Here is a 70,889-nt window from a genome sequence, read left to right as displayed (position 1 = left end):
ATTGGGTGGTTTCTGATTTTTTTTTTAAGCTTATTTATTTTGAGAGAGGAGAGAGAGAGAGAGAGAGAATGAGTGCACAGGAAGGGCAGAGAATGAGAGGGAGAGAGAGAGAATCCCAAGCAGGCTCTGCACTGTCAGTGTGGAGCCCAACGTGGGGCTCGAATCCATGAACTGTGAGGTCATGACCTGAGCCAAAACCAAGAGTTGGACGCTTAACCCACCGAACCACCCAGGCACCCCTGGGTGGTTTTGATGCTGAGAGATGAAGACATTTTACAGAAAGAGGTCACTAAAGCCTGGAGTATTAGAACAGGTGAGCCTAGGAGAGTTTAGATTTGATAAAATAACCCCTCCAATTCTAAGAGCAAGGACTTTGGAGTGACACCCTGAAGTTCAAGTCCCAGTCTGCCTCTTACTGGTTGTGTGACTTTGGGCAAGTTACTTCACCTCTCTAGGCCACAATTCTCTTATTCAGAAAAAAAAAAAAAAAAAAAAGCGGGGTGTGGGGGGGTAATAATAGTACCTACCTCATAGGGCTGATGAGAAGATTAAATAAAGTATCTACAAAAAGCCCATCTCGGCCTGCCTGGAGCATGGTGAGGGCTCCATGTGAGCCATTATTTTTCTTTATGAAAAATGAGGAGCAGCACGGAGGCACAGAATCTTGGCAGTAAGGAATTATTCTACCTTGAAATTTTCCAGAAAGGGAGCTTACTGCCTCAGGAGATATTTTTGAATGAGGCTAAAAAAGGAAATAAGCATATTCTGGGATCTTATGAGATGCCAGGGATGTCCTGAGCACTTCACTTATTCTTACAGCCACCCTATGATGTAAGCTCCATTGCCTCCATTTTACAGTTGACCCAGGTCACATGGCTGAAGCCGACTTCCCTGTATCTTCCGTCCTTTGCTTCTGGAGAAGTACACGGTATAAGCTTGAAATATTTGAAGAAAATCATCTTGTCCTTTCCCCACCATCTCTTTTCTAAGACAACAGTCCTCATTCCTCACAATAACTGTTTTCCAGACTCCTAGAAGACTTTTTGTTTATTTGCCAAAACTCTTTACTTGTGATCCCTGAATGACACCAGGATTCAGCAGAGCACATCCATTTACTCAAAGTTCCTGGGTTCTAAAAAGAAAAAAAAAAAAAAAAATCCCTGGACATAATTAGAGAAGGGAAGAGGTGAGAGCAAACACCTAAAAGCAAAGAGAAGAAGTTGTTCCCCCTCCACTGAGGAGACATAGGCTATGCCTGAGGGGTGGGAGAGGGATTTTTTCCCCCAGGTCCAGCCTTACCCCACTTCCTATTCTGCTGTTCATGTCTGGTCTTGATAATGTGGGGGCATTTTTGAATGCTATAGGAAGTGGGATGGGGTGGGAAGAGGTTAGAAGGAGCAAGTTTATGGTCTCCCCAGCTTCACTCTAGAGATTCTAGACAGAAAGATAAATGGCTGCTGCAAACTGGTTTTTGGTTTTGGAATTTTTTTTTCCTAGTGGTGAGTGTGTGCCCAAGAGTGAGACTTATTTTACCTCCACAGTAAGACCCTGGGGGCAAGCAGGATGGGAGAAACCACCCTTACTTGAAATGTTAACGGCTTCTGTGTAGAGTTCTGCTTGGCTCCTGGTTCCCCCTCCTCTCTCTCCCTCCCTCTCCCTTTCCCCCCTCCCTGTGTTTGTGTGGTGAGGTGTTTAAAGACGTTTCCCAGACTCCAGTCTTTTTCCACCTTCATGGATTTTGTAATATCTGAATACTACCTCCTCTGTCGTTCCTGAAATTGACTTTACAGAGACTCATTAAAAACCGAACCCATGGGGCGCCTGGGTGGCGCAGTCGGTTAAGCGTCCGACTTCAGCCAGGTCACGATCTCGCGGTCCGTGAGTTCGAGCCCCGCGTCAGGCTCTGGGCTGATGGCTCGGAGCCTGGAGCCTGTTTCCGATTCTGTGTCTCCCTCTCTCTCTGGCCCTCCCCCGTTCATGCTCTGTCTCTCTCTGTCCCAAAAATAAATAAAAAACGTTGAAAAAAAAAAATTAAAAAAAAAAAAAAAAAAAACCGAACTCAAACAAAACGAAACAAAAACCACCTTATTCTGTCTTAAGAGGATCTGGAGTTTAATAATCTAATTCTATTTTTGTAGTAGAAATAAAAATATGTAACAATTCAAAACTTTTTAACGTTTATTCATTTTTGAGAGACAGAGACAGAGCATGAGTGGGGGGAGGGGCAGAGAGAGAGAGAGAGAGAGAGAGAGAGAGAGAGAGAGAGAGAATCTGAAGCAGGCTCCAGGCTCTGAGCTGTCAGCACAGAACCTGACGCAGGTCTCGAACCCAAGGACTGTGAGATCATGACCTGAGCCAAAGTCAGACACTTAATCGACTGAGCCACCCAGGCGCCCCTAAATATATGACGATTCAAATGGGAGGTTCTCATCTGTATCCTGCCTACAGTCATGCACCTCTCTTGCCCGGTGCTTGGGGAAACAGTGATTGGGTTCTCAACCAGCATCAGGCCTAGGCTCTGGAAATGGCCACCATGGAGACTTGAACACATGGTGGGAAATTCTTCTGAGCTACAGTATCTTCTTGAGTCAAGTTGGGATAATTAATAAGTCGCAAAGTAGAAACAAAATAATAGACATGAAAGTGCCTTGTAAAGGGCTTCGGATGTTCCTTTTCATCAGTAATTTCCTTGCTCTTGGGAGAGGTGGGGTCAGGAATCCTATCTCCCCTGGCCCAGAACTAGTGGAAAACATTCCCACACCTTAAGCATTCAGAGCGAGGCTTTTATCCAAGGTTCTACCTGAGCTCTGCCACCTGACCTACTGTGGGACACTGAGAGAGCTACTTTCCCTCTCTGTGCATCTGTTTCCTGGCCTCCAAAGTGGGATTAGTTTTGGCAGCTCTTCTCAAACCTAAAGTGCATAAAACCACAAGAGTCTGTTGAAATGCAAATTATCATTGTAGGGCCTGAGATTCTGCATTTCCAACCAGCTCCCAGGGGATGCTGGTGCTACTGGTCCACAGACCACACTTTGAGTAGTAAAGCGCTATACTTCTTACCCCTTAGAGGTGTTGAACGGCTTAAATTAGACAATACATCCTAACCATTTAGCCTGGTGCTTACTTCAGGAACTTCTCCAATAGATAGAACTTCTCCAATAGCTATTGTCAATATTATAGTGATTAGTGTATATGGGGGGTGGGGTGGGTTGAGAGGCAACCCCAGATAGAGCAGAGAATGATGAGACTTCTTGCATCTGTGGGGTTTGGAAAGAGCAAGGTACCAGGAGTCAGGAGACCCAGGTTCGAGTCCTAGCTTATAACTCCTGCCATAGCTGTGTGAGTTTTGGCAAATCTCTTGACCTTTCTGAGCCTTGGTTTTCCCCTCCACAAAAGGGAAGGGGAGTTGAATTAGATGGTGTCTAAGGATTCTCTTAGCTTTCAATCAAAATGTGAGACCAGTAATCCCTGCTCTACCCCACCACCAAAAGACACTGCTAACAGGCCTGACCTTGGCCATAACCTTGAGCTGCCTGTGTGGCAGGGATGGGTCTGCTCTGAGCTTGCCTTGATTACAAGGAAGATGAACAACTAAAGAGCTAAGCCTGGTGCCCTTGGCGTTCCTCGAGCCTTGGGTGACATCACCCCCCGGAAACCTCCATTCCTCAGCTGGCTCGTCTGAAGTTCTATTAGGCAGGAATGATTTGCAGCCTAAGTGGGAGCGAGTTTGCTGTGTGCCCAGAAAAAGGATGTAAAAGGAGGCATTTTTGACATTTTATCCCACTGCTTCACCGCACTAGAGGCAAAGATGATTCACGGCCAAACTCCTTGTAAACATATATCACACCTGGCAGATGCCAGCCCTTACAAATGTCCCTCCAGACTCTGGACTTGAGACCCAGGCAGCTAGACCCTGCAAGAAACTTGCTTCTTCGTGGAAGAAATGGGCACCCAGCAACCTAGTCCCCTAGTGAGAACAGGCCAGCCAACATGCATGAATCCATGGCCTCAAGCACCTTGCCAGTGCTGCCCCAGACAACCCACAATCTGTGCTGAGACCTCGCTCTGAGAAAACATCTATTGAGCATCTGCTGCATGCCTCTGGCTAGGCAAGTTCACCCGAATAACTTATTTAACCTGTGCATTACATCCTAGTGAAGGAGAGTACAGATAGGAGCACCCTGGTTCAGAGAGGGTAAATCACTTGTTTAAGGTCACCCAGCAAGGCATTCAAGTATCATCCCCTGAGCAAAGCCCATCAGGTTGAGCTGACCCTCCCTTCTCTTTCCTCTGTTACAAACTTGCATCAGAGCCCCTGTCCTTCATGGTTACACTTGATTATTTAGGTCTCTCTCTCCCTCTGACCAAGAAGGAGTCAGCCCCTAAGGCCCTTGCAGCCATAGTCCCTAGCCTGTTCCTCAGCCAACCCTAGCAGGACACTTTGCCCAATGAATACGTGAAATGAGGTATGGTCCTAGCACCCTACTGCTGAGTGGGGAAGGTAGGAGAAGCTCAAGACTTCATTCCTGAAGTTAGGAGCTTACTGACGTCAGTTGTTATGGACCTGACCCATGAAAGAGAAAGACAGTCCACAAGTCAGGCTGGGCTTGGTTATAGATTCAAGGGGCAGGTGAAATCAGAGGGAGGGGAGATGGCCGAGGGCCCAAGCAGTCAGAGCAGGCCAAGGAAAGGTGTAAGAAGGGAAAACCGGGGAGGATTTACTCAGGCAGAGGGGAGAAAGGCTCTGTGGCTGAGGGAGACAGAATGGGAGGCAGCACAGGAGTGGGATAAGGAGGCAGAGATCTCCAGAGAGATCACCTCCGTGGGGGGCAGGGAGGTTCTGGGTGGGACCCGAGAGAAGGTGGGGGAGGTCAGGTCTAGGAAATAACACCTGCTTCGAGCAATCGGGCATTGTGTATATAGAGTCTGAAATGTTTATTACCCTTTGACCTAGTAATGCCACTTCTGGGAAATGATCTTAAGGAAAATCTCCAAAATCCGGGGGAGGTAAAGCTATATTCACAACAGTGTTCATCGTGGAGCTATTTATAAGAAGGTAAAAATGGAAGCAGCCAAAACATCTCTCATGAGAATGGCGAAGAAATTGGTATATCCAGCAGCCATTAAATGTGATGTTTTCAAATCCTCTGAATAACATTCAGAATCAATTATGTTTAAATGTTAAGGGAAATGGCAGGTGACACATAATAACAATAGCTGCCTTTATTGAGTGCTATTTCCTAAAGCTAGTTCCTAGGTGCTTTCCTATTCAGCCTCATTTAATCAGTACAACAACCCTGAGTGGGTGGGGTTACTCCCTTGGAATAGATTTGGAGACTGAGGCTCACCCAGGTAGGGGGTGGAAGCTCTGGGATCCGAGCCCTGGTCCCACTCCAGTGTCTGCTGACCACCACCTTATATGATGCAACCACATCTGGCAAGGAGACTGGTGCGAAATTTATCAAACGTTACAACTGTTCTTTTTCAGGGTGAGAGGCAGGGGAGGGGTGATCGCCCCTACTTTTGTGTTTTCCAAATTTTTCCTTGCGACGTTGTGATACTCTTTTTGTATCTCTTCCTAATTTTCAGATATTTATTCTGCTCATGATTCTGCAACTCATTTTTCCCCCCATTTGCCAGTCATTTTCCCCATTTTACAAGTCATGATCTTGTCATTTTGTCCTTTATTCTTTGGCGGGGGCGAGGGGTGGGCTCAGATGATTTCACGGTACAGATTTAGCATGGTTTATTTACCTGGGTCTCCTATTGAAGGACATCTTTCCCTGCAGCCCTTTGTACGGAGGGTTGCGTTTGTTTGTAACAGAGAAGAATGGGTTGAAAAAAAGAAGTATGTCCAAGTGGCTACATGTGTGGTTTTGGCAGATTGGCGTTCCTGATCCAGATTCAAGAACTGTCCTTGTTGGTAAGTGGCCTGCTGGAGTGAGTGGGTATATTTGAAGGATCAGTTTCTCCGGAGTCTTAAATTTCCGGAAATAATATCCCTACACCCCACGCTCCCGCAGGGGCAGCTCTATCAGCTGACCCTCCTTGGCAGGTGCAGGGCTTTTCTCTTTGGGGGAAGTTACAGATTAGGATCCCCACCCCCCACCCCCACCCTTGATTCATATTGACAGGAAGGGAATTCTGTTTAGCTTTGGGCAAATCCTCTTTAGGAAGTCAGTTATTCCAGTGCCTGTGGGCCACCAGGATGCAGAACTGATTCTTTCATTCAATTCCACCAACTTCCCTGGAGGGTTTTTACAGCAAATGTAGTTTGAAAAACGGAAACCTTAGCCAATTCCTTTTACTGGCTGTGGAGCCTGCAGCCGGCTTTGTCAGGGCCCGGGGCTGTGTGCTTCATTCCTGCATTAAGGAAGGTGGGGGGGGGGGGGCTGGAGTTCGGAGATTTCAAACAACTCCAGCGTTCTGCTGTGATCCTTTGAGGCCTGTGTCTGCAGTACAGACACAGTACTGCATCCTACTAGCTGTGTGTTCCTGGGTGAATTATTAGCTTCTCTGAGCATTAGTTTCTCATCTTTAAGATGGCGGTGGCGAGACCTACCCAATAGGATCGTGCAGATTAAATGAACTAACTGCCATGTGTTTGGCACCTAGCAAGCACAGTAGCTACGCCTGGCAGCTGAGCAGTGAGTCATGCTTCTAATCCTTAAGGATCCGAAGGATGGAAGAAACCCTTGGCACCCTTTAGCCCCGACCCCAGGGGGTTACCTGGGGCTGCTTAGGAGAGCTGGTCTTTGAGAACCTCTGGTCCAGGCAGGGAAGCCTCGTCATTCCTCGGCGAATGTGGTGGTACCCTGAGCCACTTAAGCTGAGAGCAAGAGCAATAACAACCAAACCGTTTCTAAAGGCATCTCTGAGACTAGTTAAGAGTCCAAACCCCTATAGATGCTGTCCGGCGAGCACTTATTAATATACCACCTCTTCCTTCGTCTTTGAGTTGGCTTCGCTACATCACTTCATCCTTAGCCTAGCAGCTAGCACATCAACCTAAAGCTCATGAGAGGAGAGGTTTAAAGATCTGGTCCCAGGTGCCTGGGTGGCTCGGTCGATTAAGCATCCGACTTCGGCTCAGGTCCCGATCTCACGGTCCGCGAGTTGGAGCCCTGTGTCGGGCTCTGTGTGACAGCTCAGGGCCTGGAGCCTGTTTCGGATTCTGTGTCTCCTTCTCTCTCTGCCCTCCCCCCCGCTGTGGTCTCCCTCTCTCTCTCTCCCCCTCATAAATAAATAACTGAAAAAAAAAATAAAGGTCTGGTCTGAAATGTTTTATTAGAGAGTAAAAAAACTAAGTGGAACAAAAAGTCTGGCACTAATACTGTAGGAAAAGGAAAAACCCACTTACCGAGACTGGTGTGTGTGTTTAATTTTTTTTTTTTAAGTTTATTTATTTTTGAGACAGAGACAGAGCATGAACGGGGGAGGGGCAGAGAGAGAGGGAGACACAGAATTGGAAACAGGCTCCAGGCTCTGAGCCATCAGCCCAGAGCCTGACGCGGGGCTCGAACTCACGGACTGTGAGATCGTGACCTGAGCCGAAGTCGGACGCTTAACCGACTGAGCCACCCAGGCGCCCCTGGTGTGTGTGTTTATATACTATAGACCTTTTTATATACTTCTGTACATTGTGCTGGTACAAAAGATTATCAGCTAACAGAAGTTATCAGCTAAGAGCAGTTCCTTCTGGGGAACACAGCGGGCTCTCCCTGCTTACTGTTTGCCTTTCTGACAATGAGTGCATCTTTTGAGAGAGGCAGTTGTTGTAGCGGTTAGAAATGAGGGGACACTGGAGTCAGACCGTCTTGTTTGGCTTCATACGCGGTTCGGTTCATCTGTGAAAGCAGGATGGCAAGAATCACAAAACCGACTCACAGAGATGTTCAGAGGGTTAAACAAAGAGATGCATATGTCTGGCATGATGCCTGGCATTCAGGAAGCACTCAGAAAAGGTCGGCTGTTATTATTACTTGGATAACGTGTGTGTATGTGTATCCTATGTATATACCGTAAATATTTATCTATATATGGTATGGCTTGGGCCCAAGGGCAGGGGTACTGTGAGGCTGCACATGCATTCCTGTGACATATACAGCCATAAAAACGGAAGTGAGAAAAGAAAAGGGAATGTCTGCTTGTTAACAGCCAGCTCTGAAAGCCCTTGTCCCATGTGATCTTCTGTATCTTCAAAAGTAGGGCAGTTAAAGGAAACGCTGATGTGGGAGAAGGTAAAATGTTAACAGGCCCAGCGCAGAGCCCACCCCCATCCTAACATTGGCCCGGGGGTTAGATGGTGAGAGAGCTGGACAAGTGACCCGGGTTTGTCCTGTCTCTTGAACTAGGAGCTTCTGGTGAAAGGGCGGGCCTACGCCGGCCGACTCCATCTTGTTCTGTGTCCTTCACCTTGACCACACCTCCTCCCCTTGAGTAACCCCCTCCTCACCTGCCTAACAGGACTCGGACCCTTCCCCAGGACCCTTCCCCAGCCAATCGGCTGAGGCCATAGCCATTACCTCACCAACTGCCCCTAGGCCCCAATAAAACGTTTGTCCTTTTGAAACTCACTCTCTTTCCCTGGTATCTCACCGCTGCGTAGGTGCAGGTAGGAGATTGAGCTCGAGCTAGCTTGAATAAAGGCTCTTTTGCTTTTACATTGGACTCGGCTCCCTGGCGGTATTTGGGGATCACGAATTCTGGGCATAACACTGGGACAGGAAGGAATCAGAGCTGTCCAATTCATTCATTCATGCAATTGCTATTTAGTGGGTGCTTGCTATGTGACAGTCACAGCCCTAACACCAAGGATACAACAGTGGCCAGAGAAGACCCAAACACAACAGCAAACAGACAAAGGAAATCTCATAATCTGAGGGCTGCATTCTCCTGGAGGTCGGTGGTAGATAACTAAGCAAAATAAGTAAGACCTGTGGTATGTGGGATAGTGATAAATGCCATGGAAAAAATTTAGCCAAGAAGGGCTTTAGGGTTTATTGGGATGGTTGCAATTTTAGATAGAGAAGATCTCAGATGAGCAGATAAATTTTGAGTCAAGATCGGGAAGTGCAAGAGAGAGCCCTGAAACTATCCAGGCAGAGAAGAGCAAATTCAAAGACCTTGAGCTGGGACCCAGGAGAACAGCAAGGAGGGTTATGGGGCTGGAATGCAATAGTTGAGACCAGCGGGCCTCAAGGGGGTGGGGGATTTTTGTCCCCCCCCCCCAAGTTGCCCCCAGGGGACAGTTGGCAGTTCTGAAGATGTTATTTATTGTCACAGCTTGTGTTTGGGCACTACTAGTGTCCCCGGATGCTGTCCGGCATCCTACAGTGCAGGCGACAGCCTCCCCTGCCGCCCCCCCCCCCAAGAATTATCCAACCCCAACATCGCTAGTGCCAACTATGAGAAATGCTGGTCTAGACAAGTTGCAGGAGATCCTGTCCGGGAAATAGGAAGCAAAGGATCAGAGGATGGTGGTGGGGACGGAGATCACCTAGAGCCCTACAGGCATATAAAGACTTGACTGAGCCAGATGGGAAGCCATTGGTGGTAGCTTAAACATAATGACAACGTGTAGCCAGTGGTCGTTGATCTTGGTTCCAGGTACTTGTTCCCTTTGGCTTCCTCCGTGTGGCCACACCTCAGGGGCTAGAAAGCGGAAGACAGGTAATCTCCTGTCATTAAGGGAGACTTGATCAGCATGTAAAAACCTGGTTTTGCTAGGAAGTTGTTAATCTTGATTATAAGAGAATAATAGCCCAGCCTTAGTTGCTAGGAACCCTGAGAAGGAAGTGAGCCTTCCTGCGGCTAGTGTGCAAGGCCGCTGTTGGGATGTAAACCTACCTTCTAAAATCTTTCATGTGCTGAGGTATGGGGGGAAGGGAGAAAGATTAACACCCTCTCCCCCCCCCCCCCCCCCTTGACACCTGGAAGATTCATGAAGGCCCTGCTGAGTGCTCACCGCTTGCAGGGAGCAGAAATGAGGGGGGTGAAGGAGCCCGTGTGTGGGGGGAGGGAGTTTGGGCCAGGGGATGATGTACCCGCACCCTGCAACAGTCACAGGTGAGCGTGGGCACTGGCCGGAGGACTGGGCTCAACCTTGGATGTGTGTGAGTGGCACAGGACAGGTGGCGTTTAGGCCTTGGAAGACCAAGGAGCCCAGGAGGAGGAATTATGGGGGACAGGCGCCCCAAACAGAGGGCAGGGTGAGCCAGTGTTTTCAGGAACCCAGTTCAGTGCAGATTTCTGGGGCTCATCCTTGAAGATTCTTATTCGGCTCTCCTGAGGCTCAGGTCCCACAGAGTGCGTTTTACACAGCGCCCAGGGAGCTGTGAATCAGGTGTTTCTCCCACGACTGCACTTTGAAAGGCAGAGTTAAGGTATCCGACCTCCAAGAGAAAGGCATCCAACTGCTGCTGCTTTGAAGGGCAAAACCAGAAGCGTCTGGCCTGCTGAGCGCGGCCACATTGAGGGCAAGGGTCCCCAGCCGTGAGCAGCCTAAGCATCACTGATGGGTGGGGGGTGGGGGGGCACAGGGGAGCTTGTGAAACTGCAGATTTCTGGATCCTGTCACAGACCCTTTGCCTCAGTCTCTTAGAGTGGTCCCCACCTCGAGATACGAAGGCCAGCACAGTATCTGAAACCCAGACATTCATCTCTCGGCCGCCGTAGCCCTCCTCTCTTACCCCTGAATCTCAAAAACATGAAGAGAGTCCCACACAGTGTCCCATGTACTTTTAATAACAGTGATTGCCTTTTATTGAGTACTTTCGAAGCGCAGGGCTCTGTGCTGGGCACTTCACATTTATTATCTTCCTCCAAGTCTTACAAGAACCCAGTGAAGGAGGTAAAATTCTCATAAGAAACAGAGGCACAGCAGTCAGAGATGAAGTGGGAGAGGATGTCGCGTAGACACGCCCGAGCCCAAACCCGAGCTCTCAAGTCCCCTGCACCTCCTCCCTCCCTATGCTCTGCTGGGACGCTTCTGTTGCCCTGGCTCCACAGCTAGGTTGCAAACTACTCAGGGCAAAAGTTGGATCTTAGGCTGCTTGTATTCCTCAGAATTTTCTTAAATTACCAAGGATTTCGGAAGGAGCTAAGAGAGCTTTCTCTGGACCTTCCTCCCAGCCCACGGGCCTCAAGCCTCCTCAAATAGCATCTCCTCCTTTCTCTTCCCAGGCGGAGTCAGCCCTCTCTGGGCTCCCAGGGCCTGAGCTCCTCTGCTCTGCAGCACTTGCCAGAAGGGTCTTGGATCTGAGTTCTGTCTTCCTTTCCTTGTGATGTGTTCCTCCTGGGCTGTGAGCTCCTGGAAGTGGCGAGGCCGGCTTCTGCCCATCTTTCCCAGAAACAGCAGCACAGCGTAGGTTCAGGGAATTCAAGGGGAGCTGATTGAAAGCATTCAGATTCTAGATTTCTGGAGACATAAACCAAGGAGTGTCTTTCCTACTCCTCCTCCTCTTCTCCCCCTCCCCCTTCTCCCCTTCCTCCGCCCTCTCCCTCTTCTCCTCTACCTCCTCCTTCTTCATTTTTATTTTTTTAAGGATTTTATTTATACGTAATCTCTACACCCAACGTGGGACTCAAACTCACAATCCCAAGGTTAAGAGTTACATGTTACACCTACTGAACCAGCCAGGTGCCCCTTCTTCTTTAAATCACTTTTTTTTTTTTTTTAAAGTTTATCTATTTATTTTGAGAGAGAGAGGGGGCTCCACACGGTCACCGCAGAGCCCAATGCAGGGCTCGATCTCACGAACTGTGAGATCATGACCTGAGCTGAAATCAAGAGTCAGATGCTTAACTGACTGAGCCACCCAGGCACCACTAAACCACATTTGTTTTTGCTTAATTTATTGAGCACCTACCATATTCTAGGCACTGGCTCAGGTACTAGGAATTCATTAGTAAACAAGATAAATGAGTTCCCTGCTGTCATGGACCTTCCTGTAGTAGGGAATACAGACGATACACAAACTCAGCAGAGCCAGCCTCTGTGGCAGGGGTTAGGGAGAAGGGAGAGCAATCAAAGCAGAAGCCAAACGGGCCTTTCTGAGGAGCCATCATTTGAGCTGATGATGGAATGATCAAATGAGCCGGCCATGCATGAATCAGGGTGTGAACACTCCAGGTCCGAAGGCCAGGACCGATGCGGCCTGTTTGAGTGAGTATTCACTGTTGCTGCTGTGGCTGGGGATCCGTGGGCAAGAGAGAGAGGCAGAACAGAACTTGTCTGGAAGTTCAAAATGGGTTTTGTCTTACTGGGCTAAAAGTAAATTGTCAGCAGGACTGTGTTCCTTCTGGAAGCTCTAGGGGAGAAGCCATTTCCTCACCTTCTCCAGCTCCTAGAGTCTGTCTGCCTTCCTTGATTCATGGCTTCCTTCCTCCATCTTCAAAGCCAGCAATGGGGGGCTGAGTCCTTACACTGAATAGCTCTGGCTCTGGCCTCCCTCTTTCACTTATAAGGCTCCTTGTGTTGGCATTGGATTTAGGATAATCTCCTCATCTCAAAATTCTTGACTTAATCATGTCTGCAAAATTCCTTTTGCCATTAATTCCATGTTTCCAGGCTCCATCTTTAAAGGGGCATTATTCAGCTTACCACCACCCACGTGAGCACAACGGGACTCTTGATTTTGTCCCCTAAACCCGCTCTTCCTCTACCTTCCCTATCTCAGAACATGGCACCTGCCTTTATCTACCCAAACCCGAGGGACTTCCTTGATTCCTCCTTCCCTTGTGTCCCACCCCTGACATATCCAGTGCATCCAAAAGTCGTGTCTGTCCGCTTCTCTCAGCTTCCTCTCCTGCTGTTGGTCCAAGCTACCACCGTACCCCATCTGGACCTGACCTTCTAACTGATCTCTGCTTCTGCTCTATCCTCCCTACAGTCCATTCTCACAGCAGCTAGTGATCTTTCACCTGCTTAAAACCCTCCAATGCTTTCCATCTCACAATTAAATCCAGTCTTCTCACTATGCGGTTTGCAAGGTCCCGCATAATCCGGGAGGCTCCCAGATTATCTCCTACCTCTCTCTCTTGACTACTAAGGTAAGAGATGACCTGAGACTATTAGAGACTATTTTCTACCCAAGACAGCAACAATATGCTTTCCATTAATTGACTCTCCTCCTTTGCCTGAGTTAGGCATTTAATCCTAAAACAACCCAAGAGGAGCAGGTCAGGTTTGGATTCCAAAAATGATTTAGCTTGAAGTAACATTATCACTGACAACTGTCCCTCTGCCCCTCTACCCGTGTATGCTACACCTTTCCTGAAGACCCTGGCAAGGTGCTGTGAACTATAGGAACAGTGCCTGATATACCTGGGCCTTAGCATTGGCCCCTGGGAGTGAGGGTCTAGGGAGAAAACCGAAGTCTTCAAGAGAGCTTGTCTTAGGTGATTTCAACAGCAAGGAAAGTGGTGACAGTGAAGCCTCTTGCAAGAAGTCCTCCTGGATTTCTTCAGCCCACAGAGCTCTACCTTTCCACACTTACAGTTCATTAAAAAAATTTTTTTTAATGTTTATTCATTTTTGAGAGAGAGAGAGAGGGAGAGACACAGAGCTTGAGTGGAGGAGGGGCAGAGAGAGAGGGAGACACAGAATCCGACGCAGGCTCCAGGTTCTGAGCTGTCAGCACAGAGACCAACGTGAGGCTCAAACTCACTGACCATGAGATCATGACCTGAGCTGAAGTTGGACACTTAATTTACTAAGCCACCCAGGCGCCCCTACAGTTCATTTTGTTTACTTCTCAGCAGGCTTTGCGGAAGCCAGTGTCATTTCCCAGGTACATTTCACCCATAGCATGTAAGCTCCTTGAGGGAAAGAGATTTGTATTTGGTTTTATACTGCTGAATCCTAAGCGCCTAAAAAGGGCCTGGCACATGGTAGACAGAAGAATACTGGTTGGCTGACTATATCCTTCTAGCCACCCACAGACCCCGGAGTTGGTCCGGACCAGGCCCTGTCCTGGCTTCCAAGGATGCAGAAGTGACCCATAGTGCCCTCTGAGTCTACAGGGGAAACAGACAGACCCATAGACTCCCAATAGGTTTCACTGCATGCAACCAGAGAGGGAAGGTGGCCATGAGCAAGGGGACTGGACCTGCTTTTTGGAAGGGGAAGGGGAAGGGTGAAAGTTAGGGACACACTTGTTACGGAGTCCCCGGTGGGGCAGGTGGCTGCAGGGAGTGGAGAACCACCACTGGGCATAAGTTAAGAGCACGGGCTCTAGAACCCAACTGTTTCAGCGTGAATCCTCTACCACTCGCCAGTTGTGTGATCTTGCCCAGTTATTTAATCTTGAGAAAAATGCAGCTTTTAAAACCCACTGCAGAGATTCTGATCTAGCAGGTCCAGACTGGTCAAGAATCTGTGTGTTTTGTTTTGTTTTGTTTTGTTTTGTTTTCTACAAACATCTCAGGATTTATTGTAGATGGCCCATGGACTATGCCTTAAAGAGCAGTGGCTTTGGGGTGCCTGGTAGGTTGAGTGTCTGACTCTTGATTTTGGCTCAGGTCATGATCTCCGGGTCATGAGATCAAGCCCCGCTGCCAGCACAGAGCCTTCTTGGGACTCTCTCTCTCCCTCTCTTTCTGCCCCTCTCGTGTTCATGCTCTCTTTCTCTTTCTCTCTCAAAATAAATAAATAAACTTAAACGACAACAACAACAGTGGCTTGCAGGGAAATAAGGTCAAGCCGATTAGCAAACTGGAGTGTCAGGTCTGCACCACAGTGACATTTATCAGTGTCAAACCATAAATTGTCATTCAGAGTTAGACATTTAGACATAATACCACCCAGTAGGTGCTATGCAGACGGCTTCAGGACAGTGGCCAAGGAGGATATCCAACAGGCCCTGTCTCCCCAGATCAGCCTAGGACACTCCCCAAGGGCAGATACTGAGGCACTTTGCAAAATGTGCATGAATGGATTTTCCAGCTAAGCCCCAGCTGGCTAGCCTAAACCCCACACAGAGGTTCTGGATGTACCACATGAACTCCAGGGAGGGCCAGGTTGGTATGGGGGTCCAGGAGGTAGGAGACCAGCTCTGGTGTCTCCATTGCTTGACTTGAACCAGGACCTCACAGCCGGGAACCTTGGGAAGCCAGATGCAAATAAGTCCATGGAGATGTGCGTGAACCTCTCTGAGCCTCGGTTGAAATGCAGGGTCTGAGCGTTACCAGGGGATTCTTCATTTATTCATTTTGTAAATATTTACGCCCCTGTCATCTGCCATGCTAGGCTAGAGACATGGAGTGAAACAAGTGTCTGTCCTTGGTGAAGTTATATTCTGGAGGGGAATTAGATAATAAGCAAGTAAAATATATAAATTAAAATCAGAGGGTAATAATGGTAGGAAGACCATAAAAGAGAGTAATAGCACAGAGGGCTTTTTTAGATAGGGCGATCAGAGAAGGCTTCTCTGAAGAGGTGACATATATCCTAAGCCTAGGTGATGGGGAGCCAGCCATGCAGAGTCCAAGGGAAGCATATTCAAGTGTAGGAGACAGCAAGTGCAAAGGCCCTGAGCTGGGAAAGTACTTCAAATGTAACACACAGTGTCCTCTACAGTGTCCTCAGCAAGGGGTCATTTGGCTTCTGAATGGCTGTCTGTACTGTCCAAGGGCTCACAACTCTCATCTCTTAAGTTATTAAGTCATGGCCGTACCTATGGCAAACACTGATGGAGACCCTCATGCCAGGCATAAACCCCTCATGCCAGGGGTTTCTCATCTGAGCCTCACAATCTCCTCAGGGAGGCATAAACAACTACTGTATTTTGGGCATTTTACCTATTTGAGACTCAGACTCCAAAGCAAGTTGTTCAGGTCACTTCCTTGTCAAGTGGAAGAATGGGGATTCGAATCCCGGACAAACTCAATAGCCCCGGACTCATAATGGACGTGTGGCGTTTTTGATTTGATGTAATTTGGTACCTCACTCCACCCCCTCTCTAAAGCAGGAACTCTTGGGTCTAGTGGTCCCTACCTCTCCTTAGGCCATTAAAATGGTCCCCAGAGCCTTCTGGGCACTGGTCCCCATATTGAGAGCTGCCCCTCTGGCACATAACTAGCTGAGGGCTATGGTCTGGGGGTGGTAAGCCAGATCAGCTGGCTGGAAACGATCCTTCTAGGCAACTCCTTCTAGAAGGAAGAGTTCCTGGCCCAGAGCTGTGTTCTCTTCCCAGCCTGCCCCCTCCATGGCCCCAGACGTCCGCTTGAGTCAGCCTGAGGCCTGTGTGGGGGCGTCCGCTGGGCTTCTGCAACATCCTGTGTTCTGCTTTCTGCGTACCTATTTTCCATTTCCAGGGAATCCCTCCCATTAGGGTTTGTTTTTACACCCTGGGGCTGACCAGTCACAGAACAATTAAAATGGCTCCCCCAGGGTGACCTGGAGCCATTCCTTCATTACACAATCTGTCTCCTGGGTCTGGCAGGAGCTTCCTTGCCTCCGACCCAAGGTCTCCAGTTCTCCTCCTTCTTCAGCCTCCACCATTATGACCTTCTCTTCCAAAGAGCCTCACTGCTGTCTCCACTTCCTGAGCTCCTATTCTCCTTGCCGTCCGAGCCCTGGGACTGGACATCTGTGGTGTTTGTCTGTCTGTCATCTTTTCTGCTCCTTCCTCTGATGACAGCACTCCCTCTTCTCTAGGGAGCCACCCCTCCACCACTCCCTGAGATTAGATGTGTAGGCCTCTACACACATAATGGCCTTTCTCCTGGCCATGGAGATTGGCCCAGGGATGGGCATGTGACCCAAACCAGGCCAATCAGAATCCTTGCCTGCGATTTTTGTACAAGGAACATGGGGAGAAAAACGTCTCTCTTTCCTTTGGGTTTGCTAAACTGGCATGATGCAAGCCACGCTGGTATTATCTACGTGCATCCCTTCTCCCCTTACAAGATGGAAGCTACCTGTCTGTAGTGGGAGAAAACGAGGCCAACACAGAGAGAAGCAGAGAGAGTGAAGATATGAGTTGCTCATTATTTTTAGAGTTCCTGGAACTGGCCCCACCTCATTTAATGAGCTGGATTTACTTATTTGCTTATTATTTACTTACTACTTACTTTTGCTTGAACTAGGTTGAATTTGGTTTCTGGCACTTGCAACCAAAAGTCCAAACAAGTACAGTCATTCATAAGGCCTGATACTATCACATACAAAATGCCTTTTTTGGGGTCTATGCTTCTGTCTTCTCATGTAGTTGGTAATCTCCTTCAGAGCAGGTGTTATTTCTTTCTTTAAAAATGTTTATTGTATATTTTTGATAAAAAAGGACTATGCAGGGTGCCTGGATGGTGCAGTTGGTCGAGAGTCCAACTCTTGGTTTCGGCTCAGGTCATGACCCCTGGGTTGTGGGATGGAACCTCAGGTAGGGCTCTGTGCTGAGTGTGGAGTCTGCTTAAGATTCTCTTTCTCTCTCCCTCTGCCCCTCTCTTCCCATCACATGCACAATCTCTCTTTCAAATAAAAAAAAATTTTTTTTTAAAGAACATATGTAACAAATAAAGCATGATAATAAAATGAGCACTCGCAACCTGCTATGTGGTCTAAGAACTAGAACATGACTGAGATGTGACCCTGGCTGTGGGCTGCTCCCCATCTGTAACCTGTCTGCCCCCAGGGGTAACAACTATCCTAAATTTTATGCTTAGTATTCTCTTGCTCTAAAAACAATTTTAAGACACATTTGTATGATCTCCTTAGGAAAGTTATTTAGCTTTGATTAATTTTCTACTTTAGAAGAAATGGTTTAGTGTACGTAGTCTTCTGCAACTCGCTTTTTTTACACCATTTCTTTCTAAGATTCATCCATCTTCTTGCACGTAACTATAGCTCATTTCTTTTCACTGCTGTGTAATAGTACATTGTGGGAGTGGACCATAATTCACAAATGTTTTCCTTCTCCTGGAAATGGATATCTGGCTTTTTCATAAGTTTGCTATTAAAACAATGCCTCTTTTTTTTTTTTTAATTTTTTTAACGTTTATTTATTTTTGAGAGACAGAGAGAGACAAAGCACAAGTCGGGGAGGGGCAGAGAGAGAGAGGGAGACACAGAATCCGAAGCAGGCTCCAGGCTCTGAGCTGTCAACACGGAGCCCAACACAGGGCTCGAACCCACAAACTCTGAGTTCATGACCTGAGCCGCGGTCGGACCCTTAACCGTCTGAGCCACCCAGGCGCCCCTAAACAATGCCTCTTTGAACATCTTTGCACATGTCTTTCACACAGGTGTGAGAGTTCTCAGGGTATGTACCTAGGAGAGGAATTCATCGCTGGGTTATTGGCGTGTGCAAGTTCAACCATACAAGGTAGTTCCAAATTATTTTCTAAAGTAACTGTACCTACTTTTCCTCCCCAACACCTGTGTAAGAGGCCCCACTGCCAACACCCCACCACCTTGGTGCCCTACTTCTGTATCCCCCACGGTACCTACAAGGGTTTCAGATTTGTAGGATCAAAAATGGTTCATTTGCTTGTTGCCTGAGACAGTGGAGTGGATGGGTAGGTGACCTGAAAGACGGACTATCAGAAGGTTGGAGACGTAGAGACCATCTTCATCCAGAAAGGTGAAAAACTGGCAACCCCGGTATCTCAGATGGTCGGTGCTGAGCACAGATTGCACTCTGGGCTTCTCCGGGCCCTGGGACCTTCTCAGAGGCCTTCATGATTGTCTGATTCTGACCGTCAGTGCTCAAGCTCTTTCTAGACACAAACTTCTAGTATGGGCCTGCTCTGGGGAAACTCATGCCTGGCATAAGCCCCTTAGAGCATTCCGGAGGGAGCGTTTCATATGCCTGTGCAGGCATGTGCCATGAGCCTGGGAGAGGACTTTGAAAACCCACCCCCTTGGGGAGTCTATCTATGAATAATAAATACCCCCTACATCCAGATGGGCCCTAATGTCCATTTCACAGCAGTCAGTTTTCCTTGCCCTCCTTACTCTTTTTTCTTAAAAACTTTTTTTTCCCATAGGCAAGTGTTAAGAATATGGTAGAACTTTCTGCTCGTTTTCAGCCACACCTGAAATGCTTAATCTTCACGCACACGTGTGAGCGTGTACACACACATGCCCTCTCCAAGCATCCATTCCTCACTTCAAGTCCAAGACCTGCCAAAAGAGTTTTCTGTTGAAGGTCAGCAGCTCTGATTGCATTTCTTTATTTAGCGCATTGTTTTTGCTGAAGCTGATTCCATTACCTTCGAGTTCACGGAAGTGGAGCCCATTAGAAGAGTTGGCAGTCAAGAGGCTCCTAAACAGGCTGAGAGATGCTAAACTTAGGTTCATTTGGCTACTGCGGTTTATTGACAAAGAGCACACTCTCTCTCTCTCTCTCTCTCAATTTTAATGGAGCCTGCATTTTCCTGCTTTACAGCCACCAATCTGTTCATAGTGGGAACAAAGGAAACTTGGCACTTTAGTCCCACATGTCAACATCCACTCTTATCTCTGCCCCTAAATTCCCTACTCCTCCAGCAAGTGACCTACTTCCCATGGCCCTAATATGGCTCAGTGACACCCACATCCGGGCCTCAGGCTGGCCCAGGCAGGAGTGCAGAAGAAGCCGTGGGTTTATAGACCTGACCATTGACTGGTCTCTTGGCTTCTGACTTGTGTGTTTCCTTCCCCAATCTTGATTGCCAGAACCTGAGTGTCTGTGGAGGCAACAACAGCTTTACCTGGCCCCTGCTTCCTCGCTGCTGGCTCTGCCTATACTATTCCTGGCTACGGTCTCTGGCCTCTCTGTGGTTCAAAGCAGTACAGGAACACTGGCTTTGTCCTGAGGCCAGTGAACTGAGCTCTCTGATCGACAGAATGCAAGTGAAAACATCCATTACGCCAGTGAAGGTGGGCTTATACTTAACGCGTACAAATTGTCAGGTGTCATGAAATTGGTGAAGAATCATTTGGACAATGCCTTGTGTTGACATTGTGAAGAGGGTGCTATCAGGGTCAGCTAGGGGGTGTGACTGGGGAGTGAATTGGTTCAACTGCTCCAAAAAACACCTTGTCAATATTATTCTAGACAGAAAAAAAAAAAAATCTAAAAAAAAAAAAAATGTATCTGTCTTTTGAGCTAGAAATTTCACTTCTAGGATTTTATCTGATGGAAATACCAAAGACCTATCTATGAAAGCGTTTGTTGTGACATGTTTATATTAGCCCAAACCTGGAGATAATCTAAACACCTATTTTTCTTTCTTTTTGTAAATGTTTATTTGTTTGAGAGAGAGAGAGAGAGAGAGAGAGAGCGTGCACCAGCAGGGGAGAGGCAGAGGGGGAACAGAGGATCTGAAGCGGGCTCTGTGCTGACAGACAGCCCGATGTGGGGCTCAAAACTCATGAACTGTGAGATCATGACCTGAGCCAAATTCAGACACTCAATTGACTGAGCCACCCAGGCGCCCCTGAATACTTATTTTTCTATAGGATCTAGCTGTGCAATGCTATACTATGCAGCCAGTAAGAAAGCATGAAACAGTATTCATGGATGGACTTCTATTAAATGATCTTTGTGAAATATTGTTTGATGAAAAGGTACAAAATTGTATACCATCTGATTTCCGTGTTTAAAAATAGGATATGGAATATATATGTCTGTATATGCTGACAACATTTCTAGACAAATTAAAAATGAACAGATAACAGAGGATATTTTCTAGGGATGGAATGGGGTGGAGGGGGAGTTATTTCTTGTGTGCTCTTGCGCTCTGAAATTTTTGTCATGTGCATGTGTAAGTGAAACAAAATTTTGAAATATAAAAATGAATATAAGCTATTTTTGTTCTAAATTTAAAAAAATTTTTTTAAACATTTATTTATTATTAAGAGACAGAGAGAGGCGGAGCATGAGCATGGGAGGGGCAGAGAGAGGAGGAGACACAGAATCTGAAGCGGGCTCTAGGCTCTGAGCTGTCAGCACAGAGCCCGACGCGGGGCTCGAACTCACGGACCGCGAGATCATGACCCGAGTGGAAGTCAGATGCTGAACCGACGGAGCCACCCAGGTGCCCCTAAGCTATTTTTATTCTAATTACTCTCAGGTTTTTATTTCTGGAACACTTATATGGCACAGATAGTGGTTCTGCTAATGATCTTTTGAGAATAGAAGGACATTATACACGTGAGGGAACCGAAAGAAGGATGTGGGATCCCCAAAGTTTGCCCTTGGCCACTGCCACCCCATGGCTGCTGGTCTCCTGTGGCATTGAGCCCACCTTGTCTCCTGACCCTGGCCACTCACCTGGCCGCCAGCACCCACTTCTCAGGCTCCCAACCCTATGTTGACTATCACGTGGTGGATGCCAGGCCTCGAGCTCAGTGCTTCCTACAGGTTAGTATCAAGGCATTTGTCTTCTACTTGCCCCCATCCCCACAGCTGGCGTGGTGATCCAGGCTTCCGCAGCTTCCTCAGCTGCTCACACTGCTTCCATCCGTCCTTCACACAGCTGCCTGAGTGATCTTTCTAAACAATGCCGTAACAGTTTTTGCTGTGCTTAAAAACCTTCCTGTGGCTTCCTCTTGCCATTAGAATACAGTCCAGACATGTTACCATGGCCATGAGGCCCAGCATGACCTGGCCCTCGCCTCTCTCTTTTCCTTGCCTCTCCCACTGCCCCTCACTCTCCCTGCTCCAGCCACACTGGCCTTCTTCCTGTTCCTTGAAGACCCCAAGCATATTTTCTGCCCCAGGGCATTTGCATATACTGTTCTCTCTAACTGGACACCCCTTTAGCTCTTTGCATACTCGTGTCTTAAAGTTTAGTTCTCTGCTTGGTGTCACTTTTCTGCTACTCTAGGTAAAGAGGCACCCCCTCCCCTAAATCCACACACCGCTCCATCCCATACCCAGATTTATTTTCGTGTAGTATCTATCAGTGTCTGGAGTGATCTTTTGACTTGTTTGGGGCCTGATCTTTCTCCACAGAATTTCAATGCCATTTCCTGCCTGTACGTCCCCAGTGCTCCAACCAGTGCCTGGAGCACCGTGGGGCTGCCTTGAGTGTTTACTAAGTGGATGGATGCAGTACCTGGCACACTGCAGGTGCTCAGTGTCGATGGAATGTCTCTGCTCACTTGCTGTGTGGCCTCGGGAAAATCACAGCCTCTGCAGCTGTGAAATGAGGCAGGCTGGGATTACCCAGGCAAACAGAGAACCCCTCTGAATGGAGCTTTCTGGTTTTGTCTCCGAGTCTATTATTCTAAAGAAGTTGCACAGAAACACAGCCTCTGATTTTCCAGCTGGGGCTGTTTTCTGCCCACCTTCCTGCTCTGGGAAGCAGCACATGGGCCTGGAAGACTGTCCCAAGGGGGAGGGAGGGTTGGCCTGGAAAATATCCCAATGCCCAGGGGAAGGGGAGAGGCATCTCTGGGGGTGTTGAACTGTCTCTTGGAAAAGAGTGTGGGAAGAAAGACTGGGGTAAAGGAACTCAGACGTAAGGGAGGTAGTGTGGGCTGAACCCGCAGACGGTGTCTGATACACCCTGTGTCGACGCAGAAAGAAGAGGAACGTGACTATTATACATTATTACTGTTACGAGGCCGCGAGCACTTCCACGAAGGAAGGAAGCAGACAGACAGCGTTTGCACACTTCTCTGCCTCATCTCACCCTCTCAACAGCCTTTGGGGCAGGTACTCTTGTTAGGCCTGCTTGGAGTCGAGGAAACTGAGGCGGAGAAGGAGTCTTGCTGCAGAGCCAGGATCAAACCCATGCAGACTCTTCCTGCTACGATCTTGAAGTTTCTTGGAACTTCCCAGCCTTCTCTGCTTTTGCCGGGATGATCTGTTTCCTTGCAGTTACCAGCAGGAGAACTGCCACTCTGCAATGAAGGGGGCTGTCAGCTTGTTTTGGAGGGAACGGGGCTTGGAAGAAGAGGAGTCCCAGTGGCTGGCTCTGCAAAACGATTCCTAGGTGGACCCCAGGAGCCGCTAGGTGAGGGAGAGAACCGGGGCCAAACCCCGAGGACCTCCCTTCAAGCTTTGAGGTGAGGCGGCAAATCTCCACGCGGCTTACAAGGGCCTTGGAGGAAGCCGGACCCTTGGAAGGGGCTCGGCCCAGTGAGCAGAGCAGTGCCCCAAACAGGCTCCCACAGGCCTTCTGGGCCTCGCTTCTCCAGCCCAATCCTGACCCTCTGGGGGTGGGGCCGGGCCTCAAATCACAACCTTCCGGCCATGGGACAGGCCCAGCCCGTGGGTTTTGCCTCCAGACCCGAGTCCTAGGGGCCAAGCCTGACTGAGAACCACACTTGGAACCACCTTCCCAAGATGTGCAGGGCGAGGGCCGGCCCCTTGTCCTGCCACACTGTAGGGGTAACATTCTCCACCCTGACTCGCTCCTTTCCCCAGAAGGACACCTACAATCTGGCCATTACTGCTAGTCCTTTGGGATAAGCACTTGAAGTCAAACCCTTTTGCTCAAAGTCTGCAGGAAGCGGACGTGAAATGTCTCATACCTTCTTGGGAACGTATCCACTCAGGAGTGTACGGGAACGAATATGCTGTTCAGGAGCAGGAAGGGATTGGGAGTGGTCCATGAAGGGGTCATGGGGGAATACACCAGAGAAACGGATCCCAATCTGGCCTGGGGTCAGGGCCAGTAGAACAGGTGGTGGACCCTGGAGGCAAAACAGGAACTGAATTAGGTGCTTTCTAATGAGACCGCTACATTTTGGGCAACACCTCCGCTGGAGAGTTGGTCTGCTTTAAAAACCGGATGAAGGCAGTGCTGTCAGGGTTTGGTGCTCTGGGAAAGGCCGCCTGGGGTCTGCACGTGTCTTCTCCCTCCCCACCCCCACCCCTAGCGCAGGCCCCCTTCCCAGTTACCTCCCTCCCCACCAAGGTTCCGGAGTGGCCACCCACAGAGCAGCCTCAGGGCTGGGCGCTGAGTCACAAGGCTGTGGTGCCTGCCAGGGGGGGCCAGGGTGGCAGATGGCTTGATGTGGGCGTGAGTGAGGGGAGGGTGGATGGGAGGGGGCAGTGACCCTGGGCCCAGCAGGGAGGGATTCGAGGAAGTGACCCGGGAGGTGGGCTGAGTCCTGCAATGAGCTTTCCTTTCCTGTGTGTCTTTTCCTCCCATTTTCCAGGGATGCTGTTGCTCCTGGGGGCAGCCAGCCTGGCCAGGTAGGGGTGGAAAGTGACCCCGGGGGCCTGGGGCCTGAGACCCAGGGCTTCCGCACTGCCGGCCTGGCCCGGCTGGTCCACCCGTGGGAGGCAGAGCCCGGCTGTGTTTATCCAGGCTGGCGCTTCCGGAGCAGATGGGCGCCTGTCAGTGCCGCCAGCCAAGAACTGGGCTGACGTCCTCTCATTGCCAAGTGGCAGGTGACTCGGGGGCCTGGAGGGGAACATGTGTTTGGTTTGGCTGTTTGTGAGGGGAGGTCTCTCCAGGCTGAGAACTGCCTGCACACCTGAGGGAGCACAGCCCCAGCCGGTGTGGGACACAGTGCAGACTCGTTGACCCAAACACGCTGGGTGCTTCTAATTGTTGAGAGCTGGACAGTCTGGGGAGGGAGCTTCAGGGTCTCCCCCGAAGCCGTCGTTGAGTTCTGCTTTCTGCCACCTCTATCTTTGCTGTATTAGTTCCCCAAGGCCGTCAGAACAAAGCACCACAAACAACAGAGATGTACTCTCTCACAGTTCTGGGGGCCGGGGAGTCCCAAATGAAGGGTGGGCAGGGTTGATGTCCAAGGGAAACGTTGTTCCATGCCTCTCTCCTGGCTCCTGGGGGTTCCTGGCTCGTAGATACATCATGCAATTCCCCCATCTCCATGTTCACTTGGTGTCCTCCCCTCCTTGGCCCCTGTGTTCGTCCTCTTCTGTAAGGACACCAGTTATTGGATTCAGGGCCCACCCTACTCCAGGGTGACCTCGACTTAACTGCATCCGTGATGACCCTATTTAGGACCACATAAAGCCACATCCTGGGGTTCCAAGGAGGACACTCACTGTTCAACCCAGCACACGAGGGGTGCTCCCCCGACTCACCCTCCCATCTTTAACTTTTCCTCCCTCTCACTTTGCCACTTCCCTGTGCCCAGGCCCAAGCTGGCAGAGAGGGGAAGGCTGCTGCTTTCCCAGACCTGACCCTGGGGTCAGTCACTACTTCTAAGTCACTACTTAGAGAAAAAGTAGTCTAGAGAGGCAGGAATTATTTTTACTAATAGGTCCTTCCCCATTAAGAGACAACCAACTTACAGTTGTGACTTTTGATCCTTTTCGGGGTTTCCGAGGCTTTGGGGAATCTGGGGGGAAAGCTTTGGACTCCCGCCCCAGGATAAATGTGTGTACAAACACCCCTCTTTCAGTGGTGACACAGCCTTCCGATGCCTGTCTGCCCACAGGTTCCAGGGAGGGCCTTCTCAGGGCTGAAGAATGCCTTCCCTGGAGCCCACGGAGGCCCCAACTCCTCAGCACCCTAAAGCTTGGGAGTTCAGGGGTTATCACACTGGGCTTCCTCAAACTGGATCAGTATCAGTGTGTGCGTGTATGCACACACGTGCACGTGCACATGCCTTGCACGCTGGGGTGGGGGGGTAGGCATGACTGGGGGGATGACTTGGCAGGCATTTCCTGGAGGGCCCAGGAAAAGCGGGATGCCTGATGTGGTGTGAACGTGTATTTTTCCTCTTGCCCCAGTAGCCACCACACTGGAGATGCTGTTGCCAAGAGGCCCAGACCTGAAGTGGCTAAGATGTGTCATGAAACGGGAGGGGGTGGGGAGTTGAAGCATTACACACCCACCATTATCCTGTTGATGTAAAAACACCCAACTGTGTATTTAGGCGTATGAACGTACCTGTACAGGGAGCTCCCAGAGGATAAACAGAAAACAACGGCTGGGGTCTTTGGTGCTCCCCATGTTTTAGTATGGTTTGACTTTTTTCAGTAACAGTGTGTTGATTGTGTATTAAATAAGGTAACTGCTTTTCAAAGAAAGGCTCTCGATATTTTGGGGTTTCAGACCCCTTTGAAAAGCTTTTGAAAACCATGGACCTGCTCCCCACCTGCGCCCCTGCCTGCTAGAAGAATCCCCAGCTGGAGGGAGAACCAGATCCCTGAAACTGATCTCGCTCCTTCCCTCACAGAAGCCCACCTCCTTTTCCATCTGGGCCACTGTGATTTGCTTTTCCCCTCTCCCCAACGCATACCCAGCCCCCAGTAAATTCCAGCCTAACTGTCCTCCGGGCCAGTAGTTCTCAAACTGGTGGCATCAGACTCACCTAAGGGGCTTGTTAAGGTGGATTGCTGGAGCAACCCTGCACCTAAAGTGGGGTCTGAGTTTTCTTTTCTTTTTTTTTTTTTTTTTTTAATGTTTATTTATTTTTGAAAGAGAGAGAGAGGGCATGCAAGCAGGGAGGGGCAGAGAGAGACACACGCAGAATCTGAAACAGGGTCCAGGCTCTGAGCTTTCAGCACAGAGCCTGATGCAGGGCTTGAACTCAGGAACAGCGAGATCATGACCTGAGCCGAAGTTGGACACTTCACCGACTGAGCCACCCAGGCACCCCTGAGATTTCCTTTCCTAACGAGTGTCCAGGTAATTTGATATGATGGATCCTCCTGCTAGACTTTGAGAACCACTGCTCTAGGTAAAGGGCATTACTTGTGCCTTTTAGGGTTCACCTGGAATCTGAACGGGGCTCCAGTGGGGAACAAAGGCTTGTCCCCTCTCCTGTGTGGAGGTGAGGAGAAAGGACAGTATCCCTGGGAATCGCTTGGGGGCAGGGACGGGGGGTGGGGGGGTGGGGGGGAGGAGTTTTCTGCTCTTAGGGGTTGGGGCTAAGTGCTTGCACTGGAAGACGTCATTGTAGAAGAGACCATCTCTCCCAGAGCTCTGCTTCTCCCATCAGCCGGTGCCTCTCCTCTGCCCTGAGACAGAAAGTAGGACTGCAAAGGCAAGGGCAGGAGGAGCAAAAGGTAAGAGAGCCTCTGAGCTTCCCTTTACTCTCTTCCAGGCTCTGAGGTTCTCGCATATTGAGAGAGAGGGTCTTACCCCACCCTCCCCTCAAGGAACTTGATTGAGCGAATCCCTGTCCCTGGCACCCGGCCCAGCAACTGGCACGGAGTCCGCACCCTGTGAATGTGCAGGCAAGGACAGACAGGTGGGAGCTCAGCCCCAACCCCCAGGCTGGACCCAAAGCTGGAAGGAGGAGAAGGTTCTCTGAGGTACTTTTCCACTCCTTCCCTTTCTGCATCCTGCCCTCTGGCAAGTCCCAGTTCTCCCTCTGTATGTGGGAGCAGCTGTGGGTTTTTTTTTTTTTTTCCCTACTGTGAATGTATCCCACCCTGGGGGTATATTCAGTTTAAGGGAGGACTCACCACCCACCCCAGGGAATTAAACCCCAAGGATGGAATTTGGGGCCTCGGGGCTGCTGTCGTTGTACAAGGTCAGGATTCTGGAGCAGTGGGTTCCTGAAGGCCTCTCCACCCCAGTCCACATCAGATTAGCCCTCTGGAATCTCTTCAGGCCTCAGGGGGAGTGATCAAGGTGCAGTTTCCCCAGAGGCCTGCTTTGTGGGAAGTGTCCTTGGTGTCCCCACTGAGGGGGCCCTGTGTGTGAGAGGCGCTCCTGGAGATGAGCTCAGCTGTTGTTTGGAGTGTTTGTCTGCTGGGCTGCCCCGGTGCCAAATCCCGGCAGAGGCAGAGATAAGCGCCCTTACCAAGTAGAAGGGCAGAGGCCTCGGCTGCCTGCCAGCTGGGCCGCAGAAACGGCCGTCAGGTCTGCCCCTTGGGAGACTGAGTGAGGGGTGCAGCCTCATATGCCCGCCTCCCATTTCCTTGCACCTGCTGGTGGGCAGGTGATTGTGGATAGTGACCTGTGGAGGGACAGGGACACACGGAGCAGCTGCCGATGTGAGGTCAACGTTGTAAGGCCCAACAGCCAATAGTGACTTCTCAGGAGACCAATTCAACGGCTCCTCTGCTCCCCCTCCTCCTCTGCAGAGGTCAGCCCAGGCCAGCCCTCCGTTCACTCCCCTACCACTCACCCCATGCTCGCTCTGGCCCGCACTGTGCCGGGCTCTGGGTGCAAAGGGAACGAGTCTTGGCTCCTACTGGAGGGGTTCCCAGCGGTGTGGGCAGAGAGAGTTGGCCACAGGCAGCCCAGCACAACAGGCTGTGAGAGCCATGTCTGCGGAAAGCCTCTCCTTCTGTATCCGCACTGTGAGCTCTGTCTCTATTATCCCATTTGACTGATGCCAGCTCATGTTTCTTGAGCTCTGACTCTCAGAGAAAGGCTTGCCATGCCTTCTCCATCCTCATCATAACACAACACAGAGAGACTGTGAACCCATTTAACAGAAAAAGAAACTGAGGGAGAGAGTGACTCAGCAGTTCCCCTCCCCCCACCCCCATCCACGCCTTGACTGCCCTTAGTTTCTAACTGTTCCTTTCTCTGCAGTTAAGATTCCTGGTCCCCAGGTTCTGACCTCCTTTGTCTCCTCTGTCCTCTTTCCAACCCTGTCCGCACGCCCACCCCTGCACGATCTCGGGTCGTGCCACACCTCCCGTATCTGGATCAGAGGCTCCCATGCCCTCCAGAGATGTACCCACACTGCTTCCCCTGTCTCCTGGGCATGTCCATCTGGGCATCCTGCCAGAACTCAGCCCACCGTGGGCAAGCCCACCATCTCTCCAGACTTCTCTCTGACTGTTGATAGTGCCTGGTGTTCCTGGCCATCTGGGTCATCCTGGTTCCGAGTCATCCGGGACGCCGGGAGGCGTCTCTCTGTTGCCTCCATCCGGAGCACATGATGCTCTGAGGTACCGCTGGGGCAGATGGGACGGTGACATCCCACTCAGAACTCTTCTGGTTCCAAGTGACGGAAAACTCTTATTGGAACCGCTGTGACCGCTGACAGACTGAACTGAGCTGGTGTCAGACACGGCCGAACCCGTCATTTCGATGGCACCATCAGGTTTTCGGCTCAACACACACTCGATGCTGGCTGGCCCTGCTCTTCGTCCCACAGGGTGGCAAAATGACCATCAGCTGAGGTCTCACACCCTCTAGGACAGGAAGGAGGAGGCCAGTGTGCCTTTGGGAGAAGGGCTACGGGGAGATCACGAAGCGGGAGGGGCAGGCAGGGGCCAGTCCTTAGGGCCCTCCCTTCTCCACTTGCAAGGCCCCAGGGGTCTAGGCCTGTCCACCTCCTCCGGGAAGCCCCCAAACCCTCCCTGCCTCACTGGTGCAGTCTCGCCAGTTTCCCCAGCTAGAATGAGAGGTATGTGAGAATTGCAATATGTTCGCCCTTTGCCCTCGAGGAACTGAGAAGATAGCATCTTTTTGGACTCCGCAAGAGGTGTGGCAATCCAGTCTGTGGACAAGAGCACGTGGGTGAGGGCTGAGGGGAAGTAAGGGGAGGTGTGGCTGACCTCAGGCTGGAGGGTAGGTGGTTAGGAAGTGTGCACATCTTCTGTGCACTACATTGAAATGGCAGTCGGGTCAGGAAGACCTTGACTGTGCTCACCACTCCCGGACACTGGATGGCGATGGGGTCAGTCCCCCCGGTTACCCAGGCCCTTTGTCGGGGAGGGGAGCTCAGTCTCGAAACCCCGCCCAACGCTGACCACTCATCCCCTGCCCCCACCTAATTTAGAGTTGTATCTGGGGTCTAGGAATACTGCTTGCGATCCACGGTATTTTATTACTGGTTTCCATGAACGAGTAATGACAGGGTACCTGCTCAGGACCCAGTGAACGCAACAAGCAAGTTATCCATTTACCAATGGATTTTTTTTTTTTTTTTGAGCATCTATTACTGTGTTCAAGGCCTCTTATAAGGCCAAAGTAAAATGAAATGCTTGGTTCCAGAAACCACATTAGCCTAGGTTTTTGTTTTTTTCCATTTTTAATTATTGATGACAGCAGCTTCAATACAGATATCAGAGAGCTGTTTCCTGCTCTCAGTCATGAAAATCTTGGTTTGACCTGGCTTTTAACTATAATTATTCCCTCCGATCCTCCCTACAAAGAGTTCTTTTTTTTTTTTTTTTAAGATTTTATTTTTGGGGCACCCGGCTGGCTGAGTAGGTGAAGCGTTCAACCCTTGATTTCGGCTTAGGTCATGATCTCACGGTTCGTGAGTTTAAACCCCATGTCAGGCTCTGCACTGTCGGTACAGAGCCTGCTTGGGATTCTCTCTCTCCCTCTCTCTCTGCCCCTCCCCCACTCACACTGGCTCTGTCTCTCTCAAAATAAATAAACCTAAAAACCAAGATTTTATTTATTTTTATTTAAAATTTTTTTAATTTTTATTTATTTTTGAGAGAGACAGAGTGCAAGTGGGAGAGGGGGAGAGAGAGAGAGGGAGACATAGAACCTGAAGCAGGAGGCTCCAGGCTCCGAGCTGTCAGCACAGAGCCTGACCCTGACATGGGTCTCAAACTCATGAACCGTGAGATCATGACTTGAGCCAAGGTCAGATGCTTAACCTACTGAGCCATCCAGGTGCCTCTATTTCTTCTTTATTTCAGGAAAGAATCAAGAAGAAAATTTTCAATGACCCATACCCTTGCTACTCAGATGACCCTTGTTTCTTCTTAAATGCATACAGCAAAGAGTTTAAATGCTATAGAAAGACACAGAACAAGAAGTAAAACTCTCTCATTCCTCCCTCCCCCATTAACCAGTTTCTCTTCCTAAAGGTTTGTGTTGTTAAGGGTTCTGTAACCATGTCTCCAGAAAAGGTTTAACGCATTTATCAGCATTATAAATGCATTCTATATATCCTATTCTTTTTTAAACATTTAAAATTTATTTTTTATTTTTTATTTTTGAGAGAGACAGAGTGCAAGCGGGGAACGTGCAGAGCGAGAGGGAGACACAGACTCCGAAGCAGGCTCCAGGATCCGAGCCTTCGGCACAGAACCCCGCTTGGGTCTCAAACCCACAAACTGCAAGATTATGACCTAAGCTGAAGTCAGACACTTAACCGACTGAGCCACCCAGGCACCCCTGTATATCCTATTCTTAGAAGGTTCTCCCAGAAGTTAAGAAAAGTTGCTCTCTCTGCCCTTTGATTTTTATGTTTTTTCCCCCTGTCCTGTCATATCTGCATTTAAAAAATAGAGGAACCAGGTTTCTTGTGCTCCCCGGCCTTATACCAGCTGGGTGACAGCAGCAGGTTATTTCACCTCTCTGGGCCTCAATTTCCTCATCGTAAAAGCAGGGATTCTGGTGGGGGTGCAATGATAACGTGACTGCAGCAAGGCCTGGTTAGCTGGTAGGCGTTCCACAAAAGTCAGAGCATTCCCTCAGCCCCTTTCGGAAGGAGGCAGGGGCGCCAGTTCTAAATAAATGTTACAGAAGGGCCTGTCAGCAGTTGCCTCTCAGAATGACCTGTCACTTCGTTTCCCGGCTGCAGGAAGAGGAGCGTGGGAGTCTCCTGACAGGAGATGACGGGGTCACACGAATTCCTCACCCTCAGTGTTGGCTCCCACCCCAGGTGCTCAATCGATCCGACTCTGGAAGGCTGGACCCATCTGTCCTGGGTTGGGAAGGAATCCCTGCTAACAGCTGGGACAGGCCCCTGATATATGGCCCCTGTCACCTCCCCCTCTTCTTTCTCTGATCTCAGGTTGTAAGACCTCCGTGACCCCGGCCTCAGAGGGCAAATGGCTCAGAAGAAAGGTCTTTAGCGTCCTCCGGGGTCCAGAAGGTGACTTGGCTGTTGTCAGCAAAACCACGTGCAGCCCCGGGAAATCAGAAGGAAGGGCAAGATTCCAGCCCAAGCAGGTGGGCTGTGGGTGGGCTGAGGATGGCAGAGGGTGGATGGAGGCCATTTGTCCTGTGCTAGGAAGCATCTGCCACAGGGCTGGTCCTTGGCAGGTGTTGCTACCTTGGCTCTCCCAAATGCACTCCCACTTTGCAGATGAGCAACTGAGGCTCAGAGAGTTGAGCCAGTTTGCTGTTCAGTGAGTAAGAGGCAGAGCCAGGACTGGAGTCTGATTGCGGAGTTCAGAGTTTCTGTTTGGCCCCTATGCCAGGCATGGGTGGGGACCAAACAGGGCCCCCGGAACTCAAGGCCACAAAAGGGCTGCCCACTCACAAGCATAGGCATCCTTCTCTTGGGGTCTGCTTTTATTAGTCCTGTTCTCTCAGTGTCCTCAGTGTCTCGAACAGCGCCTGGCACATAGTACGTGCTCAGGAAATCTCTGTGGAATAAAGAAAAGAATGGAGAGCAAAAATGGCTGGTTCTCTAACTAGATGAAGCCCCAATACTCCAAGACTGATGCTCCCTAAACTTGTCTCGGGGCTCCGTGACAAATGGTGTGAGCTTAACACTGAGCCACCAGCCAGATTTTGGAAAGGGGCGCAATCCCTACTCTCTTCAGTGGCCTCTTTGCCTTCAGTGTCAGACCCTTCCTTCTCTGTGGCATGCAGGGAGGGCTGTGGGGTACCAAAGCCCAGGCTGCTGGAGGACCATGGCCTCCTGCTGACATCCCCAGACTCAGGTCCAGGCAGAGAGGCATTGACGAGAGGGGTGGGGATGGGGTGCTTAGCAAGAGCGTGTCAGGTCACACTGGCTCCAGCTGGCCTCCCAGGGCTGGGAGAGGGAGGCCAGAGTGGGCTGAAGGTCACAGGGGAGTCAGCCTTGGTTCTGTCCTGCTGAGGTGCCGTCCCAGCTCACAAGGGAGTAGACGCCCACACCCTGGCCTACGAGGAACACATATTAACAGTAAGAGCAGAAATTGAGGAGCGTTCACCACGCATGGGACACAGGGGCCTTTCGTGTAATTTTCTCCTTTACAAACACTTAGGGGCTAAGTACTATTGTATCTTAATTGTGCCGCTGAGAAAACAGAGGCACGGAAAAATTAGGCTGTAAGTGGGATTTGAGCTTCAGAGCCGGCTCCAGAGTTGGGTTTGGCCTCCCTTGTGTCTGATCATCAGGACCCACTGTCAGGGTCAAGGCTAGGCCTCTGAGAAGACTTCCCCACGGGGCTGCTTTCTCCAGCCTCTAAGAAGCACTCCATAAGCATCTGGGCCCCACCTGCCTCTACCATCCAGGTGAGCCGTGGTCACCTCTGAGCAACTGGGGGAGAAACAGAGAAAGCCAGCGCCGGGGGTGGGGATGGTCCAGAAGGGCCCTGGGGAGGAGGAGAGCTGGTGGAGAATTGGCCAGATGGACGACGGGAGGAAGGGTCCTCTGGGCCGAGAGCGGAGTTTGGAGAGGCCCTGAGGCACGTGGTGTGTGGTAGAGGACAGTTCAGTTAGGTAGAGAGCGGGGCGTAAAGGTCATGAGCTTTGAAAGATAAAACTAGAAGGCGCCCACACAGAGCATTAGGGCTTCATCACTCGTCCAGGTGTGGAGGCTGAGACAGGTTCTGGGCACTGCAGCCTCAGGGCTAGCCAATGGTCATAGTAGCCAGACCCCAGGATATGTGGGGCACACACGCTCTGCCCCACGCCCTCACAACACCCCGTGAGACCAGGCCTTCATCAGTGAGGCCTGGTAGCTTCCTACGAGCCCTGAGCTTCCGGGTAAGAAGCCCAGCTCCTGCTGGAGAGGCTGCATGGAGAGGAGGTGAGCCTGATGACAAGGGAGAGAAGCCCAGTCATCCCGGTGTCCGTCCCAGGCCTCGGCTGGCCCCCCAGCCGGCTGGATGGGACCACACATAGGATCCCTGTCAAGATGAGTAGAAGACGTGGCCCAGCTGATACCCTAGCAGAACAGAGATGAGGTGTCTCCACCAGGCCCTGCCCAGGCTGCAGCATCATGAACAAATCAGTGACTGGTGTCCTAAGCCATGAAGTCTGGGATGCTTTGTGACTTACAACAGATATTTGAAACAGAAATTGGTCAGGCACCTGGCCTTGGAAGTGCTGAACGAAAGCATCAAATGTGTGTGAATCACCAACGAAGATGTTTTTCTCCTCGTCCCCATGGATTGGAGTGGCTCACCCAGGCCATCCCAGTCACCCTTCTTTGTTCAGTCTTTGTAATTGACTCACTTGTGTAGGTTTCCTGAGCCCTGGCAGCAGGTTCCCTGGGGCCAGGGCCAAGGGATTCCCTGTGGTTCTCCCCCCCCCCCCGGCTCCATCCCCTCCCCGCCATCCCCCCACCACCCGCAAGAGTTCTGCAAATAGTGAGGGTGCAGTTCAGAGAGCTGTCTGATTCCCACCAGCAGCTTCTTCTACGTCAGGCCTTCATCCAGAGCCCGGGCCTGGCAGAAGAGAAACCTTTAGAGCCCAAGTGCCTGGTTCAAAACCCAGCTCTGCCACTTGTTTGTTGTATGATCTTGGACAAGTCAAGCCACCCTCTGAGCCTCTGTCTCCTTATCTGTAAAATGGGGAGAATAACACCTGACCTTGTGAAAGTAAATGAGACAGCATTTGTAAAGAGCCTTACACAGAGCCTGGCATATAAGTGGCCCCCATACGTATCCATATTCCTCTCTCTTTATCTACAAATGAAGGGAGAAATTTTAGGTTCCAATGACCGTTCCATACACCACCCCTTCAGCCTCTTCTCCACAGGTCAAGGCTGGGTCTGCAATTCCAGCATAAGTCATTGTTTGTGGCTGAACTGTCAGTGCCATGTTGCAGGTCTGTTGGGATGAGGCCAGTGATGGAGCAAGCCTCCCTTTCAGAATTAGGAGACCTGGGCTCCAGCCTGCCCCTCTGCCTGCTGGCTGGGAGACCTTGGGCATGTCACTTGACCCTCTGTGCAGTGGGGCTAGCAGTTCCTGCCCTGGCCTGGCAGAGTTGCTGTGAGGTTCATGGGGACACATGGACATGGAAGAACTTTACCACTAGCATAGATTCAAGCATGCATCTGGAGGATGTCATTTTTAGCCCCTTCGGTTGGAATTGGTTCCCTAGAGCTGTGCCATCCCAAAGTAAATAAAATTAAAAACCCAGTTCCTGAATCACACTAGCCCCATTTCAAGCACTCGATAGCCACGTGTGGCTGGTAGCTACCATATTGGAGAGCACGGATAGAAAATATTTGCCTCGATGCAGAAAGTTCCACTGGACAGCATTGCACTAGGGTTTCCACAAAAGGATGACCAGTGGGAAGGAGAGGGAGGGATGAAGAACAAGGAAGTCTGAGCAGAGATGGGAGGGTGGCATGGAGTTTTATGTTTGTTTTGCAGACACTGTTGGCTGACCAGATTCAAGCATGGCCACCACCTTTGACTTCCTGCTAATAGCCACGCTGGGCAGCTTCTCCAGAAACAACATGTTCTCACTGTGAGATCAGGGAGCATGAGGGCTGCCTCCAGCAGGAAGTGGCCAGAGCAGGCCAAGGCCACGGGGCCAGGCTGAGCACTGAATACTGATTTATTCCTTGGCTTGGCTGGTGGTTGGGTGGGTCCCTGGGCTGACAGAGCTTCTCTTCCTGTCCCCAGTGCAGTCTGGCAGAGAGGGTGTGGCAGCAGCAGGGGCAGAAGTGCCAGGATGATGATGCCTGAGCTTGGTGCTAAGGGACCAATTAGCCAGTCATGGGGTGAATCCCATGACCCTGCTGCCAATGCTCGGAGGCTCCCTGAGCCCCAGATCCTCTCCCACTGCAGGCCATGGCACCGGGACTCCAACACGCCCAGGGTCACCGGCACCGGCCAATGTAGCTTGACCAAAGGGACAGACCCCAAGGGCCCGCTCCGAGGGAGGCCCAGCTGGGAGGAGACGCCAGAGAATTCATGTTTTCTGACTTGCTTGGTAGAGTTCCTTCCTGCCCACCGCAAGTCAACATACAAGCCGTTCTCGTGTATGTACGTGGACTCACATACGGCAGGCACCCAGACACGCACAGGCAGATCCACCCAGAGAAGGGGGCACAGACACGGACACCCTGACGCATAAAGCAGATGTGGCCCCCTGGGTGCGGGCGCATGACCATATCTACACATGTTCAATCACCAGCTACCAGTGGCCAGAAGGCCCCCTTGTCCTCTTAAACCAGAAGCCTTCCATTAGCCTAAGTTTAAATTGTGTGTTTCCAAACAAAAATAGTCCTAGGGGCCTCCCTGGCCCTCACTGGCTGCAAACCAAACACCCTGCAGTGCCCCAAGCCCCCACACCCTGCACATGGGCTGGGGGAGGTGGTCACGGGTTGCACATGTGACACTCTGCTCTCAGCCAGAGGCTGCTTCTCTTGGAACAATGAGAACGTGAGAAGGCAGCACCTGTTCTTGGCGCTCCCTGGGCACACCTGCCTCTCCCCCTCTGCCCCCTTGGAATCCTCCCGACAGCTTCACTTTTCCCACAGGGCTTCCGGCGCCCTCCCCACCCCCTGGAGCAGGCAGGCGGCTGGACAGGTGACAAATCACAAGTCATTCTCCTGAGCAGGTGTGTACCAGGCCTAGGGGGCAGGGCAGGAGGCCACGCTTGGGGTGGGAGTTCCTAGAAGGCTGTGGGGCCCTGGAGTGTCATGGGTCCGTGTCCAGAACCCTGTTTTTAGCAATCAGTCAGAACTGCCAGGAGCAGTGGCTGATTCCACCCCCTTGCCCCCCCCCCCCCACCTCAATGCCACGTTCACCTTACCCATTAGCTTTTATGAACTTAGCCACCTACTTAGGGCCAGGCTTTCTTCTCAGACCAGAGTATCACAAGAGATTCTCAGAAAAAGCCCAGTTCTCATCCTCCAGCCCCAGTGGGACAGACCACCCCTCCCCTCCAGCCCCCTGCTTTTCTGCCCACCCAGCAGCTGCCAGCAGACTTAGGTGCTGGCAGGCCCAGCCGATCTCCAGCTTTTCAACCTGTCTGCCTTGAGGCTGGCAGGTTATCAGTAGCCTCAACCCCAGACCCAGTGGGGGTTTGAAATAAAGTCACCCATCCATCTCTGAAACCATACGAAATGTCTGTGCCAACTCAGAGAACTAAATTTCTACCAGGTTTGGGACGCCTGGGTGGCTCAGACGGTTAAGCGTCTGACTTCGGCTCAGGTCATGATCTTGTGGTTTGTGATTTTGAGCCCCGCATGCAGGCAGCACGGAGCCCGCTTCAGATCCTCTGTACCCGCCCCCCCCCCACCCCCCCCCCCGCCCCTCCCTGACTTGTGCTCTCTTTCTGTCTCTCTCAAAATAAATAAACTGAAAAAATATATCAGGGGCCACCTGGGTGACTCAGTCAGTTAAGCGTCCAACTTTAGCTCAGGTCATGATCTCATGGTTTGTGGGTTTGAGCCCCGCATTGAGCTCTGTGCTGACAGCTCAGAGCCTGGACCCTGCTTCAGATTCTGTATCTCCCTCTCTCTCTGTCTCTGTCTCTCAAAAATAAATAAATGTTTTTTAAAAAGTTTTCAAAACAATGATTTAACAGATCATTTAAAAATATCAACTTAAAACCACTAACAGTTAACATTATTTACACAATAATAGTTCACTTAAAAATGATAATACCTGCCATTAGAATGTAAACAACGATATAAACTACAAAGACAGGTATCTTTATCTATTTTGCTCACCCATGTGTCCCGATAGCCTAGACCAGTGTTTGGCACATTGCAGGCACACAGTATGTGTTTGTTGAATAAAGTGCTTGCTACGTGCTAAGCCCTATCTAAGTACTTTTCAAATATCAATTCACTGACTCTTTACAACGTTGTGACATGGATGGCATTATTCCCATTTTGCATACAGGGAAACTGAGGCACGGAGAAGCAAAATAACCTACCCAAAAAGGCACACACACCCAGTGACGGGAGGCTTTGCGCTCAAGCAGCCCGGCTCTGGGGCCCAGGCTTTTGACTGCCCTTCTCCCACTGCTTTCCCTGACAGCAACATCATATCAAAGCAATTATGCTATTTCATTGAATATTTTTTGTTTCATTTATTTGACAATCACTTACTGACATCTGTTTCTCCCACCAGACTGCCACTTCCCTGAGGCCAGTGGAGGGAGGTATGTCTCAAACTCAGTAAATGATTCACAGTTGGTAGAATGAATGAATGAATTTCCTTCCATCTCACTGTATACATGTCATCCACCAAATGGCTTAGAAATTAGGAGGTGGGGTGGGGGGGGGGAGTTTCCGGGGAAAGGAACCAGTGGGGGCTCCAGAGTCCAAATGGCTGGGTTCAAATCTTCATCCCTACCCTTTTCTAGCTGTGTGAACTAGAACAGCTTACTCAACCTCTGAGGGCCTCAGTTTTGTCATGTTGTTGTCTGTTAAATGGGGATAATAATAGTTTTTGCCTTCTGAGTTGATGTGAGAATTCGGTGAGATAATGCTTGCTCAGAGCTTGGCACACAGTAAGGGCTCCATAAATAGCAGTTATTATCACTGTTAATATGGTGTTGGTGTGACTGCTGCTTGTCCTGTATCTGATGTGAAGTCAAGGCCTCCTATTAGCCCTTCCGCAGGCCACAGCCAGCACGCCTGCAGCAGGCATGACCCACTCCTCCCCATCTGTCACAGTGAATCCTCCGCCGGTTCCGGTCAGAGCTTACAACCTACTTATTAGGTTAATTAGATGCGACACCTTTCTAAAGATACCCCTGGCTCCAAAGCGAGGACCTAACATCTGGTGGGGCCAAGGATCTGGGGAATGACAAGTTCTCACGGGCCTCTAGTGAGAGCAAGTAAGGCAGGGTGGGGGGAGGGACTGCAGGGACTGGGGGAACTGTTTCTTCCTCTTTAGGGATTATGGGCTGGCTCCTGGAGTCTTTGGGTAGGATTGATTGCCAGGTAAAATACAGATGCCCAGTTAAATTTGAATTTTACATAAATACCAAATTTATATCTTAATATAAAAAAGTCCCAAATATTGCCCAGGCATACTTCTATTTTTTAATTTAAAAAAATTTTTTAACGTTTATTTACTTTTGAGAGAGAGACAGAGTGCAAGCAGGGGAGGGGCAGAGAGAGAAGGAGACACAGAACAAGAAGCAGGCTCCAGGCTTGAGCTGTTAGCACAGAGCCCGACGCCGGGTTCGAACTCACAAAATGCGAGATCATGACCTGAGCTAAAGTCTGATGCTTAACCAAGTGAGCCACCCAGGCTCTTCTTTAAAAAAAATTTTTTTAATGTTTATTTATTTTTGAGAGAGAGACAGAGTGTGGGCGGCAGAGGGGCAGAGGGAGACACAGAATCCGAAGCAGTCTCCAGGCTTGAGCTGTTCGCACAGAGCCTGACTCGGGACTTGAACTCACAGACCGCGAGATCATGGCGTGAGCCAAAGTCGGATGTTTAGCCAACGGAGCCACCCAGGCACGCCTAGGCATACTTCTATTAAAAAAGTATTTGTATTTGTCTGAAATTCAAATTTAGATGGGTGTCCCTTTTTTACCCCCTAAGTCTGTCAGTTGAAACTCTGGGGCATGCGGGAGGGTGAAATGAGGGGGAGGGAAGGCCCGAGTGTTTGAAGGAGCAGGAACAGGACTTGGCTGGGCCCTGCACTTAGCAACCCTGGCACCTGGGCTCCACTCCGGGCCTCCTGGGGCTCAGGTGAGGTTGCCTGGGGATCTTCTGGAGCCGTCCTCCCGTCCTCCCAGAGGGAGGCTCTGCTGGAGGAATGGGAAGCTGCAGCCAACTCTGAGTTGTTTGCACTTCACCAGCTCCCTCGGGCACAGGCCCCCTTCCTGGTGAACATCCTGGATGTGAGGACCAAGAACAACAGCCCTTTCCCCCGAGAGGCGTTGACACGCAATCCCAGGAGCACTGCTGGCGGGGAGGGGCCTCTAAGGCCCCAGTGGTGCCAAACACGGAAGACCAATCCCCTCTATTACAAGAGGGCCCCCGAGAAGGCGAGGGGTTGTCCAATGTCACAAGAGGAGTCGTGCTGAAGGGAAACCTAGACCATGGTCTCTGGACATCTCAGTCCTATCCCTCCATGCCTACCTGGTTACCTTCCTCTGCCTGTTGGGAGAGGAACAGTTGTTGCCAGAACAATTTTGATCCTCAAACTCAACAGGCTTCAAACTAGACCCATCATCTTCCCTCTCTAACCTGCAATCCTACCTGGTTCTACAGCTCAAGACATGGTAGCCCATCCACCCAGCTGGTAAACCAGAAACCTAAGCATCATCCCGGGCACTCCTTCTTGCCCTTGTCCCATCAGTCACTAAGCCCTGTTCATGCCACCTCCTTTGTAGCTCTTGACTTTGCCCACCTCCTTCCATGGCTACCACTGCCTGCATCCAGGCAGCTGTCATCTCCCACCCAGCGGCCGCGTCAGCTGCTTACTGGCCGCCCTGCCTCATGGCCTCCATCTCCAGTGCATTCTGCCCCAGCAGCACACAAAACATGAATCTGTGCATATCAACCTCTACCCTCCCATCTTACAGATCCGTCACTGGCTTCTTATTTTTAGGATCAAAATTGGCTTCCTTAACATGGCTTACAAACTTCTTTACGATCTAGGCCTGTCTGCCTCTCCCGCTTCTACTTCCTCCCATGGGAATCCCTCCGTCCACCGTACAGTGGACCTGAACTTCCTTCACTCCTTCTATGAGCCAAGCTCTTTCTTGCTTCAGGGCTTTGCATGTGCTGTCCCCCCCTCCCCGGCCGCCTCCCTCCTGCCACCCTGCCCTCCCTGGCTAACCCCTACCTGTTCTATCGTCCATCAGACCTTTGTATAGCCTCCATGTCCTTCAGAAAGCCTCCCTTCATCCCTGCCAATCTTCAGAGGCTGAGGCCCTACGAGGGCAGGGGCCAAGTCTAGCACGATCCCTGCTAGATATACAGTAACCACTGTGGTGCCTGGACACACAAGGAGCTCACTAATTATGATTTGCAGCCATTATTACAAATGTCTGGGTCATGCCAGATGCAAGTGCTGGGAGGAGAAAAGAGAGGAAAGGACGGGCCAGCCCAGCAGTCTTTCACTTCCAGCCACACAACAGAATTGCTTTACAGAAATATTGATGCCCAGGCACCACTCCAGAGATTTTGATTCTTTGGATCTCAGGTGAGACCACGCAGATGGGTAGTTTTAAACTTCTTCAGATGTTCTGGGGCACCTGGGTGGCTCAGTCAGTTAAGCCTCCGACTTCAGCTCAGGTCATGATCTCACAGCTCGTGAGTTCGAGCCCCAGGTTGGGCTCTGTGCTGACAGCTCAGAGCCTGGAGCCTGCTTCAGATTCTGTGTCTCCCTCTCTCTCTGCCCCTCCCCTGCTTGTTTTCTCTCTCTCTCTCAAAAATAAATAAACATTAAAAATATTTTGTTAAGCTTCTTCAGATATTCTCATGTGCAGCTGGAACCTAGAGGCCCTGGGTGAGCTCTAAATCCAAGGGCATGGTCTCACCTCAGTAAATTCTTGCTGACTGGTATCCATTCCTACTACTCTTTGCTGGGGGCGGGGGGTGGGAGGGGGAAGCGTGTCCTCAGACATTTACCTCTCTACCCTCATATTCCCTTCCTTCAGGAATGGCAAACTGGGCCGAGGACCAAAGTTTCCCCCTCTGCCCACCCCCGTCTGCCCACCCCATATACGCTCTCCCCAGTGGAGCCAGTCGGCAGCCTGCCATTGGATTTATGGGGAGAGAGCCAGGCCCCGGGGAAGCACAGGGGCTGGGGTCGAGCCCAGGAGACCAGGACCTCCGTCTCCTGCCAGAGCTGGCTCCCGGGAAGTTCAGTTGGTTCAACAAATATTTGCCGAGCTCCCAGGCTGGGCCAGGTACTTTGCTGACTGGCTGGGGAGACAGAGGTGAATCCGGTAACCGCGTCTGACTGAGGATCACCACCACCATATCCGGCCCTGGGGGGGGCTCTAACTGTTGGCACCTTAGTCTCCAAATCCACTTCCACTATCATCTGAGCAAAGAGAAAGCTGTGGGCATCATGTCCTCACCCCTGCTGCCCTCCATGTTTACTATGGCCCAGCGTGACTAGAACGGTTGCGTCTGAGGCTCCTGGGAAACTTGTTAAAAACACAGGTTCCTGGGCCCCAGCTCTAGAAATCTGATCAGAAGGTCTGGGGTGAGGCCCCGTGCTCTGCATTTCCAGCAGGCTCCCCAAGGGATTCTAATGGAACAGGTCACTGGGGATTTCAATGTGCAGCTGCCTTTAAGCACCACGGCAATTTTACCCCCACCCCCACCCCAGGTTGGTTGATGCATTTTGGGGAAGGAAGTAGGTGAATAGTGGCTGGGGGCCCGGCCCCACCTGGCTCTGACTAACTTGCATTACCATACCCCAACATTCTCCAAGTGGGTCCTGGGGGCACTGGGCTGCACGACTTGATTAATCCTCACCCCCACCAGGATAAGCTGGTGTCATCCCTAATTTACAGACCATAAAAGGTCAAGGGACTTTTCAAGGTCACAGAGCAACGAGAACTAAACTGGAGTTCTGACTCTCAGGTTGCTCACAGACCCTGGGAGAGACTAACTTGTACAAACCACCAGCAGCTCCAAGCAGAATGAAATCAGCGTGCCAAGGGAGGTAAATACAAAGCACGTGCAGAGAAAGATGCAGTTGAAGCCCATTGGGGAGTGCTGGGCAGAGGCCCCAAAGGAGGTGGCGGCCTTAGAGCTGGATCTTGGTAGATGAATTCAATTCTGATATTCAAAGAAGGAGGGGGAAATACCAGGCGGAGAATACAACATGAGTGAAATCACTGAGGTCGGGAAACACATTACTATGTGGCACAGGGGGTGGTCTGTTGGGTCCCAGTGTAAGGTGCATGAGGGAAAGATGACACAGGAAAGGTCCACCAAGGCCTCTTTACTTGATGAGCACTGGGAAATGGCCAGGGGAAATGGAAATAATTGTCCCTCCCTGACACTTGTCTCAGGCTTGTTGTGAAGATGGAAGAAAATGGAAGACGGGAAAGGGTGTTGGTGAGACGGATGGGATAGAGGAAGTCAGAATCAGAGGGTGGGAGCCATGTGTACAACGATATACTTTGGCTGGAGACCCCAGTGGCATAGCCACAAGACACAGGGGCATCCAAAGAAGATACAGAACATGCATAGGAGGAAGCATGTGCCATCTGAATCCACAGAGAGAAAGAGGGAGAGAGAGACAGAGACACAGACACAGACAGAGAGAGAAAGAGTTCAAAGGCTCATCTGAAACAGGACTGCCAACAGGCCTGTTTCTCCATCCGGATAGAACCCAATGGTCAGAATTTTGTTTCCTAGAGAGCTGCAGGGGCAGTTGCCTGGAGCCAGCCTCTCATGGAAGTCTGGACCAGCACCAGGCTCTTCTCCAGCATGGAGAAGATTGTGGGAGACACTGCGGCCAGAGGCGCTCGGAGTCCCTGAGGCAAGAGTGACGTGAGCTTGACCTGGACATCTGAGGACGTCCGGTCCAACTCCTTGCCTTGGCAGGAATCACTCCTGCAGCGTTCCCCGAGGGGGCTACCCACACCCACCTCACTCCAACCCTTCTCAGCCCCTGGGTCCCAGCTCCACTCGGGGCCATTGCTCAACCCATGTCAGGATCTTGAAGCCTCACAACTCCAGGAAGTGAGTTTGTCAATCTTAATTTTCCCAGGGAAAATATAACATCAAGAAGTCCACACAGCCAGCATGTGGAAATGTGGGAAAGCTGGGACTCAAACCTAGGTCTCAGATGCTAAGGGCTGGGATTTCTCCCACTGTTTCATGCACCTAACCTCTTAGAAACGGGCTGAGCTGTCCTCTGCACACCCCACATCTGGAGGTGAGAACACTAAGAAGTCAGTTACATCAGGGCAAAGTGTGAGTTAGTGAGCTCATCAGAAAATGCTTCCTGGAGAAGGAAGTACAATTCTGGAGGAGGGACCTGGTGGGCCAGTCTGGAGGCCTTGGCCTCTCTGGGCACAAGCTCTGGGCTTGTTTGGTTCCCTCAGGGGCAGGGGAGCTGTCTTTCCAGAGGGACACAGCCCTGACCAAGGCCTGTTGATTCCTCCTACCTGGATTTCTTCTGGGTCTGTGGGTGTTCAGTCCTCAGGAGTCTAGAAGAGCACACACTATCCTGACACCTTTGATACCTACGTATATAGTCCCCTTGTTCTCAGAATCGCCTGAGTCCACATTCACATCCTCAGTGCCTCAGGTTGCAACATCCCCAGAGTCCAATGTGTGGGCCTAACCGTCGATGTCTGAGTCCAACCATTCATGTTCATATCGCTCAATGACACACTGGCTTCATGGTGGAAACGTCCCTGTTTGGGGGGAAGACCACTGGTGTGTTTTACATTTGTGTGACCAAAAGACCCATTTGGTCATTTCCCTCCCAACAAAGGGCAGGAGAGTTCAGAGGTGCATGACCTTGTCTGTGGAATGACCAGACTTTCTTTTCTTTGTTTCCTTGGTTCTTCTTCTTCTTCTTCTTCTTTTTTTAACCCTCTTGCCTTCCCAAATCCTTACCTGTTCCACGTGAAGCATCCATTCTCACAATCTCCCTGCCAAGGCCATTCATTGCCTCGCCTTTCCTTTGCTCCATTGACAAGGGAGACCCTGTCTCCCAGATCCCCGTTCTCTGACCCAAGCCCATTCCTCTCTGTCCCACCCCATCTGGGGCCAGAATTGTCCTTCTGGCTTCTCCTTTGGATTTTATTTAATTTCTTTTTTCTTTTTTTCCTCATTAACATTATTATTATTATTTTTTTTTTTTTAAGAATCAAAGTGACCCAAGAATATAATGAGAGTCAAAGGTTTCTACACAGTCATGAAAAACTGCAGCTTTGATCCATCTCTGGCATTAGCCACCTTCAATGCTTAAAATTAATTCTGTGGGTCATCTGTTTTTCTGTCTCTCAATAACACCTCGTATAGTTTCTTCCTGACTTTTGGGGCTTGGGGAAAATTTTTTGATTTCTTGCCTGGGGAGACGAGTTCTTTCATCTCCTTCATGCATCATCTCCTCTCTCTTACCTCTGTCTTCCCAATAGAGTAATAAACGGCAATTTTGGTTTATGTCATTATTCATAGTTGGCCTTTTATAACCATGTAAACACAATGGCTAGCTGAGCCATGGAGTGGACAAAGATTCTTTTTCTCCCACCTTTTCTTTAAATTTGGGTCATAACCAGCTCATGGGCAGTGTCAGGCATCACAGCCTAGGGATAATTTGCCTCAGCTGACCCTAGCCACTGACATCAATCACCAATCCAACCCCAGATTCTTGTGACTCATCTGCAGTCAAGATAATGGTGACTTTATGAAGAAGGCATGGTCCCAGAAAACCACCGGGGTCTACTTACTTGCTTTGCGCATCACTAAGAAATCACTGAATGGTGGCTTTGAGGTACGTTTCCGAGTCAGAGCCCAAACCCACTTTGGACTCAGCATTTGCCCTCTATGGTTATGAGACCTTCAGTAAGTCATACCTGCCCTCTGAGTTTCAGTCTCTTTATTCATAAAATGGAAATAAAAGTTGGAACTGCCCGCTTTAGAGGATCCTGACTGGGATAAAACGAGACGATACTTGCCATACAGCTACTGAGCACATGGAAAGCCTACCAAATGATGAGCATTATTATTGCAGGTTGGTTATTAGCAGGGGCTCCTTTAGTGGGGATCCCAGAATGAAGAAACTGCATGCTTCAGTTCTCCCCGGGACTTGCAGAATGGTTAATGGTCATGCACCTTGTCTCCCTGAGAGCTGAGGGCCTTCTCGAAGGAGTACAGTCCCTGAGTGCTACGTGGGACCCTAGCCAGGTGCTGGGGGAGAGAGGTGTAGGATACCTGGTCACCAGGGAGAGGAATTGTCTCTCCCGCCACCGCCCCGTTTTCATGGACCCCGCTTCACTGTTGGAGCAGCACTCCTCAACGTGGGCCTCACTCCTGTAGTCTCATTCCTCTGCTCGCTCCTAGGAGAAGTTTGGCCCTCTGACCCTCTCCGGTTCCTTTCTTGTTTATTGAGGGGACGGTGTTAAATCAGTCTAATACATGCTAATTTTAAGAGATTCAAACAGTGCTGTGGAAAAGTGTATCACATAAAAATTAAATATCTTTTTTCCACCCTGGGGGTGGCTGCTGTTAACAGTTTACTGTGTACTCTAGTAGGATTTTCTTTTCTGTTCTTTAAAATGTGTGTGTGTGTGTGTGTGTGTGTGTGTAGAATTGGTTCATAAACTATACTCGTGTATATATTACAAGGTCTGTACAGTAATAAAATTGAGATCCCGCCATACATTCAATTCTGTTACTTGCTTTCTCACATAATACCGTATCATGGAACACTTTCCAGGCTGATCTAGATAGCTTTGCCAGAATGCTGTGTATTTTTGGCAAGGGTGGGGGGGGCTGCTTCCCATTTTTACCAAGACAAGCAATCTTGTAACGAACATGCTCTAAGGTATATCTTTCTGTATTTGTGCTAGTATTTTTATTTTTTTCATTAATTAATTACTTTTTGAGACACACAGAGACAGTGTGAACAGGGGAGGGTCACAGAGAGAGGGGGAGGGAGAGAATCCCAAGTAGGCTCTGTGCGGTCAGTACAAAGCCTGATGTGGGGATCAAACTCACGAAACCATGAGATCATGACCGAAACCAAGAGTTGGATGCTTAACCGACTGAGCCACAAAGACGCCCCTTGTGCTAGTATTTTTAGACCAGAGTCCTACAAGGTAGGTTTCTACAGAGTGCAGATGAAAACAGTTCAGGAATGATTCATTGGTGATTTCCTTACCCACCTGCGTGATGACTCTCTCCAGCTTCCTTATCTCCCACCTCACCTCCCTCCACCAACCCACCACTTTTCCAGAGAACGTCTAATCTGAGCCAGGCTGAGACAATTGGAGTGTCTCCTCTGTGTGGCTGAAATCATCAAATCCTCCTTTGCTATCAGTTCTTGTGGAAAACAAAAGGTCATCAGCCACTTGGGATTTAGGGGGCATCTGGACACAGCCCACGCCTGAGCCCGTATCATCCCTGTACCTTCAATGAGGCAAAAACGACTTGCAGGTCAGAAAGGATGACCCGTCCTGTCTTTGGTCTTTCCACAGAGCTCCCAGTTTCATAAACTGAAGAAACTGAAACCTAGAGAGGAAGTGGCCTGTGCAAGGCCTCCCCCTGGCCACCAGGTCATAACCTGGGTCTGAGGACACACAGGAGAATGCAGGTGCAAGTATGGAGGCAGGGAGGGGAGCTGTGTGCCAGGCCCTTTACCAAGCTATCCTGGTCAGCCCCGGTCACCATGCCATGAGATGGAGGCAGTTGTCATTCCCTTTTCCCAGGTAAGGAAACCGAGGCAGATCAGGGTGTCAAATTAGATCTGTCCGACGACAGAACCTCCCCTGTCCTTCTTCCCTCAACCTCCACGGTCTGAGATCTGGGCTGCAGCTTTCAGGTTGGAGATAACCAACAGCCCTTCTAGGTGTTCCTCCCCACAGAGTTTGGCTTTAGTAAGACACCTACTCTCTTCCCAGGAGTGGATGAACCCATAGTGTCCCAGGCTGCTGGAAGCCTCATCTCCCCTTCACACACAGCCAGTGAAACTGTCGGGGCAGCCTGACTGCCCCCCACCGCTCGCAGGGGTCCCTCGCTTCCCCAACACTTGGTGAGCACTCCTGGTGACTTCTCAAACATCACATAGCAAAGTAGGATCCAACTGGTGGGAAGAATTCTCATTTCCTCCTTCCCCTTCCCTTGACCTTGTTCAGCAGGTTAGCCTGCTCTCAAGGATTCTGCATTAAGGGCAGGGAGCAAAGGGAACCCCCACCTGGGCTCTGTCAGCTTGCCCTCTGTTCCATGGAAGCTGGGCACTCCTTGGGCAGGGCATTCCTCCCTGGGGCTCCAACCTCCTGCTGAAACAGCAGCCCTGGTTGCTGGGCACCATCAACAAAACACTCCCTGTAGGCCGAGTCCTTGCTGGAGGTTGAGAACAAGGGTCTCTGGGGAGCAGCCCCATTTCCAAGGCTAGTTCAGAGGGAGAAGCAGGGCTAGCTGGAGCCAGCTCCCGCTGCCTTGGTGTTGGGACCGGTCTTCAGGAGATGCGGTCTCCTCCTCAGGTCTATACACCTCCTTCTTCCCCTCACGCCTCTTGGGAGGGTGGGCACCCCAGGCAGAGACTGAGCCCCCTTTGGGCCTGTTTCCCCAAGCACTCTGGATGAGCTCTCTGAGCAGAAGCCGGTCTAGTGGATACCAAGGCCAGCTGACTCCGGCAACAAAGCCCAGCCCCTCCCCACCCCGCCTGTCTGGTCCGGGTACAATTCACACCATCCTGGGGTGGCAGGGCCTTCTCAGTGGCCTTGAGGCATCCACTCCTTCCCCAAGCTGTTCTATGGTTTCAGTATTTTTTTTTTCCCTGATAACCAAAGCAGAACAGGCTCATTATTAAAAAATATTACGGACTGGTTTAAAGTACAGGGTGAAAGCCAGCCCCCATCCCCACCCCGATAGAGAGTATGTGTGATGGGCTAACACTAAGTGTTCTCACTGGCAACTTCTTCCGGGACAATTCTTTGAAACCCAAACCCGTCATGTTGTCTCCATGCTGAAACCACGGCACGGCTTCCCACCGCTCCCAGATAAAGAACATCCCCTCCCTTGGCTACATACAGGCCCTGCTGTCTTTCCTGTCTGGTCTAGGGACACCCAGCCACACTGCCTTTCTGTCAGACCCTTGTCCTCCCCCACCCCTTCCCCTCCTCTCTGTTTCCCTCCTTCCCTCCCCCTCTCTATGCTTTACTACCTTTGCAGCAGGCTGTGTCCTGAACTTGTCCCCACCTGGAAGGCGATTCACCTAGTGAACACCTACCTGTTCTTTCAGATCCCGAGTTACGTCTTCAGAGAGGCCTTTTCTGATCTTCCTACCCATGGAAAAGCCCTGTTCTCTCCCATCACAGCTGGAATTATAAGTTCATGTGTAACTATTTGATGGTCTTGGTCCCCAACCAATTCAAGGAGATCAGGGATCTCTTTTGCTCACTATTGTCTCCTCATGTCTGGCACATGGCACAGGATCAATGAACGTAACTAAATAAGTGGGCGTGAAAATACCAGTTCACCAGTTGCTTACATGGATCCGGCACACTGCTGGGTGGGGGGGACACTCAGTGAAACAGTAAGTGGATGGCAGGGTCTCAAAGGCGGAGGGATGGGCAGGCACATCCTGTGTGGGGGAGGCAGGGGTTTGGTAAGTGCTAGAATGTTTCAAAGGACTATAAGGGTGTGGGTTTTGAAGTTGCTTTGTGATATAGTTACATTGCCTGACTGTCTTCTCTGTTCTTCCCATTCAACCACAGGACCCTGGGGAGAGGGACCTTGCTTCTACTTCCCTCCAGGGCCTCCCTGCACCCGTCCTCTGCCCCTCCCCCCACCTAGCCCAGGGCAAGGTCTACAATGTGTGTTAAAGGAAGATGGATGGATGGATGGATGGATGAATCAGGGAACTGAAAAGCAAGCAGGGCCTCAGAGATCCTTTATCCACATTCTGATTTTTCAAATGAGGAAGCTGAAGTCCACGGAAGTGGAGCACATCTTTCATCACTTCCTCTCTTTGATCACTTCTGTTGATTTCTTCTCCTCAGCCTATAAATGTGTTGAAATACCTTCCAACCCAACCCAAACAAAACAAAACCTTTCTTTCCCCCTTCCCTACAACCTTCTCCCTGAGCTGGGACTCCTCTCGTTCCTTTTGCTGCTAGACTTCTTGAAAGACTTGTAAACTCACCCTCTGGACTTCCTCTTCTCCTGCCGCCTCCTGACCTCTCAGCCTCTGCCTTCCACCCGCATCACCATGGCAACTGCTGTGAGGTTGTCACTCACCGGGGACCTTTGGGCCCTGAGCCCTTCCTGGGCCCCAGGCAGTGTTTGGTATTGACACCAAGGCTTCCTCATAAAACCCCCAAGGCCCTGCTTTGCTCTGGGGGCAGGGGTGGGGAGTGCCACTGTCTTCCTGTCCAGAAGAATGTTCTCTTCTGGAAACTTTAATGGCTTCCCTTTCTCCCTGCATCCTTTGCCACAGTTTTAACCTTACCTCTTTTGTTGCTCTCATTCTGTACTCAACAATTATTAGGTGCTTCCTGTGTGCCAGGTACCATCCTGGCTCTTAGCTGTGTCACCTCGTGACTTTCATTTTTACATTTGTTCAATGTTTTCCAAATTTCCTATAGTGAGTATGTTTTACTGTGTCATCAGAAAAGAACTTGTTAAAATAATTTCAAAAAAAGAATCTTATTCATACACCCTGCCCACTTCCTCTTTCCTCTTTAAACCTCTTTTGTTTCTTTGTTCACCTGAGGGCTCCCTAAAGGTCAGAGCCAGGGGGTCTCTCCTGCGGTGTGATCCCCCTTGTCCCCTGTAGCCCCCCTACCCAATGCCCAGAATGTTCCAGACCCCCTAGAAATGTAGGAGGAGCAGAGTTAAAATAGACACAGTCACAAGAGTGTTCATCAAAGGAGCAAAACATTGAGGACTCATTAAATGTCTATGGTGGGTGGGGAGGGACGGAGGGGGGAGCTGGTTAGATAGTTTATGGTAAGTCGAGGGCCTTGTTGGTAGCCATTAGGAAGGACATACATAGATTCCAGCTGCCATTATGAACTCATTTCCAAAATTTGTCCTTATATGAAAAATAAGATAAAATTTCCAGAAAAATGTATGTAGTTTGTTCACATTTATGTAAAAAATAAAAGGATAGATTCACACACACACACACACACACACACACACTTATATATACAGAGAGTATCTTTAGAAGGATGTCCCCAAACTGGTAACAGCGGTCCCTTCAGGGAAGGGAAACAGGAGCCTTGGAGAACTGGGTAAAAGGATCAGAGGAGTTGTGAGTGTTGTTTCTGTTTGCTTTTAAAAAATTGTTTGCATGTGCCTTTGAAAAAGCAAAGGACAACAGACAAAACAAAATGGAAGTACCATCCAGAGCCCACAGCTATTAAGTAAGTGGGAGGACTCTCAAGTACTTTGTGCCTCCTTCCGTCCTTCCCTTCCAACAAGGATCCTGTGCGCTGAGGCTCCAGGAGATGTTCTCCATAGGGAGCAGAGGCTGAGTGTTGGGGAGAGATTCCCCCCCACCCCCGTCGGCCATGCACCCCTCCTTCCTGGATACAGCCTCCTCACCCACCCACCCAGGGCAGGTCACCGCAGGCCTGTTTGCACGAGGTGCTTTGCCGTACCCTCCCAGAGCACTCTTCTCAGGGTGGGGAGCATGGTGACTGGGCACTCTGGCAGCGGCTCTCCCGCAGGAAGAAGCCATATTCTGCATGGTGGGCAGGGTGGCAGAAAAGGCAGCTGAGTCCCTGGCTGGTCCCCAGGTCAGGCAGGACTCCCTGGGCCTGGAAATCCTTTGTCTCCTCCAGCACAGAGGGCTGCGTGCAGGTCAGGGAGGAAATTGTCATCGATGATGGAAATAATTCACATTTCTTTGGAGCCTTTAAGGATCCAGCATCTCAAAGCCCTGCAAACCTCAGGTATTGTTTGCCGAGTGAGAATTTGGCTGGACCAAAGGTTTAGCCACAAAGGGGAGGCAATGTAGACCCTTTTTGTATCATCCCTCCTCCTCCCCGGTGGGGCCCCCACACACCTACCACCTTCCTCACCCCAGGCTTTGTCCCCATGAGCCCCTATCAGCCACGGATACTGAGTCATAGAGAGCCTTTGTCACTTAAGACAATTTGGCCAATAGCTAAAGCCACCCATGCCAGCTTCCTAAGCTGTGGGCAGCCCACCCCGCTGCTTAGGCTGGGAATGTGGTGTGGCCACGGAGCAGTGGCCTGGCACTCGGTGGACCTGGGTTCTCATTGCTGTGGCCACCTACAGAGCACGTCCCTTTTCCCACCTGGGCCTCAGTCTCCTGACCAATAAAAGGCCTTTGGAATCTTCCAGGGCTGCAAAGTGTGCTAACCAAAACCCTGGCATTTCTTCAGGGACCTTCATGGCTTTTGCCAATGCTCAATTCAAATATAATTTCCAAAGTGTATTTTAAACGACTCGAATCTTTGTAATAGGCATCAACACATAGATTTAGAAGTGATACGTGATTGTCACACATCAGAGCCCACTTGCGTTCACACCGGTTTCATTAGCACAGTAATATGTCGGCAATTCGAACTTAGAACATCAACTTCAACTCATGGACAGCAGATTTTGTCAATTGCCTGGGGACCTGTGTGCTGTCAGGTTTTGTCTGGGAAAAGAGTTTTGTTCCTAAAAAGGTCTGACAGACCTCAGGCTCTGTCACCAGAGGGGGACAGGAGGAGAGGAGATCAAAGGAGTGCTTTCCTGCGGAATGCCATCGGCGTCTAGCCCCTGTGTTGGGGGACAGGTTGGGGGGCTCCTCAGCCAATCGATTGTGGACCGGTCTTGAGACCCTAGTCAGAGCAGTGCCACAGATCGGCAGAGGTTTGCAGTCAGTTCTGGGAGTTTCTAGCTCCCAGCTAGGCTGATCTGGAAGAGGTAGGGCCTGCTTTCAGTGCCTTGGTGGGGGGAACAGAACTTCCCGGGCGCTGCCTGGAGCCATGGCTCAGGCCCCCAGGCCTGGGATCAGAGAAATAAATGCTAATAACTCCAGGGCACAGGTCCAATATGCCGGGCACTGTGCTGCCCGCACCCCCCCCACGTGAGTGCATTGTCTCTCACATCTACATGAGGAGGGCTAGCCTCATTTTACAGGTGAGGAAACTGAGGCAGAGATGGTTTACATCCTCCAAGTGCTGCGGCGAATGAGCAGGAGTGCTAGGACTCAAACCCCAATCCGGAGTGGAGCCCAGGGACCTGCACTTTTGATAAGCACTCAGGTGTCTCAGGTGACCCACAGAGAAATACTCTACTTTGCACCGCGTTCCAGGTGCTGGGCTTCTGGACTCAGGAGCTAATATTTCTGACCAGCAGTGGCCTTCTCATAAGCACTGACTTTTTACTGGCTTTTTATCCATGAGGTGGCTGTGGTTGAATGAGGTCGGAGAGGGGTCTCTGGCACCTGGCACGCAGGCAAGCCGCCGCTCTTTCACTTCCGTTTTCCTGCCGGTAAAGAGGGAGGCTGCACTTGATGACATCTCGGTGCCCTTTCTGTTCTGACATCCTGTGACTGATTGCCGGCCTGGGTGACCTGGGAGAGGTCAGGGGTCGGAGTGGTTGTGGGTCCTGCTCGGGTCGGACAGCTAGTGGGGTGGAGCTTCATCAGTCCACTGGCCTCCAGGCCCCACAGTCCTAGCTTCCATGCAGTGGCAGCTCCGAGGGTGGGGTCGTGGGAGTGGCCGCGTGGGCACAAGAAGGGGGTGTATTGTGCACAGAAGAGTTAAAAACGATAATAAAACCCACTGACAGTGATGCACAGGAATTCTTAACGGTGCCAGTGATGAGATACTCCCCCCACCCAGGAGCAGGCCGCTCTGGCTACGTCCCCCTTGGTGCCACACTCGGTTACGGGAGAGACTGCCGTGCAGTGCAGTATCTCGGAGGAAGGAAAGGAAGGAGATGGAGGTACCTTGATGGGGGGGGGGGGGTCCCCTGTGATGCAGTCCCCATCCAGTCATCCAGTCGCAACAGCTGTGACAAAGAGACACAAGGGAATGTGGTCTGGGTGACTGTGAGCTCATTTATCTCAGGCTAAAAATAGGTGCCTTCTCTGCAGCAGGTGGGTGACTCAGCAGGCCCTAGGAAAGCTCCTGGGCAGAGAAGACGTGAGGCCTGGAGGCCTTGGTTTCCCCTGCAGGCAACAGGAAGGCTGGTGGACAGGGACAGAAACGTAGTATACATTTCCTCACTCCTCCTGGGCAAGCTGATGTTGTCCCTGCTCCCCTCCCCCAAACTCACTGATCAAAAGCCATGAAATTGCTGCACACTGACTGCAAATGCTAGCATGGGTCCAGCCCAAACCACTGGTAGCGGAGCCGAGCCATCCCAGCCAGGCCTTGTCCAAGTCGCCAATCCAGAGAATTGTGAGCCGTTCAATGGCGATAGTTTCCAGCCACTGTTTTGGGGTGTTTCTTCTGTAGCCAACGATAATCAACGTAATTAACATTTATTGACCACTGCCTATGCGCCAGCAACTATATTAAATATTTTACATTTGTGGGGCGCCTAGGTGGCCAGTTGGTTAAATGTCCGACTCTAGATTTCGGCTCAGGTCAGGATCTCAAGGTTCTGGGGCTCGAGTCCCGACTGGGGCTCTGTGCCGATAACAGTGTGGGGCCTGCTTGGGATTCTCTTTCTCTCTCCCTCTCTCTCCCTGCCCCTCCCCTGCTCGATTTTCTCTCTCTGTCTCAAAAATAAACATTTAAACATTTTAAATTAAAAAAAAAACTCATTTTACGTTTATAATCTCCTTTATTTTTCACATCAACCTTGCGTGGCAGGCATTGTCATCAGAATCTCCACTTTACAGATGAGAGCACAAGAAAGAGAAGGAACTTGACCAAGAGGGGAGAACAGGTGAGTCGTGGAGCTGGGGTTGGAGGCCAGGCAGGCCAGGCTTCAGATCCCCCACTGTTAGCCCCAAACAGACGTGGTTCTTGCCCTCGTGGAGTTTACGGTCTGGAGGGAGACTGACATGAAACACACATAGAAAGGCACGGACACACAAAGAGTGGTGAGTACTAGGAAGAAGACGGGTGCTATGTTTAGTCCCAGGGAAGCCCACTTGTCAGGGAAGCGTTCTGTGAAGCACAGAGGATAGAAGGGGCAATGAGCTGAGGGAGGCTGGGCCGAAGGGTTTGCCCTGGAACCCAGGTGCCTCTGTGAGAAATGCATATTCCTGGGCCTCACTGGTTCGTTGGGTGCCTGGCCATCTTTTTTTTTTTTTTTCTTTATGTGCCTCCTGGGTGATTTTTCTCATCAGAGAAATTTGAGAAACACAGCTCAGTAGAGTCAACCTGAGGAGATTAAAAAACATAGCTGCCCAGCCCCCATCCTGAGATTATAACTCAACTGGTCTAGAGTAAACCCGGAAGCTCCTTTAAAAAAAATCACCTTTAAAAGCTCCTCAGGTGATTCTAATGTGCAGCAGGCTTGGATCTAATTCTAGAAGATTCCACAAGGTCCCAGACTGATTTTCTTTCTTTCTTTCTTTCTTTCTTTTTTTTTTTAATTATTTCTTTTTGGGAGAGAGAGAGACCATGAGCAGGGGAGAGGCAGAGAGAGATGGGGACAGAGGATCCCAAGCGGGCTCTGCACTGACACCATGGAACCTGATGCGGGAGCTCGAACTCAGGAGCCATGAGATCATGACATGAGCTGAAGTCGGACGCTCAGATGACTGAGCCACCCAGGGGCCCCATCCCAGACTGTTTTTCTATATCTCTTTTGAGCTATCAGGATTACCTGGTGCTTATTAAACTGTTCTTTCAGTGACTTAATACTGTGGAGGGAGGGCTTGAACTGAGCCTGAGGTAAACCCTTGCTCAGAGACTCACCCCAGGTTGAATGGACCTTTCCTCACAGACCACCCCCCCCCCCCAGATAACTTTCCCAGGGCCCCTGCAGGGGCTCCCCATGGCTTCCAAGTCCCCCTTAATTATTTGTTTTAAAGTAGAGCATTCCTTTAACTGCTGGGAGAAGTTGCTTCTTCCCACAAACGTCACCCTCCTGTAGGCAGGCAAGGCAGCCTCTCGGTTTTATTCTCTTCGTCTGACATCCAGCTCCAGGACCTCTGGGGCATAGATACCCCCTGTGAGGACAATGATGGCGTCTGTGGTGTGGCCATGAGAAGAGACTGCTGGTACACAGACAATTTCTTATCTGGTTTCTCACCCTTCTTCCACATAAGGCAGGAAGGCCCCTGGGGGTTGCTCATGCTTGATTCACACCAAAGGGTATGAAAGAATCCACTCTGGGCTTGGGGCCTACCAGCCTCAGGCCCGGAGGAAGCTTGCTGGAGGTGAGGGCAGAGAGGGAATGGAAGGGGCCTGGAACTGCAGCCCCTGGGGAGCGTGCAGTGTAGCCTGAACAAGCAGAGATGATGTGCTGACGACACAGGTGTGAGCTCTGCCACCCGAGAACCTTGTTTCCTCATTCAGAAGTGTGGCTAGCGCTCTCAGTGCTGAGGGTGGGTATGAGAACTCAGAGTTCACAGCAGGGCCTGGGCACAGGAGGAACTCTCTAAAGGGGTTTTCGTTCCTCTTCTTTGGGACAGACACAGAAATGAACTTGACACTGGTGAGGAAGACAGGGCCTGTTGGCAGAGACCCCAGGGAAGGTCCTGGAGGGGCTGGGACAGACTCTACTCGCCATAGCCCATCCCTGGAGGCCCCAGATCTCCTAAGAGACTCCAGGAGCTGAGAGGTCAGCCCTGCCCTCCTGGCCTCACACTCAGAGGGCCCTCTGAGCGGCTCTGTGGACACAGCGAGCCCTGTACACGGGGCAGATGGCTGCCCAGAGGAGGGGCTGGCAGGGAGAAGGGGTGAGGCCTGACCACTGAGGAAGGAATGACGAGAATGAGGCTCTGACTCATCCTCAGGCTTCTGCTCTCAGAAGGAAAGGATTTACTTGGGGGTGTGGCTGGAAGGGAGCCAAGCCGGAGGACGCAGTGAAAAACGAGGGTGCTTAAGGCCTCTTAGCTCCGGGATAAATCATCCTGGGAAGGGCCCGTTCAAAAACACAACTCTATCAGTGGTCTCTGCTTTCTTCTGAGCCATCCTTCCCAATGGAAGTGGTGGTAGGAGGCCCCACTGGCCAGGTCAGGCAGGATGCCTTTCCCGAGCCCTGGGCAGAGTCCTGTTGTGGGTACCATCCCCCAGAAGGCAGGCAGACTTGGGGTTCCAGATCCACTTGGGCAGAGCCAGTGTTTGCCATCACATCTTGTTCTCTCTACTCTCTACTCTCCTCTCTACTCGTCCCCACCTCACCAAGCCAACAGGGGACTGTTTAATGGGACAGCTTTTTCTATATGGCACAAACAGTCCTAAATAGCACAGAGGAACTTATGGACCAGTAGTGGTGATCCTGGGTATCAATTTGTGTGCGTTATTTGCATAGGGGTAGGTAGGTAGGCCTCTGAGGAGGAAGTTTGGTGAGTAGTAGAGGTGGGGCAGGGAGAGAAGAAAGGGGCACAGGCCTGACCTTCTGTATCACTAGAATTTTGGTTGGAAGTAAAAGCAAATCCTATTTTTTGCTTAATGCTGGCCTTGGAAATGAAGTCCAAGTGGTGGGGCTGGCTTCAGATAAGGCTTCATCAGGAACTCTAAATGATGTCATCAAGACCCGGTGTTCCCTGTTGTCTTTGGCCTCAGCTCCTCTCCAGGTAACAGCTCAAGCCAGGACAGGTTCCACACCTTGGGGGCAAGATGCCTGCAGAAGCTTTGAGCCTCACGCCCTCTCCCCCCAGGGCAAAGAACCAGTCTGCTTTGCTGAGAGCTCAAAATGCTGGAACTGAGTTTCACTGGCTCTGATTGGTCTGACTTTGGTCGTGTACCCATCCCTTAACCGGTGACAACCAGGGGGATGGAGTATACTAAGAGGGGGTGGGACACAGTCTCCTCGGGATCCAGATGTGGGTGTGTGGGACCGGGATCTTCACAGGGAGCGTGGTCATGATGGCGAAGGAGGTGGTTATCCTGGAATCATAACCTGAGTAGGGGCTGTTACTGTCAGTGAGTGAATGGGGACAAGCTGACAAGAAACACTGACCCCTTACTCTCCATAGAGAGAGGGCTGCAGGGAACAGCTAAGAGGGTTCTTTGGGGTCCAGGCTGCAAACTGGGACATGAGTCAGAGAGAGGGGCCTTCTGCCTATTTCGGCTCAGAGCAAAGAACCGTTTTCTGCTGGTGAGGACTGAGGGCCTGTCGCCTCGGCCAGCTCCAGGCATCACAGCCTTCGTAGAGAAGCAGGGATCTCGTGGGGTACCCCAGACAGTGAGATGAGGTCCCTGCCTCAGTTGCCCAGTACCCAGCAGACATCAGCCAGGGGGTCAACAGAAGAAACATCGGCAGACTGGCCGTGGGCACCTACATGACACCCAAGGAACTTCCAGAGACGGTGGAGGTGGGGTGGCAAGTATACAAGCTTTCATATTGGTGAGCAGGGCAGCATCCTCGATATGTGTACCTTTGCTGGATATGACCCTTTAGGCTGGGAGTCAAAAGATTTGGATTCTGGTCATTTGTTAGCTCTGTGACCTCAGGCAAATCCTTCTCCCTTTCTTGGCCTCAGTTTACTCCTCTGTAAAATGGGTGTGTTACCAACCTCAAGAGTAGATGTAGGAATCCGGCGAGCCGGGGCAGATGAAATGGGCAAAAGCTAAAGTGCTGCGGACGGTCAGGGCCTGCTAACACCCTCCATCCTGATTGCCGGAGGCCTGAGGGAGCCAATTGTTTGGGTGCGTTTGTGCCTGGAGGCCCTTGTATCTTGAGGGGAAGCCAAGAAGAACAAGTGTGCCCAGGGGAAGTTGGTGGACACAGAGACCCTGGGGGCCAGGCTGCCAGCTAGGGATGTGGGTGGCTCTCTGGGACACTCCCCTTCCCTGCCACTGAGTCAGAGGAAGGGACCCAGGCTGGGCATCAGCCCTGCAGGTTTTACCAGTTGTTGGCCGGGGCGAAGGGGAGGGCTAGAGAGAGGGGGAAAAGAGAATACAAACAACCTCCTCCCAGACAGATGCAAATCTTCCTCTTCGGCACTGGCACTGGGCGGGGGTGCTCTTGGGCCCCAATCTGCACTTCCTCCTGGCCTCTCCCTAAAGCCAGCCAGCAGGGCCCTCTGGGGATGGCATGTTTCCCAGAATGCAGCTGGTCGCAGGGACCCAGGCCTCTGGGTAGCTCAGATCATCCCTTCCCCAAGTTCTGGGTTCCCTCTATACTCTTCCCAAGCTAGTGTCCACACCACCCCTGGAGAGCTGGCTGGTTGGAATGTCTTCTCTCTGCCACGCTTGGCCTTTCGGTCCACCTGTGAATCAACTACTATTGGATGGAAACACTCCTTCCCGTATTTGCCCAGGCTGGGCAGCTTGCTCGTACTTGCCGAGGAAAGGCCACTCTGTTTGGCTGGTACTGGAGGCCCCTGGGGGTCTCAGACCCTGTCCACAGGCAGCAGTTACTATGGGGGGAAAGGCATGGGTGTGGAGTCAGACTGGATTATAGCTCCTGGGCTTGTCAGCTATGTGATTTTGGACAAACTAACTTACTTCTCGGAGACGGAGTTTCCTTATCTGGAAATAGTATGGCAGTGCCCTTTGGGGTTGTCATGAGGACTGGAGATAAGTATCAAAGCTCCTAGCAGGGGTCAATAGACAAACCTTCTTGCCCTCGCACACCTTATCACATATGACTTTTCTGTTCCAATCTCCTCTCTGGCCAAAATGATCAGTTTGTTCAGCAGTCATGTGCTGAGAGTCTACTTTGCACCAGGCACCGTGACCTTTATCTCCACAGCCCTGGGAAGTTGATGCCTTTAAGCTCATTTGATTCAAGAGGCCACTGTGGCTTGGAGAGAGAGTAAGGGTTAGAAGGCTACCAGCCGGTAGAGCCAGGAGTTGATGCTGGGTCTTCAAGAACTAATGGGAACCCCATTCCACGGGCTTCCATGGACGGTTCCTCTGCCTGGAATGTCCTCCCACCTCTTCTCTTTTCTGGATTCCATCAGTCATTCAGGGTCTCATTCCTTCTGTTGCCTCCAGAACACCTTCCGAATCAGTGAGGACACTTGTGGTTGCGTGTGGTAAGAAATTCCACCCCCAACAGGCTTATGGAAAAAAAAAAAAAAAATGGAAGTTTTGGTTCGTAACCCAAAAGGCCAGGTGATCTTATTTACGGGAAGGTTAACTAATAGCTCAACTAATGTCAGTATTTTCCTTTTGTCTAAATCTTGGCTCTGCCTTCTTTTATGAAGGCTGAAACGTCAGGCACCACATGGTAGTTCCAGCTCTAACATTCTTACAAGTTTCAGGCATGGTGAAAGAACGAGTCTTAATTTCTCCACAGCCCAAATTTAGTCCTGAGATCGAGACACGTTGTCCCTGATCGGCTTGACATGGGTCAGGTGCCCATTCCTGAACCAGTCTTATGTCCAGAGGGCCAGAGTCCATGGTTTAGCTTAGCCCTAAATCATTTGAATCTTTGGATATGCAGATGGATGGGCTCCACGCTCCTCTAGAGGGAAACAGAGGCATGCTTACCGGGAGACAGGTGAACGGATACTGATGGCAAAACTGCGGACGTCCTCGAGCTATTGTTCCTTTTCCCCTTTTCTGAATTCCTGCATTCCTTTTTTTTCTCTCTGCTGGGCATCTCTGCTGGGCAGCAAATTCCTGGAGGCCAAGGGCCCTCTGTGTGACCCTGAGTGCTTGCTAAAGCCCCTGGAAAAGAATGGGTGCCAAGGATATGCTTTTCATTTGACTGACATGTTTATTCAGAACTTGATGCATCTAGCATGGTGTTAGTTCTATCAGTCAGGATTGACCTGAGGAGAAGAGAACCATTCTAGGCATCTTAAAGAAGAGGGGGTGAGGGGCGCCCGCACGGCTTAATCAGTTAAGCGTCCGACTTTGGCCCAGGTCATGACCCCACGGTTCGTGGGTCTGAGCCCCACATTGAGCTCTGTGCTGACAGCTCAGAGCCTGGAGCCCGCTTCGGATTCTGTGTCCGCCTCTGTCTGCCCCTCTCCTGCTCCACTCTGTCTCTGTCTCTGTCTCTCAAAAATAAATAAACATTAAAAAAAGAAATAAATAAAGAGGAGGGGCTTTCTGACTGGATATTACCTGACTTACAGAATCACTGCGGAAGTCGAGGCTCTAGGTTGAGCTTTTAGGAGCGTCCCCGTAAGTCACACTGAGGAACTGGGCCACCAAGAGAGCGGCGGCTGTGTCTTCTGCAATCAGAAGGCACTGCCAACAATGCATTCAGAAGACACCCCAGTCGTGAAACCGCTCTTCCAGCGGCTCCAGAAGCACGGTGTGCCTGACATGATCCAGGCACACTGGGTGCCCACGTCCTTCCTCTCAACACCCACCAAGCCAGCACCTGGACCCTTGAGTTTTGCTGACACCATTGAGGTAAAAGCAGACTTGCCAACCAAAGGAGAGGTAATTAGACGTTTAGCCCCCACCATCCTTCCACTTTCAAATCTCATGTGAGTTGCGTGGGCGGACCTGAACTGTGTCTGGAATCTAGGAGAGTGTAGATTTACTTATTTATTTTATTTTTGTGGAAAAAAATTTTTAATGTTTATTTTTGAGAGCGAGTGAGAGACAAAGCATAAGCAAGGAGGGGCAGAGGGAGAGGGAGACCCAGAATCCAAAGCAGGCTCCAGGCTCTGAGCTGTCAGCACAGAGCCCGACGCGGGGCTCGAACTCACGAACCGTGAGATCATGACCTGAGCCGAAGTCAGATGCTTCAACTGACAGCCATCCAGGCGCCCTAGTAGCTGTGTTTTTGGGTTTTTTTAAACATTTATTTATTTTTGAGATAGAGAGAGACAGAGCATGAACAGGGGGAGGGCCAGAGAGAGAGGGAGACACAGAATCTGAAACAGGCTCCAGGCTCTGAGCTGTCAGCACAGAACCCGATGCGGGGCTTGAACTCACGGAGTGCAAATCATGACCTGAGCTGAAATCGGACGCTCAACCGACTGAGCCACCGAGGCGCCCCAGTAGCTGTGTTTTTAAAACAGAGTATTTTTTAGAGCAATTTTAGATTCATAGCCAAGCTGAGCACAAAGCACAGCGTTCCTGTACCGTCCCTGGCCCCACACTGCACAGCCTCTTCCACTGTCAGCTTCCCCCCCTAGAGAGGTCCACTTGTTACAACTGATGCACCCCCACAGACACATCACAGTCACCCGAAGTCCCTAGCTCACATCGGAGCTCACTCTCAGTGTGCACGTTCTATGAGTTTTGACAAATGCATAAGGACATGTATCCACTAATATAGTATCATACAGAGTATTTTCACTGCCCTAAAACTCCTTTGTGCTCTGCCCATTCGTTCCCGCCTCCCCACTAACCTCTGACGATCACTGATCCTTTTTTCTTCTCCCAGAACTTTATTATTTTCATCCTGGAGAATCCATGTTTTGAGAGACTTAATTTAGGAGAAGGTAGTAAAGGGAACAGGCCTGCGGTGCCTGGGTGGCTCCGTCGGTTAAGCGCCCGACTTCGGCTTGGGTCATGATCTCACGGTCTGTGAGGCGGAGCCCTGCGCCCTGCATTGGGCTCTGTGCCGACAGTTCGGAGCCTGGAGCCTGCTTTGAATTCCGTGTCTCCCTCTCTCTTTCTTCCCCTCCTCCGCTTGTGTGTTTCTCTCTCTCTCCCTCTCTCAGAAATAAATAAATAAACATTAAAAAATAAATAAAAGGGAACAGGCCTAAAGCCACTATTTCTTGAATCAGCTGCTTCCTAGCTGTGTGACCTTGAGCAAATTACTTCACCCCTCTGTGCCCTAGGATCTTCTTTTCTATTAGTAGTCCCTCCTCATAAGAATGATATGAGGAGTAAGTGAAATAATTCACATAAAGCTCTTGACAGTGTGTGGCATGCGGTGAAAGCTCAAATGTTTGCTCTGCTTCTTAGTGATCAACTCAAAGCAACCATATCCTGGGTGCAATTTCTGTTAAGCTTTTTTCCCCTCTCACTTTTTTTTTTTTTTTCCAGAAAATTTCAACCTACTGAAAAATTAGAAGAATACAATGAGCACCTATGAACGTTTCACCTAGATTCGTCAACCATTGACATTTTGCCACATTTGCTTTCTTTCCCTCTCTCTTACAGGAAGTTAGTTGCAAGTTTGCTGACGATTTCCTCTGACCAGATGAGCTATTATCTCACAAAAGCAAGGATGTTCTCCTCTATTATCACTATTATCACACTCAATAAATTTAAATAAATTAATTTTATTTAATTAAACTCAATAAAATTAAATAAATAAATTTAAATTGATGCAATATTGCCTAATATATATTCCATATTAAACTCTCTCCGTGTTCTTTTTAATCTAGAATCTTTTAAAAAAAATTTTTTTTAACGTTTATTTATTATTGAGAGACAGGGACAGAGCATGAGCATGGGAGGGGCAGAGAGAGAGGGGGACACACAGTCCGAAAGCAGACTCCAGGCTCCAGCTGCCAGCACAGAGCCCGACGTGGGGCTCAAATCCGCAAACCGCAAGATCATGACCTGAGCCGAAGTCGGACGCTTAACCGTCGGAGCCACCCAGGCGCCCTTTTTTAATCTAGAATCTTAACAAGAGGCGTACATCAGGTCGACTAGTTATCCTCTGCCTTTTCTTTCTCTCATGACAGTAACATTTTTGAGGAATCATTGTCACTTGTTCTAGAGACTAGCCTTTAATTTGGATCCGACTGTCTCATGGTTAGAACTGGATGAAACATGTCTGGGGGCAAGAATACTGCCTGTGTGATATTCCCATTGTATCGTATCAGAAGGCACAGAATCCCGGTTTGGTCCATTATTGGTGCTGAGTTTGCATAGGTGGTGCTGTCCACCAGATTTCTCCATTTTAAATATCTTGTTCCCCTTTGGAAGTCTCTGGGGACCCTAGGTTGGGAATCGCTGACCTAGTGTCCAAGTGTTTAATGTCCATTTTATGGGTGAAGACAGTAGAGTGTAGAGAAATACCTGAAATGCCCTGAAAGTCAGTGGCAGGGCTGAGGCTGGCCCGAACCCAGGTTGTCCTGATGCCCACCCAGCTCAGTGCCCACCCCAGGCCCTGCCTTTGACCGTGTCTGAGCAAATGCTGAGAAGGGCTCATCCTTGAGCCTTCGTTGGGCGAGGGTCTGTATTTCTTGGCAAGTTCTCAGCCTAAGAGTCTGTTTCTGACTAGGAGTAGGAATGAAACACCATGGGATAGAGTGCGCGAGGGGCCATGGCTATGCTCCGTGGACACCAGGCCCCAAACATTGAGATGACACGAACTCTAGGAGGCATCTAGTTCAACCCCAATCTTCCAAAGAGGATTCTGAGGCCCCACAGTAATGAAATGACCTGTCTGAGGACTCACAAACTTGAAATGCCTGCCAGGGAGGGTCAGGCTGGCTGCCTAGGAAGGTCTCGTGGAGGCGGCGCGGGTGGGGAAGGGACACAGCACTTGAACATATCCCACGTGTCAGGGTCCGCTCCTCAGTTCCCAGAAGCAGAAACTAGGTTTGTTGAGGACACCCAGAGGTGACTGCCACCCTGGCCCTGGCAGACATTAAGCCAAATCCTGGAGACCAAAGTCTAGAGTCCATTGTACCAATGGCAGTGGCAATGAAACAGTCCAGTGAATCAATTTCATCATTCCCTGGGGGCTGCTTGGCACACCTTCCTTCCAGGAGGCACAGTGTCACGTTTCTGTTCTTTGAGTTCATTTCCTCTACCCCCTGCACACCAGTCCCTCTCTCTTATCCTCTTTGGCCCATTCTTTCTCAGAATGGATACTGTATAATTTGTTGTGCCTTCTGAGTTATAATTACTTGTCCATCACATCATCTCTGAGGTCCCACCCAGATTGCCCTGTTCAGAGTCCTGGGTGCTTCAAAACCATTTCAATCACATAATCCCAATAGTCTCTTAGACTGGACTGTTTCAAAAGATTCATACATTCATTCAAGTATTGGTACATTCATTAAGCGCCAGACTCTGGGGACCCAATGGTGAACAAGATGATGAGGGACTCTTATCAGGAAAATGATGTCACCAGATATTCAGCTTATATACAGGACTGTAGTTGGGCATGGGGGCTGGGAACTGAGTACCAGTGAGAGGACTGTATCTCTGAGCCCTGTAGGAGGCCTTGGTTTCCAGAAGAGGGTGCTGGCCATGGGTCCAGATCTGAAGACGTAATGTCAAAGTGTTTTATTGGTGTGCTCAGGAGCACAGACTCTAGGGGGCCCCTGACTGGCTCAGTTGATAGAACATCTGACTCCTGATCTTCGGGTCATGAGTTCGAGTCCCCCATTGGGCACTCGAAGTTCCCCATTACTTAAAAGAAAAGAAAGAAAGAAAAGAGCACAGACTCTGGAACCTGATTCTACCACTATGTAGCAAGACCTTAGTTTCCTTGTCTGTAAAATGGTGGTAATAATTTTACATCATAGGATTATAAATTGAGGAGACAGAGCAAGTATAGTTTCTAGCTTCCTGGAAAGGAGGAGCACCAGATGCTACTCCTGAACTAGGGAGTACAGGAGGAGCAGGTGGGTTTGGGGTGGAGGATGCTCTATCCCATCTGGGATTCTTCATTCTAAGGACCCCGTGTAAGGCATCTTCCTGGAGCTGCTCAGCAGGCAGTTGGATGCTGGGTCCTAGGCTCCATAGAAAAATCTGTGCTGGATTTTCCATTTCATTTAGACTTTTTCTGATCCATTCTTTTAAGTTGAGGCCGTACGGGGCGCCTAGGTGGCTTAGTCGGTTAGGTGTCCAACTTTGGCTCAGGTCATGATCTCACAGTTTGTGAGTTCGAGCCCTGCATCGGGCTCTGTGCAGACAACTCAGAGCCTGGAGCCTGCTTCAGATTCTGTGTCTCCCTCTCTCTGCCTCTACCCTGCTCATACTCTGTCTCTCTCTCTAAAGTAAATAAATATTTAAAAAAAAAATTTAATTTAGGCTGTATGGGTCACAGCCTTCATGTATGGCTTACAGGTGGTGATGGAGTTGGGGCTAGAACTCAGTCTCCTTTATCCCGAATCTTTCTGCTTCACCAGGCTCTACTCTCTTACTCCAAGAGTCAATAGCTTCTATGTATCAACTCTTCCTATTGTCAGATGCTATGCTGGAGCAGGTACCTGGATTCTCTTTTTTGGACCTCATGATCCTCTGAGATAGCTACTGTTACAGAGGAAGAAACAGGGGGAGGCTTCAGGAAATTAAGCGTGTTGCCCAGGGTTATGGAGTAAATGGCCAAGGGTCTGCCCAACTTCTGTGCCCATGCTCAGAAGTGTATGTGCTAGGGCAGAGCTGTCCAAAAGAACTTTCTGTGATGATGGAATGCTTTTTTGCACTGCTCAATGGGGTAGCCACAAGCCACATAGGCAGATGAGGAACCAAATTTTTAATCTTATTCTATTTAACTTAATTAAAATTTTTCTAAAAATTAAAAAAAAATGTTTATTATATTTTTGAGAGACAGAGCACGAGCAGGGCAGGGGCAGAGAGAGGTAGACACAGAATCCAAAGCGGGCTCCAGGCTCTGAACTGTCAGCACAGAGCCTGATGTGGGACTTCAACTCACGGACTGCGAGATCATGACCCGAGCTGAAGTTGGACGCTTAACCGACTGAGCCACCCAGGAGTCCCATAACTTAATTTAAATTTAATAGCCACGTGTGGGTGGTGGCCACCATGCTGGACAGCACTGTCCTATTTCCTTCCAGAAGGTCAAGAAAGACCCAGAACTTCTCCTCATGCCTTGTTGCAGTTACATGGTTCATAGTTAGGGGCAGGATCATCTTGAACAAAACACGGTTTTTGCCACAGGCTACTGAGCTCCTCAAAATAGTAAGGCATTCTAGCCCTTGAGGGTTAAATAGATATTTCCTGCTGCCCACGGTGTTCAGAGGCACCAGATGGGAAAGTTGGATGGTGTGGGAGGTGTGAAGGCCCCTAGTGGCTTCTGGGATGGGGAAAGGAAATGCCCTTTTGTGGCATCCCGGAACGGCTGGCATCCCAAGCAACAGGCTGTTGCCTGGGAGACAAAGAGCACCGGAGACTTCCCAGGGGCGGCCGGCCTGCAGAGGGACCACCCCTGGGGGAGAGTAGCTGGAAGCAAAGGGAGGGTTGAGGAGAGGACCAGAGCAGGCTGGATGGGGCATCGGGGGACAGCAGGCGAGGAGATGCTGGGACGGTGCCAGGGTTTGCCTGCTGCAGATAGCACTGCTGAGGGGGACCGGGGGCTGGCAGCGGCTGTTGGCAGTGGGGTGGGGGCGCCGCACAGACAGTGGGGACTCGAACAGGCTTGGGCAGGAGCGGTACTCACTTCTAAGTCCCTTGTCGATTTAGAAGACCCCTGGTGTAAGCCAACTGCCTGTACCCTGCAACTGTCAGCAACAGCCTCGTCAATTAGAGGCTGAGAAGAGGCTTGTTACCGTGTAAGCAGCACCTTCTGTGGCCGCAACAGTGCCTTCCTTCCCTTCCTTCCCCCCGGCAGGACGATTTTCTAATTACATCTAGCTGGGAACGCCAAGTATGTTTCCCCCACTGCCTTTCATTTCCGGGCCTGTTGAACGCAGAATTAATTTTTAATCACCCTGGAGGTGTTGAGTTTAATTACCCAGATTGAAAATGACAAGGAGAACAGGATTCAGAGGGTAACTTCTCAGGGTGCTTCTTGGGAATGGGGAGCATATGCCCCCCGTTGGGGGGCATGTCTTGGCCGTCCAGCAAGCCCACAGTAGACCCAGCTCTGCAGTAGGGGTGCAGTAGGGTTCGGGGTGAGAGGAAGTAGAAAACGTGATCACTGGAGAAGCCCAAGCACAAAACTCAGAAGTAGGACCCAGGCCTGGACCTTCTTTCCTCAAGTTCTCGGTGGTAGAAGGAAGGCTGTTCGTCAACTCACGCAACCCAGTGCTCTTTATGCTATGTCACCGTGTCTGTCCAAGTCCAGAAGCCAGTAGCAACTGAGAGTCGATATGGTTGCCCCAGATGGCCCTTCCCCTTTCCTGTTTGGGCATGGGTAATCTTGCCTAGGGCACCTACCCTAGGACCAGGTGCCATCCAATTTTCCTTGCAGAGGTTAGTGCAGGTGTGAGCATGTGTTGCCGTCTTGACCGATGAGTTGTGGGAAAAAGTGAGGGGGCAGGTTCGGGAAAAGGCGTTTTTTTTGGTTCTCAAAATGAGACACGCAAGAGATGCCCCCCTCTTCTACTAGGTATTGTATCTTGGTGTGAGGATTTAAAACCTGGAACTGGGCAGCCATTGGTTCACCACGAGGAGACCCCCTCGAGAATGTGGCTGATATTCTGAGGATGGCAGACCCTGAGGAACCTGGGCTTTCGGTTATGCTCCTGAATGAGCCAATACGGAACACCCTGCCCAAGAGCCTTTTGTTAGCTGAGGTCCTAGAGTCTATGTGGCTGCAGTCATCTTGAGGAAGGTTTTCTGTCCCTTGTAGCCCAGGGCATTTTAAGGGAGACCTAGACACTCAACAAATACGCTCAAGGGAGAGACACTCAACAAATACAAATCACGACTTGGATCCTGCTCTCAAGGGGCTACAGTCGAGGGGCAGACAACGTGGTGTGGTAGGTGTGGTGAGCTGAGGGTGACCAAACTGGACCAGGAGTGTTCAGGGAGGGCTTCTTGGAGGAGGTGATGTTTTTTTTTTTTTTAATTTTTTTTTTCAACGTTTTTTTATTTATTTTTGGGACAGAGAGAGACAGAGCATGAACGGGGGAGGGGCAGAGAGAGAGGGAGACACAGAATCGGAAACAGGCTCCAGGCTCCGAGCCATCAGCCCAGAGCCTGACGCGGGGCTCGAACCCACAGACCACGAGATCGTGACCTGGCTGAAGTCGGACGCTTAACCGACTGCGCCACCCAGGCGCCCCAAAAGAGGTGATGTTTAAAGGAAAGGAAGGTAGGCAGCAAAGGTGGTGGAAGGGGCATTTCAGGCCAAAGATCCCCATGAACAGAAGCAGGGCAACCCGCGATAGTCTGGGGTCTTCTGAGGACCCCGCTGGAGCGACTCCGGGGGGGGTCTGGGCCAGCACACGGGGGGAGGCAAGGGAGACAACCGGGGCACTTGCACAAGCCTGAGAGTGAGCACCCCCTTCGGTGTTATGTCCTAGGCATCTCATCTGGCCCTGGAGGTGGCGGTGTTGGAGGAGAGGGCAAGGGACAGATCCAGGAGGGCTCCTAGCAACTCTGTCCCGGTGAGCCATCGGCAGCCTTTGAAGGGCTTCCTGGATTTTAGACTAATCTCCCTGGTCACAGTACAAAGGAGTGGTCAGCAGGAAATAAGGTGCAAGTGAGGCAGGTCAGCAATGAGACTTTTGGGGGGCCCAGAGAGATCAGGGGGCACTAGAAACGCGACACATCCAGCAGGCTGCGGCAGGGAGCACGGGACAGGGGAGGTAGTGTCCACTCCTGGCTTTGGAGGCCTGTGGGGGTGGCCGGAAACAGGGTATGGAGGTTGTAGTCTGCTGTTTACCGACAGCAGCGTGGTGGTTCCAGCTCAGGGTGGTGGGGAGCCACGTGGCGGGGAGCCACGGAGACTGGAGGGTGCCAAATTGAGTCCTGGAGGGTAGGGACCAGGTCTGCAGTGTTTTCTGTGTTCCTTACAGCTTGAGTTTCCACTCATGGTCTTCGATCATCGCTCCTGACTTAGCCCCACCCCCACCCGCCTACGGACAGTGGGGAGGAGAGTCGACCAGACTGGAAGCTGCAGGAGGGCCGGGGTTCTGGCTCAGAGTCGTGGTCGCTGAGGCTCACCATGCCAGGCACGGGGACCAAGCCTTGCATGTTCATCCAGCCCCACTTTATCCTCACAACATCCCATGAAGTGGGATGTCGTATCTGAAGCTCTTTGGGTCTATTTAACAAAGATTGATTGAGGACCTTCTAGGTGCCCAAAGCTGGAGATACAGCATTAACTTAACAGACAAATATCCTTGCCTTCTTGAGGCTTTCGTTCTATTGATTGCAAGTGTCAGAAAACTATCTCAGACTGGCCTAGACAAACACCGGTAGGTTTCTATAACTAGGACAACACAGGGTAGATCTTAGGCAGAGTGGGAGCCAGGAGCTCAGGTGAAGTCTTTGACAATCTTCTCCTATGAGGGTCTCTCATTTCTGCCTCTTTTTTTTTTTTTTTTTTTTTTTTTTTGCTTTTGCTTTATTCTCAGGCAGACTCTTCCTGTGCTGTGCTCACTCCTGCAGCTGGCAAGTGAGATCATTGCCAGGAGAACCATAAGAATGGGGAAGAATGGAGAACAGTGGTTTTGGAGAAACCATGGCAGTGGAGGAAAAGAGAATAGATCCCCCCCACACACAGGAGGGGAAACTGAGGTTAAGAGATAGTAAATGACTTGCCCGAAAAGCAGTTAGTATACATCTGCATCCAGAATTTCAATTCAAGTCTCTTTGACTCCAGCACCTGAGCTCTGATCTCTGATTCTCCAGGGCCTCCTTTCCTGGGCCTCCTGTGGGGCAGAGGCAGCGTGTGGCAGCAGAGAGAGGGGCTCTGGGGTCGGTTGAACCTGGGTTAAATCCTGGCTCTGCCATTATGTAAATAAACTCTCTGGGCCTCAGTTTCCACTTTTGTGAAATGGGTCTAATGATGCCTACCTCACAGGGTTATTGGGAGGATTACATGAATCCTTTTACAGGATGTAGAACTCCCCGGGAGAGAGCCTAGCTCATGCTCAGTGAGAACTGAATGAAGAAAAAATTTTTTTTAATGTTTATTTATTTTTGAGAAAGAGAGAGACAGACAGACAGAGGGCAAGCAAGGCAGGCAGGGGTTTGCAGAGAGAGAGGGAGACACGGAATCCGAAGCAGGTTCCAGGCTTTGAGCTGTCAGCACAGAGCCCAATGCGGGGCTCGAACTCATGAACTGCAAGATCATGACCCAAGCCAAAGTCGGATGCTCAACTGACTGAGCCACCCAGGCGCCCCGAGAACTGAATGGATTTTTAAAAATAAATCATCCAGGGGCGCCTGGGTGGCGCAGTCGGTTAAGACTCCGACTTCAGCCAGGTCACGATCTCGCGGTCCGTGAGTTCGAGCCCCGCGTCAGGCTCTGGGCTGATGGCTCGGAGCCTGGAGCCTGTTTCCGATTCTGTGTCTCCCTCTCTCTCTGCCCCTCTCCCGTTCATGCTTTGTTTCTCTCTGTCCCAAAAATAAATAAAAAACGTTGAAAAAAAAAAATTAAAAAAAAAAAAATAAATCATCCAGTGGGAGCTGAAAAGAGAATTTTTAATGGCTGAAAGGATGACATCTCTGAGCTTACATATTCTTTGAGGCCACCTCAGTGGTTAGATACTTCCCTGAATTTCCTCCATGCTGGGGCAGGCAGAAGGGAAACTCTGAGAAAAAGGGAGTCAGGGAGACGGGGGAGGGCGCGCATCCTACCATGAGAATAAGACCCAATTTCCGGTCTGTCAATGTCAAGGGAAACGGAAATCCTGCTCCAGGGCCGGAGGGAAGCCCCCACCCCATCCCCACCAGGGGA

At 50.5% G+C, this 70,889-nt stretch overlaps 2 long non-coding RNA genes across 3 annotated transcripts; both read left to right on the top strand.

The window, feature by feature from the left end:
- Positions 1–26,799: 26,799 nt before the first annotated feature.
- LOC131493358 (uncharacterized) lies at positions 26,800–36,260 on the top strand. Its single transcript, XR_009252594.1, has 3 exons — positions 26,800–26,927; positions 30,791–31,746; positions 35,112–36,260. It is a non-coding gene; the product is annotated as an uncharacterized LOC131493358 (long non-coding RNA).
- Positions 36,261–54,918: 18,658 nt separating this feature from the next.
- On the top strand, positions 54,919–62,608 carry LOC131493357 (uncharacterized). Of its 2 annotated transcripts, none has more exons than XR_009252593.1 (3): positions 54,919–57,381; positions 60,496–60,778; positions 62,375–62,608. It is a non-coding gene; the product is annotated as an uncharacterized LOC131493357 (long non-coding RNA). The 2 variants fall into 2 exon arrangements; XR_009252592.1 differs by lacking the exon at positions 54,919–57,381 and adding an exon at positions 57,448–59,445.
- The last annotated feature ends 8,281 nt before the right edge of the window (positions 62,609–70,889 follow it).

This window comes from Neofelis nebulosa, chromosome 13, assembly GCF_028018385.1.
Source record: "Neofelis nebulosa isolate mNeoNeb1 chromosome 13, mNeoNeb1.pri, whole genome shotgun sequence".
In the NCBI taxonomy this organism is placed as follows: domain Eukaryota; kingdom Metazoa; phylum Chordata; class Mammalia; order Carnivora; family Felidae; genus Neofelis; species Neofelis nebulosa.
This window is presented reverse-complemented; position numbering and strand designations above follow the sequence as displayed.